At 35.8% G+C, this 72,089-nt stretch overlaps 2 protein-coding genes across 3 annotated transcripts; one reads left to right on the top strand and one right to left on the bottom strand.

Annotated features, from left to right (window-relative positions):
* Positions 1-29,480: 29,480 nt before the first annotated feature.
* LOC120078806 (STOREKEEPER protein-like) lies at positions 29,481-31,623 on the top strand. Of its 2 annotated transcripts, none has more exons than XM_039033132.1 (2): positions 29,481-30,741; positions 31,461-31,623. In XM_039033132.1, the coding sequence occupies exon 1, from the start codon at positions 29,526-29,528 to the stop codon at positions 30,729-30,731; it is 1,206 nt and encodes a 401-aa protein (XP_038889060.1). In that variant the 5' UTR covers positions 29,481-29,525; the 3' UTR covers positions 30,732-30,741; positions 31,461-31,623. The 2 variants fall into 2 exon arrangements, with proteins under 2 accessions (XP_038889060.1, XP_038889061.1); XM_039033133.1 differs by lacking the exon at positions 31,461-31,623 and adding an exon at positions 31,149-31,166.
* A 151-nt stretch (positions 31,624-31,774) lies between these two features.
* On the bottom strand, positions 31,775-33,558 carry LOC120078807 (transcription factor bHLH117). Its single transcript, XM_039033134.1, has one exon. It carries the CDS (start codon positions 33,175-33,177, stop codon positions 32,212-32,214), a length of 966 nt encoding a protein of 321 aa, XP_038889062.1. The 5' UTR covers positions 33,178-33,558; the 3' UTR covers positions 31,775-32,211.
* Between the last annotated feature and the right edge of the window lie 38,531 nt (positions 33,559-72,089).

Below are 72,089 nucleotides of genomic sequence, written 5' to 3'. Positions count from 1 at the left end.
AAATTAACAAGAGGAAATTTAATTATATGTGATATAATTAAATTGATTAGATTATATATGATATAATTGATTTGATGTATTAGATACATTAATTGGAGGAATTAATATAAATATGGTTTATATTAAACACCATAACATAGAAAAAGAACTATGGTTTATATGTTTCATATGATGAAATATTAAAACTATAGGTTATAAATATAATATGATAAGTTGGCTATCATATTTATTTATAATATATTAATTATATGATAATTATTCTTTTTCTTTAATAACCGATTGAGTGGAAGGTTATTTGAACAGTTATGGTAACTGTGAGATAAAAGGAAAATCGTTTTCCAAAAATATGATCATTCATTTGTGTCATTCGACAAAAGAAAGGACTATCGAATAAAAATGTTTTACTAAACGATAGTGTCTCATGGCCTACACGATCGAGTATCGAGTTTACTATACGATAGTTTTTTGTTTACTCATTGCTAAATGATCGAGTAGCAAATTCTATATGATAGGCTTCTTCATTTACTAAACGATTGAGTATCAAGTTTATACGATAGGTTTCATCCATCTCCCACTTACTTGATCATTTATCTCTTCCTTTCCTCTATTCAAAGTCACACAGAACCCACAACTCTTGGATTCTCACACCGAGAATACCAAGATAATACTTGTGGTGGTGTTCTTGCATTGTTCGAGGGTCGAGGATTGAGTTAGGCTCGATAGTAATCGAGGATTCATCTGTTCGTGTTGTTGGTTGTTTCGTTCGTTGAGATCGTGTTCTGATCGAGTCGCTGAACGATCGAGGGATACTTGAAGAAAGGTTCACTCTCCTCATTGTAAGAGTGGCCAGATTGCCAACTCAACATGCCTACCTTTTTGGAGACTTGTCTGATTTAGGAGCTGGAAACTCAATACACAAGATGGAATTCACTCCTTCCCTGAGCAGGGGTAAGTAGATAGATTGCTCTCTTAAGGGCTGATTCCGGGGCTTGAACATAGTGGCCACAGCTTCTCTTTGGAAGATAGGACTCAGACAAAGTAGGATTATAACTTATGTTCATTAAAGAGATCAGTGATACTTAAGGAGTTAGATATAACTACAGGGGCATAACGATTATTGGCCGAGCTGTACTTACGAGCGATCTGTGAAGGGTTTTCGCATTGTTGATTGGTTAAGATGGACACATAATATATCTGTAGTAAGAAGAGTTCAACTGTCGGTCTTTAGTGGAGTGTCTAGCAGTTAACGAATGGTGGATCCCGTAACTAAAGAGTTTAGTCAATTATTCACGTACCGTTGGAGCTTCGAGCTACAGGTCCACAAGGTACCCTTGGTAGCTCAATGGATTAAAGTTGAGGATCAGTTCTTGGTGTTGATTCGAAACGTTCAAATTGACAAGAGGTAATTAGATTATATTTGATAAGTTCGATATGGTGTATAAGATACATCAAGTGGAGGACTAATGTAAATGAGATTTACATTAAGTTCCATGGAATAGAAAAAGAGCTATGGTTTGTATGTTACATGAGATGAAATATTAAAACTATAGATTATAAATATATTATGGTAAGTTAGTTATCATTTATATTTATAATAATATTAATTATTGGATAATTATCTCTTTTTCTCTAATAACCAATTGAATGGAAGGTTATTGATAGTTTCATGGTAACCGTGAGATAAAAGGAAAAATATTTTCCTAATTTTAAAAGAAATTAAGTTTTGCGAAACTGTGAATTTGAGATTTCCTCTCTCGAAAATTACTCACGGATAGTTGTCAAGTAAATCAGATTCATTAAATGACATATTGCAGATTAGCTAAACAATCATGGAATTCTTACACGATAGACACTCAGATAGACGACAAGCTAAACGATCATATAGCTTTTGCTAAACAATCGCATAGCTTTTCCTAAACGATTGGGCATTAACCTATACGATAGGCTATTTTATCTCCTACTTGCTCAATCGTTTACATGACTGTTCTTCCTCCAGTTTTCTGCCTCTAACCAAGTCCACACAGAGCCCACCCTTTGGATATTCACACCGAGAATACCGAGGTAATCTTCTTGGTGGTGTCATACTCAACTCAACACAGTCAAGGTTCTGTGGAGGCCGTTCGCGGTGTTCGGGGTGTTCGTGACCTTGATGATCGCTTAGTTCGAGTTTGCTATGATCGTGTAGTGTAGCGGTCGTGTTGAACGAACGTTCTTGTGTTGTTGTGTTGCTATGATCGGGGTTCGTGATCAAGGAACTTGAAGATGAGTCTACAAAGTTTGTTGATTCTTCCCTTGATCTTTAGAGAAGCATGCTGTAATTTCTATTTTATGCATAACCGTATGTTTTCGTTTGTGATTGTAATTGTAATGTTCATATACGATTGAAATTTGGAAAGATCCTTCCACTGCTCATGGAAATCCTCATGTCCGATTTCCTTCAATTGGTATCAGAGCTAGGTTGTTCTGATATTCCAAATTTCAATTCTGTTTTGAACTTCTTTTACAGTCTTGATGGATTTTCTGCATTTGTGTTTAATTGTTAAATGCTTGTGTGGATGGAATTGATGAATGTTTTCGGGTTTCATTGCCTCTATTTAAAACTTTCTTTAAATTACAATTATAACAATTTATAACATAAATCCAATGCATGTAACATGCTTCCTATGGTGGGATTTTAAATCTACATGGCATACAATATGCATAAACATGTTTTCATTTAAATATAACATACATCACATGCATAAATAATTAAACAACATTGATATTGTTCAACTTTGGCATCCTAAGCAAGCAATAATAACTAAATTATTACAAAAAAAAGTAAAAAAAAAAAAAAAAAACCTTCAAAACCATTATGAACCGCACGAATTGACCTGAACTGGACCCGAATCGCCCGAACCGAACCTCCAGACCTTCAAAAGATGTTGAACTGGTCCAAGGATGGTTGAACCGAACCGAAATAGTTGAAAATCGATCGAACTGGACCTCCTACGCGTACCAGATTACGAACGTGCACGTTGCTGGGCTTGGATGAGCAGTGTTGCAATGCTCATCCCAGTGTTGCGGCGCCTTGGGCTGCATATGAGCAACATTGCAATGCTGCCTAGCAGAAGCATCTTCTCCAGAATTCTGCTGTTGTGCTTGCTTACTTCAATCTTCAAATTATAACCTAATTTCGACTCTGTTGACTCCAATTAAGTTATAGACTCTAGAGCACACATATAAGTTCATCAATCAAGAGTCAATTACAAATTTAACTTAGGAATCAAAGAGAAATCTAATGCCAAAGCTGATTAAAGTACCATGCCAGTCCCCAAACATGTAATCATAGAAATTCACCCATCAAACTCAAATTAACGTTAATTGAGTTCTTAAATCATGATTTGATACCAACTGATGGAATGTATAAACATGCAACGGAAGCAATCATAATCAATAAGTACTCTAATTACATGGGTGCGAGTGGCTAGATGGCCGACTCAAACCTACCACTTTGGGGATTCGTTTGATTTGGGAGTTAGGAACTCATCTACACAAGATGGAATTCACTCCTTCCCTGAAGCAGAGGTAAATAGATAGATTTCTCCCTTAAGGGTTGATCCTGGGGCTTAAACGATGTAGTGCCACACTTCTTCTCATGGCCCGAGAGGTACCACACATAGTATGACTATGTTGTATTGTTCATTAGAGGGATCAGTGGTACTTAAGTAATTAGATGTAACTACAGGGACAAAATGGTAAATTGGCCCAGCTATACTTACGAGCATCTGTGAAGGGTTATGTACTGTTGATTGGTTATATCCAATGATCACATAAATATATTTGTGATGAGAAGAGTGCAGCTGTCTATCTTTAGTGGAATGCCTGACAGTTAACGGATGGTGGATCTCGTGGCTAAAGAGTTTAGTCAGCTATTCACGTACCGTTGAAGCTTCGAGCCATAGGTTCATAAGGTCCCCTTGGTAGCTCAATAGATTCAAGTTGAGAATCAGGTTTTAGGTCAGTTTGAAGTGTTCAAATTGACAAGAGGGGGTTCGATTATATATGATATGATTGAACTGGTTAATTATATATGATATGATTGACATTATGTATGAGATATATTATTTGGAGGAAAATGATATAAATATGATTTATATCTAGTGGAGGAGAGAAGGACTATGGTTAATGTAGTTCATATGATGTGATATTAAACCATAGGTTAATGAATATAATATGATTATATTTATTATTTTTAATTTGACAATTATAGGATAATTGTGCCGGCATTTTCTCCGTAACCGTGTGATAGTGGGAGATTTCATTCAGTTTTTGTAACTGAAGAATAAAATGAAAATCGTTTTCATTTTGCAAAAGGTCGGTCATTCGCTCACGTTGTGGTGTATACAGCCTATCGCATAGCGAACTGAGAGCCTACACGATAGCTCAATGTTTCTACACGATTGTATACAAGCGCGCAACTTACTAAACGATCGCATAGGATTTGCTAAACGATCATCTAGCTTTTTCCTAAACGATCGTGCGCCCGAGCGTTTATAAATGATCGTCTATACGATCGCGGCTATTTACTAAACGATCGTGTACTGCTTCCTAAACGATCAAGCATCGTGTATACAATAAACATCAGCCTTTTCCCACTTGTTTGGTCGTGGTATACGATTTTCTCCTCCTCTTTCCCTCTGCCAAATCCAACAGAGCCTACACCTCTTGGATTCTCACATCGAGAATATCGAGGGTTCTAAGTGGTGGTGTCCTCCCTGTTGTTGTGTTCGTGTGGAGGCTGTTCGTGGGTAGACGATCGTGATTTGGTGAACGACTGGAGTGGACATTCTCAGTGAGAGCGAGAGGAGCAGTCCTTGAAGAGAACGAGTTCTAAGACGAAGAAGGGTTCTTCAACTGGTATGTTTCTTGTACTCTTGTTATTTATTTTTAGAGCATGTCAGTAATTTATTGAATATTGCATATTTATTCTGTGTGATTATAAATGCGTTAATTCTTTATTCTGTGTGATTGTAAATGCGTTAATTCTACCATAATGTTTTTGGAACAATCTCGCTTCCGCTCAGAGGTACTCTTTGTATAAAAGTTCCTTCAATTGGTATCAAAGCCAGGTTCTGATATTCCAAATTCATTGATGCAAAGAATTCATTTTCTTTCTTGGTGGGTAAAGCATGTCTGCTCTCTGTTTAAGCGTTAAATAGTTTGTGGATGTGGGATTAATGGAGTTTCTAGGATGAAGCCTCTGGATTGTTTAAATTCTTTTACATTTGAAGTTAGTTGTAAGGGCCCTTGTGTTTTGGGCATATTAACTACTATCGAGTATGTAATTTCAAAGTTGTTTGAGTTTAGTCGTTCGATGAAGAAGCTTCGTAGGCAAGGGTTGTTGTTCTTCGAGGATGAAGACAACCAAGCGTTGTTCGTGTAAATTGTGGGATAGACGATCGTTGAGTATCGGATACTCGGGAGTAGGTTAACGCACGTGCACTAGACGATTGTGTAGCTCAGCAAGCTTCATCGCTTAGTTCCTGACTACACGAACGTGGAGTAAATCGTTTACTTAATCGCTTGTTAAGTGATCGTCTAGAGGATCGGGCTACATATGTTGGGCAACTTTAAATTCTAAAGTGACCTAAACTACCTATACGACTATTCCATAATTCCAACAGTGTTTTAGAAACACTTTTGGACGGAATAGAGTTCAAAATATAAACTGCAGTCATCACTACATAACCCCAAAATGAATTAGGTAAATGAGCATGAATCATAAAAAATTGAACCATGTCCAACAAAGTTCTATTTCTTCTTTCTGATACGCCATTCTCTGAGGTGTACCAAGTGCCAAGAGTTGGGATGTGATTCCATGTTCTATCATATAATCCTGGAATCCTAAATCTATATTCTCCATCTCGATCTGATCGAAGTGTTTTAATGGTTTTCAAGAGCTTCAAACTTATATTGCATTAGGTAAATATACTCATATCTTGAATAATCATCCATAAAAGAGATGAAATATTCAAACTCTCTTCTTGCCTTAACATTCATAGGACCACATAGGTCTGAATGTACAAGTTCCAAGGATTCTTTGGCTTTATGACGTTTTTCAGTAAAATGTCTTTTTGTCATTTTTCCTTTAAGTCATGACTCACATACCGGTAAAGAGTCTTCTTCTAAATCACTTAGAAATCCACTCTTAACCAACCTTTCAATCTTATTGAGATTTATGTGACCTAATCTTAGGTGTCAAAGTTGGGCATTTTCTTTAGGAGAAATCGTTTGTCTTTTATTTTGAGTTGTTGCAGTTCTGAACATTTCAGTATTTAGAAGCGCCTTAGTTGCTAATGACCTTAGCACATACAAATTACTTTCTAAGTTTGCAAAACTAATTTGAACATCATTCTTATAAATAAATACATTGTCTAGATTGAAAGAAGGAGAATAATGTTGTTCAAGCAAACATTTTATAGAAAACAAGTTTCTTTTTAAACTAGGACTACACAGATATTGTTCAATAACAAAAAAAGATTTATGTAAAAGTAATCTAACACCTCCCACTGCTACTCCTGAGACGACTTGCCCAGTTCTGACCCACGTCATCATCTCACTAGTCCTGAGCTACTCTAGGAACTAATTCCCTGAAAACAAGAACAAATATTATTAGTGGCCCCTGAATCAATTATCCAAACTGAATCATCATCCTCCACTAAAAGGTTTCTAGAACTATTAAATCATATTTACCTTGTTTGGCCTTCTTTTTCTCTGCCAAATACTTGGAAAAATTTTGTTTCCAGTGTCCTTCCTGGTTGTAGTGGAAACATTTTCCTTTGGCAACCTTGACCTTCATGCCCCTCTAAGCCGTAACAGGGTTAGCTTTATTTCCTTAACCTTCTTTCTTCTTCTTTTTAATACTAGATGAAGAAGACAGACTTTGTTCTAGAGGTCGGACCTCTGTAGAACTTCTCAGAGGAAGTGACAACATTTGCCTCTCCCTTCTGGTCCTTAACTTTCATCAAGGATTGGTGAGTCTGTAGTTCATTGAGGAGGGTGATCAGGTTGTAGCCTAGCTTGTTCATAACAACATTACTACAAAACTAAAGAAAACTCCCAGGTAGAGTCTCCAAAATAAAGCTAACTAGACCGACCTCATCGATGATAGCCCCATTCATTTCAGCCACATTAAAATGGACCATCATGTTGAGAATGTGTTCTTTAACAGATGTCCCTTCTTTCATATAGGCATTAAAGATGAACTTCAAAGCATCATGTTTGAACTTTAAGGACAATTGTCCAAACATCTCTTGCAGTGAATCCATAATCTCGCATGCAGTGGCCATGGATTCATGCTTCTTTACCAAAACTTCAGACAAGCTGGCAAGAATGTACGTTCGTGCCTTCTCATTTGCCTTTACCCATCTCTCATATGCATCCAAATATTTCGAGCTACATTTGAGTTGGGGCCTGAGGACACTTCTCAAGTAGCACAAACCTTAGGTCACCGATGATTAGCACAATATTGATTATGTTTTTCCAACTCATGAGTTCTCACGAGTTAACTTATTAGCACTTAAAAAGTTGATTGTAGCACTAGTCATATTTTAAGTTTGTTGAAACCATGAAAATTATTTATATTAGTTATATGCATTACCCATAAAAAACCAATCAAACTTAGCAAAATTCTAATGTACACTATATGACATCTATTTTATAATGATACTTCCGTGAGTTAGGATAAAAGCCACCATAGGGTGGACAGTCACCCTTTCACTAAATTAAGACATTCTTGACCAATCATTACACTAGAATAACTTTTATTCCTATAATGATTAGTAATTATTGTTCGATCAATAAATCATTAACTTGCTTAACAATTTTTTGTAAATGTAACCCTTCATTTTGTACTCTAGAGTTTCGCCCCAATGAGCCAACAGTAGGAAAAACCAATTGGGGCAAAAACTAAAGCAATCCTATCCATTACTCAAATTTGAGTAAAAATTTCATGCAAATACCTTCCTTAAGAGAGGACATAAGCAAATGGTGCTACGAAGCTAAGCATGAAACCTTACTGCAAACTAATGAAGGAGATCGTGGGATGTGTTGACACACGTCCCTCTCTCACTTACTATAAACACTTTCTCCATTCACCTAGATATTGATCTATGCAAACCCTTCCTTAGGAAGACACAAGCAAACAGTGCCACGAGGCTGAGCATAGATCTCATGGTGTGAACTTTTAGGAAGAATGTGAAAGGAAATTGACTTATCATATACATCATTTTTCCCTCACTAAGTGTTTTAAACTTATGATTCTTTACTTAGATATATCCGACCAATAATTTATCTAAGGGTATTGTTAAATTGGCCCAATATAGTTATTGTATTGGATAGTTTAATAATATATGATTTTGTTTGTTAAACACTTTCATAAACTAAATCATTTATTGCATACTTATAAAATACTTGTCTAATTCACCTTCCAAGTCAGTTCCCAGGTAAGGGTGTTCTGTTTCTATCAACTTAAATATCCCAGCCTTAGACAAAAGTCCCTTATAGATAATTATTTTATAAATTTAATCTTTTATTATTTCTAATGTAATCCTATTAGAAATAAAATAAAAGATCAACCTATTTCTAATCATATTAGAAATACTTTAACATAGGTCTGGGTGAAATCAATTTTAAACCATTTAAAATTAATTTAAACCTATATTTGCTTGTAACTTTTGATTATAGATCTTAATTCTAATCATCAAACTTATAACACTTATGAATTATTAAAATAATTAAGACCTATAATCATGCATCTAATGACATTAGTCAAATATAACACTTAATTTACTAATGAATGTCATGCTCAATACTATTCTATTTTCATTATATAATATAATATTTATATTATAAACTATGCAAATATAACATATCCATCATGCAAACCAAATAATATAACTTTTATACTATAGTACGATGCATGGACATGTTAGATATATATACAATCATATAATATAACATTTATACTCAATATGATGCATGAGCATGCTTATTATATCATGAAACTATATAATATAACGATTATATTAAATATGATACATAATAAAATGTTTATCCTATAGTGAGATTTTAAGCTATATGGCATACATTATGCAATATATAAAAATTAGTCATATATCATATATAAAATTAATTAAATAGCAAAATTAGACAAAAAAGTGGCACTCTTAAGATTTAACTAAATTGATATATTAAAAATAAAGAAAACTAAAAAAAAAATTACAAGTAAAAGAAATAGCTCCAAGCTTCGAAACTGCCTTGAACGCACTGTTGGGATTGGTGTTCTAATTCTCTTGGTAGTCTCGTAGATTGTAAACACTTTGTAAACATATTGTTATTAATAAAATAAGTGTTATTTTATAAGCATTTACTCAATCTAATAAACTAAGATCCGTGGTTATTTTATGTAACTTAAGTATGTATGTGAGACATATAAGTGGATCATGACTTATGTAATAACCTAAATGGTCTGTAGTATAAAGATAGGGGAGGGATACCTTATCCTGATGACACTACAGATACAACCCGCTTTGTAGATGCTACAAGTGTTATAAAGTGCTACAAATGGTCTGATCCTGACCATTCATGTGGAGAAATACAAGCGGGGGTATCCTATACAAAGAGTTTGTATAAGACCGGACCATGAGATGATTAGTTTCTTTATATAACGCCGTTGATAATTGAGACTTAATTCTCACTATGATGGCCATAGGTGACATGACCTTAATCCTAAGTGAGTTGGGAACTCCTGCTCATGAGGGTGGTTCTTTGATTTGTATGGGTGAGAGTGACTAGATTGCCAACTCAACAAGCCTACCATTTTAGGAATTCGTCTGATTGGGGAGCTGGAAAGTCAGCTACACAAGATGAAATTCACTCCTTCCCCGAAGCAGGGGTAAGTAGATAAATTGCTCCCTTAAAGGCTGATTCTGAGTCTTGAACATAGTGGCCACACCCTCTCTTTGGAAGAGAGGACTCAGTCATAGTAGGACTATGACTTATTATTCATTAGAGGAATCAGTGGAACTTAAGGAATTAGATGTAACTATAGGGGCAAAACGATAAATTGGCCCAGCTGTACTTACGAGCGATTTGTGAAGGGTCATTGCATTGTTGACTGGTTATATCCAATGGACACAGAAATATATCTGTAGTGCGAAGAGTGTAATTGTCAGTCTTTAGTGGAGTGACCAACAGTTAATGGATGGTGAATCTCGTGATTAAAGAGTTTAGTCAGTTATTCATGTACCGTTAGAGCTTCAAGTTACAGGTTCATAAGGTCCCCTTGGTAGCTCATTGGGTTCAAGTTGAGAATCAAATTTTGGGTTAGTTTGAAGTGTTCAAATTAACAAGAGAAAGTTTAATTATATATGATATAATTCAATTAATTCAATTATATATGATATAATTGATATGATGTATTAGATACATTATTGGAGGAATTAATATAAATATGATTTATATTAAATATCATAACATAGAAAAAACACTATGGTTTATATGTTTCATATGATGAAATATTAAAACTATAGGTTATAAATATAATATGATAAGTTGGTTATCATATTTATTTATAATATATTAATTATATGATAAATAATTCTTTTCTTTAATAACCGATTGAGTGGGAGGTTATTGCAGGTTATGGTAACTATGAGATAAAAGGAAAATCGTTTTCCAAAATCGGTGGTTGATTCATTTTATTGTATCGTTTCACGAAATGGAAACTATTATATAAAAGTGCTTTATTAAATGATAGTGTCTCATAGCCTAAACGATTAGGAATTCCAAGTTTACTATCCGATAGTGACTCGTTACGACACGATCGAGTAGTAAAGTCTATACGATAGGCTTCCGTTTACTAGACGATCGAGTATTTCTTCTATACGATAGACTTCATTCTTCTCCCACTTACTCGATCGTCTACCTTCTTCATTCCTCTAGCCAAAGTCACACAAAGCCTACGACTTCTGGATTCTCATACCGAGAATACCAAGGTAACACTTGTGGTGGTGTTCTAGTTCTGCTCGAGGTTCGAGGATCAATTTGGACTCGATAGTGATCGAGGTTTCATCAGTTCATGTTGTAGCTGTTCTGTTCGTTGCGATCGAGTGCTTCTTTGGACGTGTTGGAGATTGATTGAGGAATACTTAAAGAAAGGTTCTTCAAAGGTATGCATACTCTATCCCCTGTTCATTCTTTTCAGAAGCATGCTTGTAATTTACTGTTTATGCATAATATGTTTGTGTAGATTGTAATTGTTTGTGTTCATTCTCAATGGAATTTGGAACGATCCGCTTCTGCTCACTGGACATCTATGATTAGATTTCCTTCATGCACAACATCCAAACTGTTGGCGTGCACATGTGAATATCTCGAAGCGTTGCAATGCATGGCAAAAGTATAGCAATGCTGTTTTGTAAATTGTTTTAGTGTTATTACGTTTGGTTGGAGCGTTGCGATGCTAGTCTGAAGAAATTCCAGCGTAGCAATGCTCGGCTGAAGAGTTGCAACGTTGGCCTTTATGTGTTATAGCGTAAAGGACAACGCTCTGCCATTATGCTCTAGCACAGAATGCAAATTCTGCTTCAAAACCAACCCGTTCTTGGTCCAAAAAACTTCGAATCCAAGTCTCCTTCATGGCAAACTCTTCACCACGAACGACACAGACTTACAGACTCGATAGTAAGAATTTAATGCCTAAAACAACAGGCCCTTACAACTTTAAATGATTTAAAGCAGTAAATCTAAGTGCCAAATTTTTTAAAACATTCAATTTGCAAACCACAATCACAATGCAATGCAAAACCCATCATTTTTCTAATTTAAATTTCCAAGAAAAATTCAGAGACACAATTTGGCTCTGATACTAATTGAAGGAGTTAAATTCTTGATGCGGTAGCGATTGATAACCTATAGTTTATATTATATCATGTATAATATAAACTCATATAACCTATAGTTTTAATATGAATCATATTTATATTAATTTTAATCTAACATTTTTATATGAATCTCATTCATATAATTAATATTTGAATTATATTCAAATGTTTATCTCCCTCATTAAACTTTATATTATAATCTATCCATGTATTTTATATTAATTGCATCTCATACAATTAAATCCCTTTAATTAATTTGAACAATTCAAATTAATCAAAAATTAATTAATTCTCATTTAACCTTTATTGAGCTAGCAAGGAGACCTTATGGACCTACAGATTAAAAGCTCCAATGATACGAGATTAATTAATTAAACTCTTTAATTAAATTAATCAACATTCATTAATTGTTGGTAATTCCACTAAAGACCTATATAGCTGCACTTTTCGCACTATAAATATATTTATGTGTCCATTAGATATAACCAATCAATAGTAAGTTGACGCTTCACAAATTGTTCATAACTACAGTTGGGTTAAAATTACCATTTTACCTCTGTAATTACATCTAACTTCTTAAGTACCACTAATCCCTTTAATGGACAATTAGTTATAGTCTAACTATAAACTATACCTCTCTTTGGCTAGTGAAAGGGTGAGGCATCTCATTGTTCAAGATCTGGAATTAGTTCTTAATGGAGCAATTTATCTACTTACTCGAATCACAAGAATGAGTTAATTTCATCTTGTATAGTTGTGTTCCCAGATCCCTACTCGGATGAATCCCTAACATGGTAGGCATATTGAGTCCGTGAATCTGGCTACTCTCACTCATACAGATCAAAGGACCGCCCTGTAGGAATGTATCTACAACAGCGGAAGCAACAAGAATCATTTAAGCACTCTAATTCATTAATTTTGGCAAAATATAAAGCATGCTTTTGCAAAAACAAGTGAGTTTCATGATATACCTTTGTAAAACTTCTTCAAAGCTCGTTCTCCAACTGCAATCTTCTCCGAATCTTGTTGCAGACCACCTCAAGATTTTCTCCACTATTCTCTTGGTACTCTAGATTGAGTTGTGGGACTCAAAAGAAGCTTGAATCAAGGGATTGTGGAGAATTGCTCACAACAGCAATCTTGTTGAAGAACACATTCTTCAGCACGAATTTTCTCTAAAATTCTCTCTTGATTGCATGCCTCAAACTCACTCCAATCTCTTCAATATATTGCAGATCATCATGCAAGGAAGAGAGCTGCATGAGTTGTAGCTCATGCTTGGAGTTAACGAAGAAGAGGAAATGGAAAATGTGTGAGCATGAAGAAGATGAATAATGGAAAAACTTGTTTTTCCATTTGTATATATATTTTTTAAATTTTTCAATTTTATCTCAAAATCAAAACTTGATTTTTTAAAATCCATTTTGATTTTAAAACTGAAAATTTTAATTTTATAAAATTAATGTTTAAATAAAACTTAATTAATTTAATATCAAATATTCAATTAATTTTTACACACATCCATCTTTATATATTTAAATCATATTTAAATATAAATTCTCTTATTCCCTTTAATTCTCAAATTAAACACGTAATTATATCTCATATAATTACTAATTCCCTTAATTCTAATTTGAACGTTTCAAATTAACTTATCATGCTATTCTAGAGCTANCTTATCATGCTATTCTAGAGCTAGTCCAATTACGAGCTAGTAAGGGGACCTCGCGGACCTACAGATCATGGGTTCCAACGATCCGAGATTAATTGGCTAAACTCATTAGACCAAATTAACCCCCATTCGTTAACTAATGGGTCACTCCACTAAAGCCCATAGTTGCACTCCCCTCAATGTAGATATATTATGTCCACATGATTTAACCATAATCAACAACTCAACCCTTCACAGGTTGTTCGTAATAATGGTTGGGTCAAATATTTGTTTTACCTCCGAGATTATGTCTTATTCCTCAAGTTCCCACTGACCCTCTACGAACAACTGGTTTGTGATCGAATCACTAAACCAAACTCTCTCAGCCCAGTGAGAGGGTGGGGCCCCTTTTCAAGACCTGGATTCAGTACTTGAGAGAACAACTTTTCTCCTATCCCTAAATCGGGTAGGCACGAACTTCGTCTTGCACCCTATGTCCCCAGCTATCTATTAGGTCTTACCCCTGAAATGGGAGGCTTATTGAGCCTGCGCTATTGAGCCAACCCTCACCTATGCAAATCTAAGGATAATCCCACATAAACAGGAGTTCATAGTTAGCTCAAGATTAAGATCGAGTTACCTAGGTCATCTAGATGAAATAGTCAGTCTTATACAGTAAACAGCGTTATAAAGTAAGAGTGACATATTTCTTGGTCTAATCTTATGCAAACTCATTGCATAGGACGCCCCCACTCCTCATGTCATAACATGTACGAATTAGGATCACATCGTATGTAGCACTTTACAACTCTTTGTAATAACTACAGAGTAAGCCGCATCCAATGTGTCACCAGAATAAGGTACCCAACCTTATTCATGTACTATAGATCATTTTGACTATTTACTCGAATCTAATCCACTCTTATGTCTCCACATAAAGTTCAAGTACTCATATAATAGTCATGGGTCTTAGTTTATTAGATTTAGACTTTCATACAATTTATAAAATCAATAATAAGTTTATTGATTATAGAAAATGTTTATCATTTTACAAACTGCGAGTTTTAGGATATAAACCCAACAATACTCCCAATTGGACTAAAAACTCCAGTGGATCAATATATACAAATATATACAATATTGAATTTACATGGAGAGAATAAAATGTAAAAATACAATAAACTAGGGCATTACAATACCCATAAATTCTCCCACTTGTCCTAGTAATACAAAACTCGTAGACCTATTCCTACTAGGTGACCCTCGAATCTTTAGCCGAGAGGGCTTTTATAAATGGATCAACTAAGTTGTCTTGTGAAGCAATTTGGGTGATGATTACGTCTCCTCTATGTACAATCTCCCTGATGAGATGGTACTTTCGCTCGATATGCTTTCCTCTTTTATGGCTTCGTGATTTCTTTGAATTTGCAACTGCTCCAATATTGTCACAATAGAGAGTGACAGGCAGGTGTATATTTGGAACTACTTCCAGATCTGTCAGGAACTTTCTGAGCCATACTGCTTCTTTTGTTATTTCACTTGTAGCTACATATTTAGCTTTCATTGTGGAGTCAGCAATACAACTATGCTTGATGCTTCTCCACACAATTTCTCCTCCATTCAGAGTGAATACTGACCCCAAAGGTTATTTCCTCGAATCAATATCGGTCTGAAAGTCAGAATCAGTGTATCCAGTAAGGATCATATCCTTAGCACCATACACAAGCATATAATCTCTCGTTTTCCGAAGATACTTAAGAAAGTTCTTAACAACAGTCCAATGATCATATTCAGGATTGGACTGAAATCTGTTGACTATTCCTACGACATAGCATATATCAGGACGAGTACACAACATCGCATACATTAAACTCTCTACTGTTGATGCATATGGAATTCGATTCATCTCCTCAACCTCTTAAGATGTCTTAAGACTTTATTCCTTAAACAGGTGAATTCCATGTCTGAAAGGTAAAAATCCTTTCTTGGAATTTTGCATTTTATACCTAGACAACATCTCGTCTATATAAGATGCTTGAGATAATGCTAATGTTTTGTTCTTACGATTCCGAACTATTTGGATCCCAAGAACATACTGTGTTTCTCCCAAATCTTTCATTTGGAATTTTGAAGCCAGCCATCTCTTAATGTCAGCTAGATATTCTACCCCATTCCCAATGAGTAGAATATCATCAACATACAACACTAGAAAAGCGATAGTTTTGTTAACGATTTTCTTGTATACACAGGGTTCGTCAACATTTTGTTCAAAGCCATAAGATTTGATCGTAGTGTCAAATCTCATATTCCAGGATCTAGAAGCTTGTTTCAATCTATAAATGGATCGATTAAGTTTGCAAACTTTTTGCTCTTGATCTTGTTGTATAAACCCTTCTGGTTGAGACATATAGATACTCTCTTCAAGATAGCCATTCAGAAAATTTGTCTTACATCTATTTGCCATATTTCATAATCATAAAATGTGGCTATGGACAAAAGTATTCTAATTGACTTTATCATGGCAACTGGAGATAAGGTTTCTTCATAATCTACCCCCTCTCTTTAGGTAAATCCTTTTGCCACAAGTCTAGCTTTGTAGGTCTGTACCTTACCAACTTAGTCTCGTTTTCTCTTATAGATTTATTTGCAATCAATGGGTTTTACCCCTTCAGGTTGATCTACAAGATCCCAGACAGAATTGAAATACATAAATTCCATTTCAAGATCCATGGCTTTAATCCATTGGTCTTTATCTACATCATTCATTGCTTGGTTAAAAGATAATGAATCCTCTAAACCATCATCTGATATGATGACTTGAGTTTCAGTCAAGTCCATGTACCGGTTAGGCTGTTGCACAACCCTCCCACTACAACGAGGCATTCTCAACTCTTAAGAAGGATGTGAAGTCCCAGTTTCATCAACAACTCTTGNACCCTCCCACTACAACGAGGCATTCTCAACTCTTAAGAAGGATGTGAAGTCCCAGTTTCATCAACAACTCTTGTTGATGGACCTGTTCTATCATCTACTCTTGTCAAAGGACCTGCTCTATCAAGAACTCTTGTTGATACATTTGTCGTTTCTCTGGATATTTCATCTATTACTAGCTTACTACGAGTTTGATAATTCTTCACATGGTCTTCATCTAGGAAGGTTGCATTTATCGGTACAAATACTTTGTCTTCTTGAGGATCATAAAAGAAACCACCTTTTGTTTCTTTTGTGTAGCTTACAAATAGGCATACTTTTGAACGGTGTTCCAGTTTTTTAGGATTTTGCACTAACGCATGTGTTAGACAACTCCAAATCCTGAGAAGTGACGTAAATTTCCTTTACGTCCTCTCTAGAGCTCATAAGGCATTTCAGAAACACTTTTTGAGGGAACAATGTTCAAAATATACACTGCAGTTCCAAGTGCGTGTCCCCAAAAAGAATTGGGTAACTGAGCGTAACTCATCATGGAACGAACCATGTCCAACAAGGTTCTGTTTCTCCTTTCTATCACACCGTTTTGCTGAGGTGTGTCAGGGGCTGTGAGTTGAGACTGAATTCCATGTTCTAGAATTTCATGTCCATATACTCACCACCTCGATCCGATCGAAGTGTTTTAATCTTTTTACCTAATTGGTTTTCAACCTCAGCCTTATACTTTTTGAACTTTTCAAAAGATTCAGACTTTTGGTGCATTAGGTAAACATGCCCACACCTCGAATAATCATCTATAAAACTGAAGAAATATTCATACCCTCATCTCGCTCTAACATTTAGAGGCCCAGAAAGGTTTGAGTGAATCAACTCTAGGGGTTCTTTGGCTCTAAGACCTTTTCCAGAAAAAGAACTTTTTGTCACTTTACCCTCGACTCACATGGTGGTAATGAACTGTCTTCCAACTTATTTAGATGACCATTCTTAACCAATCTCTCAATCCTATTGAGATTTATGTGACCTAGTCTCAAGTGCCAAAGATAGGCATTTGGAGAAATCTTCCTTTTCTTATGAATCCCAACAGTTTTAAACATCTCTATGTTCAAAACGGCTTTGATCTCAATTGGTTTTAACATATACAAATTATTTTCTAATTTCGCAAAGCAAATCTCTTTACTTTCTATATTGATAAACACTTCATCATTTTCGAAATAAACTTTATAATTATGTTCTAGCAAACAAGAGATGAATATTAGATTCCTTTTCATAGAAGGAATATAATATACATTTTTCAAATCAATGTACGTATCTCCTATAAATAACTTCATATCTCCCATTGCTTTAACTGAAACAATCTCCCCGGTCCTTACCTTAAAGATTGTGTCACCTTCTGTCAATTGTCTCCAGGAACTTGTTTCCTGTGAGATAGTATGAACATGATTAGCGACACCTGAATCAATTATCCAGATTTTATCGTTTTCCACTAAACATGCTTCGATAACAAGTAAATTATATTTAACTTGTTGTTCGAAACATAATTCAAAATTTCAGATGAGTTGAGAGATAAAGGACAATCCTCTATTAAAACTCTTTTGCTGTAATCAACCGCTACTAATTTGTTTGTTGATTTGATTTTATTGTTATTTAATTCGGAAGTGAGTATTCTAGAAGAATTCGACATGTTGATAAAATTCAAACAAATTCTAATTAGAAAATTGTAACTAAATCCAAAATCCAATTTTAGCAAAAAGTAATAATGTACCCGTATCCATTATTTATTTGCAACGATACTTTAGTGAGTCAGAATATGTGCTATCGAGGGGCAGTCAGATACTCCTTCACTAAAGCAACCAATTTTGACCAAAAACTATCTCTGGAATAACTCTTATTCCTATTGTCTCCGGAATAACTCTTATTCCTATAGTCGTTTAGTTATCGTTTTCGGTTAAGATCTTTACTAACATTTAGTAATTCTTGTAAGTGTGATTCACCATTTTCAGATCTTATAGAACGGTATGAATATGCCTCTGAAATAGAAGACAATATCCAAAATGGAACTATAAGACCCTATTCATTTTACTGAAGCCTGGGTTGTTCCGAATCCTACTTTATAACCCTGCGTGGGGATCGCCGCGGTTAAACGACTAGCAAAGGCTGCCTAAAGCAAACCAGCAGGCACAACGTAGGAATCTCACGGTTCAAACTAATGGAGGAGACCGCATGATATATTGACACATATCCTTCACCCACTTACTATGAACTACTTTCTCTGTTTACTTTGTTATTGACTCATACAAAACACTTTCCGTATGGAGGTCACTCCCAGGGTGACACGAAGCGTCATATGAATCTCATGGTGTAAACTATGTGGAGACGTGGCAGTTGAAATCTATATATCGAATAATTGATTTATGTTTGAACAACTTTCTCTTATTCACCAAAATCTAGATTGAAGCGAAAAAATACTTTCCGTATGGAGGTCACTCCTAGGGTGACATGAAGTACCGCCTAAATCTGGATTGTGAACTCTTAGGGACGTGAGAGCTAAAAATAATGTATTGTATATGTTATTAATCTACCACTAAAGTTTTCTAATAACTCTATCATATAGAAGTTATTAAGCTGCCACTGAAGTGTTCTATTGGGTAGATTTATACTTAGGTTCTTTTCGGCTAATAAAACAACCCTAAGTCTATGTGGTTTATCCAAGTAACACTTATAATTGGATTTTAACCTACGATGTCTAGGTGATAAACTATTTTATTACCTCACATCGCTCACGTATGCTCATAAAACCATCACCAACGCTCAATAATTCGGCCATAATCCCCAGGTAGGAGATGTTCCATAAACCATCAACTTAAATACCCCCAGCCTTAGACAGGATTATATACCGATTGAGTTTGTAACTCAGGTTTTACAAGTTTTTAACTATTAAAATAGGTGGTTAACCTATGTAAACATGCAACTATTGTTTATGGATTTTAAATGTTTAACCCAATTTTATAACAACTTATAAAACTTTAGACATACTAAACATCCATAACATACATAAAGGCATTCAATATTTAATATAACACTTACATTAAATACTAGAAACCCTAACATGCATACTATATATTATAACAGATTATAACATACTTTCAATGCATGTAACATGCTTCCTATGGTGGGATTTTAAATCTAAATGGCATATTATATACACATACAAGATTTATTTAATTATAACATACATCAAATGCATAAATAATTAAACATAGACTAATATGATTTTAGTTTTGACATAAAAATGCAAATAGAAGCCTAACTATTACAAACAACATCAAAACCGTCTTTGAACCACTCAAACCGCTCCAAACCGAACCCAAGCATCTTTAACCGGACTGGTGTTTTGTAAAGATACACATTTTTTAATTCTAGCATTTACTCATATCCAATAAACAAAGCTCATTGGTTATCTTATATGAACTTAAGCATGTATATGTGATATACAAGTGGATCATGCCTTAAATGATAACCTAAATAGGTATATTGTATAAGGATTAAGGTGGGATACCTGATCCTTGTGACACTACGGATACGACCCGCTTTGTAAAGGTTTATAAGTGTTGTAAACTACTACAGATGGTAGATCCTGACCATTCATGTAGAGACGTGCGAACGAGGTTGTCCTATACAAAGAGTTTGTATAAGATCTGGACCACGAGATGACTAGACTCTGTATATAACGCCGTTGGTACTAGAGACTTATATCTCACCTAAACGACCATAGGTGACACGACCTCAATCTTGAGTGTTTTGGGAACCCCTACCTTTGAGGGCAGACCTTTGATTAGTATGGGTGAGAGTGGCCAAATTGCCAACTCAACATGCCTACCTTTTTAGGGACTTGTTTGATCTGGGAGCTGGGAACTCAATCCACAAGATGGAATTCACTTCTTTCTTGAAGCAGGGATAAATAGAGAGATTGCTCCCTTAAGGGCTGATTTCGGGACTTGAACATAGTGGCCACAACTTCTCTTTGGAAGAGAAGACTCAGTCATAGTAGGACTATGATTTATGTTCATTAGAGGGATCAGTGGTACTTAAGGAGACAGATGTAGCTATAGGGGCATAACAGTTATTGGCCCAACTATACTTACGAGTGATCTGTGAAGGGTTGTCGCACTGCTGATTGGTTAAGATGGACACATAATATATCTGTGGTAAGGAGAGTTCAACTGTCGATCTTTAGTGAAGTGCCTGATAGTTAACGGATGGTGGATCCCGTGACTAAAAGTTTAGTCAGTTATTCACGTACCGTTGGAGCTTCGAGCTACAGGTTCATAAGGTCCCCTTGGTAGCTCAATAGGTTCAGTTGAGGATCAGTTCTTGGTGTTGATTTGAAATGTTCAAATTGACAAGAGGTAATTCAATTATATATGATATAATCAGTATGATGTATGAGATACATCTAGTGGAGGATTGATGTAAATGAGATTTACATTAAGTACCATGGAATAGAAAAAGAACTATGGTTTATATGTTTCATGAGATGAAATATTAAAACTATAGGTTATAAATATAGTATGATAATTTAGTTATCATTTATATTTATAATAATATTAATTATTTTTCTTTAATAACCAAGTGAGTGGATGGTTATTGAATTCATGGTAACCGTGAGTTTAAAAGGAAAGTGGTTTTCCTATTTTGAAAAGAAGGATTTACAAAACGAATGAAAAAGTTTTTTGAGTTTTCTCTCTCGTGCAAAAGAATCTCATGGTAGTCGTCAAGTAAATATGGATTTACTAAACGACGGCTGAGCGAGCTAAACGATCGTACAGTGGCGAGCTAAATGATCGTGCAGTATTTACTAAACGATCGCATAGTTTTGCTAGACGATCGCTTGCCCTAAGTAAACGATTGTGTAGAGTCTGTAGGCGACAAACCGAGCTAAACGATCACATAGCTTTTGCTAGACGATCGCTTAGCTTTATCTAAACGATTGGGCATCGACCTATACGATAGGTCTCCGCCATCTCCCACTTACCCAGTCGTGTACACGATCGGTGTTTTCTCCTTTGTCTGCCTCATTCCAAGTTCGAACAGAGCCCACCTTCTGGATTCTCACACCGAGAATACCAAGGTAGCCTTGTTGGTGGTGTCAGACTCAACTCGACACCGTCAAGGTTTTCTAGAGGCCATTCGTGGTGCTGTGGAGGCCATTCGTGTTGCTGAGGAGTTCGTGACCAAGGCGATCGTTGAAGACGAATGCAAAGTGTTCGTGCGGTGTTGCGATCGTGTAGATCGAGCATTCAAGGTTGCTGTTGTTCGAGCGGTCATGCGCAACAGAGCATGGAGACGCTTCTTCAAATGTGTGTAGAGTTTGCTCTCTGTTCATTTGAGTTTTTTCATGCTGTAATTTCTGTAAGAATTGTATAACCGCTTGTTTGAAGTCGATTGTAAATGCATTGTTCATTCATGATTGTGATTTGGAATTATGTTTCTTCCGATGTTCATGGAAATCTCATTTCCGATTTCCTTCAACTGGGTGAGTCTGAACCGGACCAACAAATTCTGAATCGGACCAGCCAAAAACCATTTTTGCTGAACCGGATTGGACCTCGAGAAAACTAATCAAACCGGCTGCTCTCGATCCAATCTCAAAGTTTTGCTAAGGTCGATCGTGTAGCGCTGAAGACAATCGTCTAACACTATCGCCTAGTGTTGAGAAGCTGTCTCTTATACACATCTAGATGTGTATAAGAGACAGGTCTAACACCATCGCCTTGCATTGGTCAGAGGTACACGATTGCTTAGTGTCATCTGTCTATCGTATAGAGCAATCGTTTAGCTCTCAGGTAGAACTAAACGATCGCTTAACACCATGACCTAGCACTTCATGTCATCGTTTAGTGTCCGCTGTAGCTAAACGATCACTTAGCCCTATCACATAGAACATCATCGCATCGTTCAGCGTCGTAGCTACACGATCTTTTAGTTCCATCGCATAGAACTTGAACGCATCGCTTAGTGTCGCAGCTAAATGATCACTTAGCACTATCGCATAGCACTTCATCACATCGCTTAGTGTGCACCGCAGCTACACGATCGTGTAGTGCCATCGTATAGCACCTCCAATGCATTGTTTAGATCCCACACAAGAAAAACTAAACGATCGCGTAGTGTTATTGCATAGCATATCAACGCATCGTCTAGCTCCTGTAGGTACACAATTACTTAGTGTCCATCATCACAACGACCAACACTCATTGCTATAAGATCGTCTAGTTTTTCTTTACATCACGTAATGCCTGGAACTCGACGATCACTTAGCAACTGAACCTTAACAACGATTTTGAGCAGAAGCTAAAAAACTGGAATAGCAGCTCGACTTTCTTCACTTGTTTCTTCAATTACATCTTAATTTCAACTCTAATGACTCCAAATAAATTACAGACTCTTGCTAACACATAAAATCTCATCAAACAAGAGCCAATTACAAATTTAAGTGATAAACTAAAGAGAATTAAAATGTAAAATCTCAGAAAACCATATCAGTGCATCAGTTTCATATAACTCATACAAAACACCCACCACACAAAAATGAAACCAAATTGAATGCTTATATAATGCTCTGATACCAATTGTAGGAATGTATCAGCAACAACGGAAGCAACAAGGATCATTTAAGTACTCTAATTCATTAATTTTGACAAAATATAAAGCATGCGTTTGCAGAAACAAGTGAGTTTCATGACATACTTTTGTAGAACTTCTTCAAAGCTCGTTCTCCTGTTGCAATCTTCTTTGAATCTTGTTGCAGACCACCTCAAGATATTCCCCACTATTCTCTTGGTGCTCTAGATTGAGTTGTGGGACTCAAAAGAAGCTTGAATCAAGGGATTATGGAGAATTGCTCACAGCAACAATCTTGTTGAAGAACACATTCTTTAGCACGAATTTTCTCTAAAACTCTCTCTTGACTGCATGCCTCAAATTCACTCCAATGTCTTCAATATATTGTAGATCATCATGCAAGGAAGAGAGCTGCATGAGTTGTAGCTCATGCTTGAAGTTAATGAAGAAGAGGAAATGGAAAATGTGTGAGCATGAAGAAGATGGATAATGGAAAAACTTGTTTTTCCATTTATATATTATTTTTTTCCAATTTTCCAACTTTATCTCAAAATCAAAACTTGATTTTTTAAAATCCATTTTGATTTTTAAACTAAAAAATTTAATTTTATAAAATTAATTTTTAAATAAAACTCAATTAATTTAATATCAAATATTAAATTAATTTTTACACACATCCATCTTTATATATTTAAATCATATTTAAATATAAATTCTCCTATTCCGTTTAATTCTCAAATTAAACACATAATTATATCTCATATAATTACTAATTCCCTTAATTCTAATTTGAACGTTTCAAATTAACTTATCACGCTATTCTAGAGCTAGTCCAATTACGAGCTAGTAGGGGGACCTTGCGGACCTACAGATCATGGGCTCCAACGATCCGAGATTAATTGGCTAAACTCATTAGACCAAATTAACCCCCATTCGTTAACTAATGGGTCACTCCACTAAAGCCCATAGTTGCACTCCCCTCACTGTAGATATATTATATCCATATGATTTAACCATAATCAGCAAGTCGACCCTTCACAGGTTGTTTGTAATAACAGCTGGGTCAAATATCTGTTTTACCCCTGAGATTACGTCTTGTTCCTCAAGTTCCCACTAATCATCTAATGAACAACTGATTTGTGATCCAATTACTAAACCAAACTCTCTCAGCCTAGTGAGAGGGTGGGCCCCTTGTTCAAGACCTGAATTCAGTACTTGAGAGAAAAACCTTTCTCCTATCCTTAAATCAGGTAGGTGTGAACTCCGTCTTGCATCATATGTCCCCAGCTATCTATTAGGTCTTACCCCTGAAATGAGAGGTTTATTGAGCTGACGTTGTTGAGCTAACCCTCACCTATGCAAATCTAAGGATAATCCCGAATAAACATGAGTTCATAGTTAGCTCAGGATTAAGATCGAGTTATCTAGGTCATCTAGATGAAATAGTCAGTCTTATACAGTAAACAACGTTATAAAGTAAGAGTGACTTATTTCTTGGTCCGATCTTATGCAAACTCATTGCACAGGATGCCCCCACTCCTCATGCCATAACATGTACGAATTAGGATCACATCGTATGTAGCACTTTACAACTCTTTGTAACAACTACAGAGTAGGCCGCATCCAATAGTGTTACCAGAATAAGGTACCCAAACTTATTCATGTACTATAGATCATTTTAACTATTTACTTGAATTTGATCCACTCTTATGTCTTCACATAAAGTTCAAGTACTCATGTAATAGTCATGAGTCTTAGTTTATTGGATTTAGACTTTCATACAATTTATAAAATCAATAATAAGTTTATTGATTATAGAAAATGTTTATCATTTTACAAACTGCGAGTTTTAGGACATAAAACCTAGCATGCCCTTATAGCCAGGTGTTCACAACTCATTCAGGTAACGATGTTATAAAGAGAGACTAATCATTTCATGGTCTACTCTTATACAAACTCTTTGTAAAGATACTCCCACTCTCATGTTTCTACATGAACGATCAGGATCAGATTATTTGTAACATTTTACAATAATTGTAACAATTACAAAGTAGGTCGTATCCGTAGTGTCACCAATCCAAGGTTCCCAGCCTTATCCATCTACTACAGACCATTCAGGTTATTACTTAAACATGATCCACTTATATGTCACCACATACATGTTGAAGTTACATTAAATAACCTATGATCTTAGTTTATTGGATTTGGGTTAATACAAACTAAATGTAAAATAAAATAACACTTTATTTTATTAAATAGATAATTTACAAACTATGAAATCACGAGATTTCGGGCATCAACCCAACAACAATAATAAAAAGTGAAAAAATTGGAATAAGAAGATAGAATGTTTTTACTGTCACAAAAAGGGCCACTTCAAAAGTCAGTGTAGGAAATTAGAAGAGAATCTTAAAAGAAAGCAGCAGTAAATATAGTTAAAATTGATAAAGAAATAGATGACGTCTATGTCTGTATTAAGAGTAACACAGAAAGTAGTAGCCATTCATTGGAATGGACGATTGATAGTGCAACTTAAGTACACATGGCTTCATATAGAAGTCTATTTACATCTTTCACATCAGGACATCATGGTCTAATGAAGATGGAGAATGGTAGAGTTTCCAAGATATTTGGAATTGGAGATATTAATCTGAACACAGAGTGTGGAGAAAAGTTAGTACTACACAATGTCAAGTTTGTGCCTAGAATGAAGATAAATCTCATCTCTATTGGAAAATTAGATGATGAGGGTTACAATTGTGAGTTCGGTAGTCGTCAATATAACCTCATATTAGGATCCTAGGTAGTGGCAATTAGCCACAAATATTCTACATCGTACAAATGTTGATTTGATGTTGCCAAAAGATCAACGAAACGGTGGATGCTACAAATGGCAGATGCAGAGGTGTAGTTGCGCCAACAGCAAAGGTAGCCAATTTTGATAAATCAGATTAAGATCCATCGATTAAAAAATAATTGGAAAGTTTGATAGAGAAAATTGATGGCTATCATGAACCCCTAATTGTCAGACAATCGAATGAATTAATGAAGTCGCCAAGGAGTGTAAGGGCATCATATTGGAAGATCAAAGCAGTTGCTAAGGTTAAAGACAAAGTCTCCAACTTGGCAGTATGCTTGAAGGAAGAAGTCAAACCACTTACAGAATATGTTTTCTTCAAGAACAAGTGTTCAAGATTGGAGAAGATGTCGGTTGGTACCACTTAGCTGAAGTGGGAGTATGTGGTTGTTCTTTATGTCTAGGGGACAGTTCTAGTAGCTTGTTCATACCTCAAAGTAAGCACAGATGAACTACAGTTATTTTCTTATTGTTCCTGTTTTGTTACTTTGTTGATTTTACATATTTTTTTCCTTTTTTGTTGAGCTTTGAAGTGTGCCAAGAATATCATAGATAATAGTTGTAGTGGGAGTAAAGTCTTAGAGTTTACCAAGATTATAAAGTTTTGTTATAATGAGAGGCAAGATCGTCGTTTTTTTCTTCAAGTGGGAGATTGTTGGGATTTGTTCTTTTGTGGAGATAAAACTCCTTTAAGAAGAAATTAACCCTTGGATTTAATTAAATTTTTTTTGGTAAAGTTGTTGGCCGACAATCATTTCAAGCCCATTTCCTTTCTGATTGACCATTGTAAGCAACCATTTTAATTGGTTAATTTTGAAGGCATTTTGGAAAGAGGGAAATCAAAGGGCAATGGAATTCATTTAGAAAATAACCAAATTTAGAAGGAAAAATTGAAATGGGTTGTGAGAAGCAAACCAAGAGCATTGGAGTAATTTTTTTCTTCAGTATTTTAGAGTGACAGTAAGTCATTGAGGATTTCTCTTATTGTTTAATTCTAAGTTATCCGAGTTGTGGTACTGGAAATTAAATAGTTTGTGTTGGACTATTGGAAGAGAGTTTGGTGAACGAGTTCGAGGGTTTTTTGGAATCTCCATCATAGTAGAACTTGTAGTTGTAAAAGATTGGACGTAATCCCGAGTGTAGGGTGAATCAGTATATTTTCCGGTGTTGTTCTCCTTTTTCCCTTCATTTTATTATTTATTATTTTTTGATCGATTACTTATTTGGCTCGAACATGTGAAGTGGGAGTTTGAGATATAATTTAGTTTATTCCACATTTATTTATCTCTCGTATATATTCCCAACAGTTAACCATAACTCAACTAACATAATGTACTTTCGAACAAGATGTTAGAGTTCGAATTCCACCTCAAATTATTATACTAGAAAAAACCAATTTTTGGAAACTAAAGAATATAGTTTTTAAATTTTGGTTTTGTTTTTTAAATTTAATTAAGAATTCAAATGTTTATTTAAAAAATGTAAAAATCATAGTAAGAGAATTGAAAGAAAACAAACATCTATTTATCAAATGGGACTATATTAGCATTTTAGATTTTGAAATTGTTTATTGTATTTACCAAGTGATTTTAAACTTGAAAAGTTTCTCGTGTTTATTTAGTTCAACAGTACAATTTAAACTCAAATATTTCAAAATGTGCAAATATGTAACTATTAACCAATAAGCTTTATGTCTAGAATGTTAAGTATATTGTTGGTGTAAGAATTTGACTTGCATAGTAGGATAAGGGTGAGTAGTCTCATGTCGAGTTGACTGGTAGAGAAGAAAGTTTGCACTAAGGTGATGCTCATTTAAGCCACACACTTTGATAATTAAGTCAGTGAAAATAATTGAGTGATGATAAGAGGAGCCCGAAGTAAGTTTGTGTACTATTAATTTAAAAAAAGAATTAGATTCTTGAATTTAGAATGAGGTTTGCATGGTAATGGCATTAGAGTCGTATGCCTATTTTGTCGAGTTGGTTGCCCAAGTATTTTCCTTTTAGGTACTCGGCTCGACAACCATGGTGTCGAGGTGCTTCTTTTCCTCTTTCCAAATATGGTTGTGTGGGCCTTTTGAAAGTCTTGTGTGGGCTAGTTTGGGAGTGTCCCCTGAGCCTCAAGTGAACTTTGCCCATAATATACGTTTTTTGATCACGATTCGATATAACATTCTTATTAACCCTATTAAAGATATGAATTTTTCGTTTATGTATTCTCTATATTTGTCAATCTGTCAAAGGTAATTAGTAGAGTGAACAGACAAGTACTATCATAATACAGATTTTACCATTAAAATGATCATATGCATATTTGGGAGTGATTTTGAATTTTTTTTAAAATTACTTTTTGTCATGTCCAAAATAATTTTAGAACACGCTTTGAATAACTCAAATTTAATTTATTATTTAATTTTATATTTTTAACAATTATCAAATTATCAAATTTAGTTTTGAATGATTAAAAATATGTTTAAGAGTTATTTTGAAAATGATAAAAGTAATTTTAGTCATTCTCATATGTTTTTAAAAGAATTTATAGATATTAAAAGGAAAAATTGTAAAAACCACTCCTCAGGTATGATGGTGGTAGTAATTTCACCCCTAAACTTTCAATGGCAAGAATTAAACTCTCAAACTTTTAAAATTGTAAAAATTATACCGCTAGTCAGAAAACTGAAATTGAAGCTGGTTTTTGTACTACAAAGTTTCGATGGACTGAAATCGATGCTTTCACTAAGAATTTCTATCATCAATTTTGTTGGCTATTGGGAGAGGTGTAAGGTGGGGAGAGATCGAGGAAAATGAATTTAATTTTTAGATTGAGGGTTTGATTTTCAATTTAATGAAAGTTTGAAGGTTTAATTCCTACCATTGAAAGTTTATTGGTTAAATTGCTACCACCATCGTACTATTTTTACAATTTGACTTTTGTTTACTATTTAGTATTTATTTATTACAACATATTATCACGATATATTTCAAAAAAGTTTTAACTAAAATTTCACATGCCTGCTTACTGGAGGTGTATATCAATTCCTTTACCTCTCACATTCTGAAAATAACAACGTATCTCTTGCCTCTAAGCAAGCACTCTACCATATTGTAGTAAAATTTGTATTATAGTATTACTTTTATTATAAAATTACAAAATTTTCTATATAGTTTTATTTTTAAAATATAAAAAAATAAAAATAAAAAATGACGGTATTGAAGATGCAGAGTATCAATCCCCGTACCTCTCACATGCTGAGCAAGTGTTCTACCATCCGAACTACATCCCCTCTATTTGCATTTAAATGTTTATTTTAGTGATATAAGAAATGATTTTATTAATTCACGTGCGAATATCAACGTTATATCTTTGTCTGCCACGTGTCCTTTCCTTTTATGAATTAAAGACGTTCCAACCAGACGCTGCCACGTCAGAATACCGCAAATGGGTCAAAAACCCTACTCCAAAATACTATAAATGAAATTTCTCTGGCTGGCTCTTCCCAAAAACCAAAACCTAACTTTTCTTTTTCTTCCATTCGATTCCCATGGCACCGAAGCGGCTCGTCGATGATCTACCGTCCGCTCATGCCTTTTCAGATGCTGAAGAAGAATCCGATTACGAGACTCATGAAGATCCAGAAATCGATAATCTAATGCAAAACTCTGAGGATGAAAACGAAGAACACGCCCAAGAAGATGAAGAAGAAGAACACGAAGAACGAGAGCATGAACAAGAAATCCGTTCTCCTATTATCTCCAAATGTGAAAATTCTCTTGAAAAGAATTCTGGGTTTGTCTCGGATTCCGATTCTGAAAAAACCCAATCATCCCCAAGTGCTTCTGCTTTCACTATCAAACCGATTCTTCGAAAATTGGCTTGTGAATCTTCTAAACCTAAGAAGGGTTCTCACAAATCGAGCATAGATTGTGCCACTGTGAAGCCTGTTAGTTCAGGTTCAAAGCGTCCGATTGAAAATTACTTTCAAGGGAATGAGTCGAATAAGAAGAAGATCAAGAGACTAATGAATGGCGAAGATATTGAAGAAGGGAAAAAGGTCTCTGGCTCTGGCATGAACAGGCTTTGGAGTGTAGATGATGAGATTTCCATATTACAGGGCATGATTGATTTTCGATTAGCAAAGGGGTCCGACCCTTATACTGATATGAGCCTATTTCTTGATTTCATAAAGGAAAATCTAAGTGTTGATGTGTCAAAGAATCAATTGATTGATAAAGTGAGAAGGCTGAAACAGAAGTATAAGACCAACTTGGAGAAAGGTAGGAATGGGGATGACCCTGTATTTTTGAAACAACATGAGCACAAATCCTTTGTACTTGCGAAGAAAATTTGGGGCAATGAAGCAAAGAAGAAGCCAAGGAAGCAGAGTGTGAAAGCTAGCAATTCAGTGTCTATAAGCTCGCCGAGAGTGGATGTGGAAGCAGGGAAGAAAGAGATTGTAAACAATAATAATGTTGAGAGTAAGATTTTGCCAGAGGAGTTTCTATCTGAATATCCATGGCTGAAAGCTTCTTTCATGGTGGAGAATGATAAGTTCTGTTCAGAAGGGTTAATGCGTCTTGTTAGAGAAAGAATGCCATCAATTGGGAGTGAAAAAGCAAAGGAATTGGATGATAAATGGAGGAAGTTGGGAGAAAGTGAACTGGAATTGTATGTGAAGAAGATTGATTTAGTTAGGGAACAATGTAAACTAATATTGGATTCAATGGGGAAGGCAAAGAAAGCTACCTAAACTAATCAAGGTAACTAATAGTTTCTTGGGGAAGTTTTTTTTTCCTTTTTCTTTCCTCTCTTTTTGGGTCTGAAATTCTTTTAATTATGAGCATTTTGGAGTGTACTTGTCCACAATATGCAAAGAAACTTGTACACTCTTAAAAGGGGGTAGCTAGAAATAGTTGCTTTCTGTATTTTTCTGAATTATAATATATAATAGATGATATTCCTTTTTAGTGTTGTTACACAATACTCTTTGTTTCTTCAGCTTTTCTGTCTGGTTTATTCTGACCATTCCAAGTATTTGGCTCATTGGCAGCATTAGAATGGAAAATTAAAGTAGCCAACACCCTTTAACTACATAGAGTGTATTCATATTATATTTGAGATATTTGTCTTAGGTTAATAATTTCATTATTTAATTTCACAATCTCAGGAGAAAGATTTGAAGTTTTTGCTGATATGCATTCCAAATGGTTTGGAGAAAATTAAGAACTTTGAACTTATCAGATCCCATCTATGTTTGTGTAGTAATACATATATTTGCTTGCTTACTGTTTATCTTTTTTACATATGCAATTTACCTCAAACCCTGTTTTTAGAATCCACCAATAGCATAGACCTCATTTTATCTCCAATTCATAGAAAAATAATGAGATTGATGATTACTTTTACATTATCTTGCTTTGGGTACATTGCCTCTTCATCTAGGATTTAAGAAAGTATTCATGGGATCTAAATATTGCAGGATCAAGTGGATTATCATGTAAGATTAGTCGAAGTGTGGGCAAACTGGTCAGGACTGTTCATTGTTCATTACAAACTGAATTGTTATGATCATGGGTTAAATCACTATATGATGAAGCTTCACGATCAGTTAAACAAAATATGCAAATATTATTATTTTCCAATGATATGTTCCCAATGCTGTAGCTTCCTATCATATATCTGCAGTTTCAACATAACCATGCCTTGAAATATCCAGCAAATTAATGATTGAAACGAGTTCCAATAGACAAAGTGCAAAGAAAAATGACAAATAAGTTTCAAATGCTGATCAAGAAATATTTTTCATAATTTATCCTTTACAAGTTATTATTTTAATTGGGCAACAAAACTGAGTTTGAATGTCACTTTCAACAAAATTCTGGGCACAAGGACTCACTCAGAATGGAAAAGCAATTAATGGTAGGCAGAAAATGGGGTGCTTCTGAAAAGGAACTGCATTCTTTACTGAAATTTGTGTACCTAATTTTCTGGATCACTAAAACTAAGGTAGCTGTTCCATTGTACTTTCACCCAAAAAAACATTTCCCAGCATTTTAAATTGTGACTACATGAACCAAAAACGAAGAGAAATGAATGGATATTCTAATACTAACATATGCTTTGTAATAACCTAACATCTAAACACATAAAGAGAACTTGTGATACCGGACGCGCCGCCTTGCCTTTTTGTTGGTCTGAACCACAAACGGTGGCCGGAACGTCATCGGAAACTAGGGTTTGGGACGGAATGTCGACATTTGCTGCAGTAGAACTCTTTTCTCTGCTATCTTCTGGATAAGCCCCAACTGCTCCGCCGAGAAAACGCAACAACTCTGCGAACAAAGCATTGTCTGAGCCACCGGCGAGTTAACCAAAACTTGCAACAGTTGGTTTCGATTCAGCCTCTCCAATCCACCAAACACACCGGTAATGTAATGATTACTCGAATAAGTAGAAATGGCCGATTCACAGGGCATGGATTGAAGTGCGACGAGTTGCGCTTGAAGGAACTTGACGTATTTGCACGCTTCTTCAAGCATTGTAGCGATATCCATCTTTTTGTCCCACGGAAGTAGTTTCTGCAAGCAACGCGTCTTGTCGCTCAATTTCTGACGACGCTGTCGAGCCAATGCGCTGCGAGGGATTTGAACAGTGGGAGACACAGTAGCAGAAGTTGTTATTAAATCCGACGAAGGTTTGTACTGATACGGCATAAAAAATTTCTGGAAACCCTCACACCCTCGCACCATCGGCTCCACCATCTGCGACGGATTCAACATAGAATAATCGACTCGAGCACGCTTGTTAAACGACGACGAACATTGCTCCAACGAACGGAGATCCGGCAAGTGAGGAAACGACATCGAATCATGAAGACCGAACGCAGTTTCTTCAGTCTCTGTGTTTCCATACACATTCATCGGCTCGGATTTAGGCAACTTGAGGAAATAGCCATCGGAAGAAGCGGTACATTCAGCAACGAAGTTAGAGCTCGGTTGAGGATAGAACGACGTAGTACCGTCAGGGAAAGCAAGAGCATCGGCAGTGTATCCTCCTCCGAACAGAGACGGCAAAAATGTGTGACTCTGACTACCACCGGCGAGAAATGACTGGAGACTGACGCCGGAAAACATGGCGTTGAAGCAAGTATCATCCCAAACAGTGGAGGAAGCATCGTCGCCGGCAGAGCTCTCCATAACCAAAGGTGAAACGAGAGAAGAAGAGAACAAGGGATTGTGTTGTGTGTAATGTGTGTATATATATAGAGAATTGAGATGCAGTCTGCAAATTTAACAGAATGGCGTAATGGTTTTTTGGGTAATGGTGAGGAAGAAGAAGACAAAAGGAAACAGAGGGGAGGGAATGATGATGGTGATTGGGGCCTTACAAGGAGGAGGTAACCGACAGGTGTAGGTGGCGGGGGGGACTGTACAGCTTCTTCCGGTACACTTTTTTGTCGACGATTATTTGTCTTTATCTTCCGCGCCGTTTCAAATAATCGGATCGGGAGACAAACCAATTTCTTTCTAAATAAATTTGAGAAAAATATCAATTTTTACGTTACCCCTACGGTTTTGGAATGTCAACAACATATTAAGAAAGTGTAAATTAATTTGTGAATTTATACAAAGTTCAACATCGGGTGAAACGTACAATGCATGGGTAAATATAGGGTTTTATTTTGATTAAATTAAAACTTTAAAGTAAAAATTCATCAATAAATTAGACTATGTTTGATAAATTCTTAGTTTTCTACCTTTGAAATTTATGATTGCTTGCAATAATTTTTACTCTTTTTAAAAAATATATAATTTTCCAGTCAAATTTTATAAATAAAAATATCTTTTGAAAACGACCTTTTAGTAACAAAACTGGTTGGGAGACCATGTGATACACGCGAATTATTTTTTTTTTTGACATAAATTTATATATTAAATTTTAAATTGCGATTTAATTATTATTTAACATAAAATTTTGACTCAACTTTAATTGTTAAATATTTAACATGACATGAATTAATTTTAAAATAGTGTTAAAAGATATATATCTTTTTGTTTCAAGTTATTTTACAATGGGTATGAGACATTTTTAATATAGTTAAAATTTATGACACGATTTTTAAAGGAAAATATTTTTTTTTGAAAATACTTATAATTGAATTTAAAATTTAAATAATTGGTATAAAATTTAGAACTATAAAAAATAAAATATATAAAATTAAAATATGATGCTAATAAAATTTTTGAAATAAAATTAATATAAAAGTGACATGATAACATATCTTAATTATTATTTAATAAGATAATTCTTTTATGTTTTTCACTTTAAGAGGGGAAAGCCAAAGAAGGCAACTTTTTACATAATTTTTTAAATGAACATTCTTGTTTAAAGGAACAAATTTGTCGATTATTTATTTATTTATATTTATAAAAACTATTTTTATCTTCTAATCTCTAATCCACAAAATGGTTAAAAATGTATAATTAAAATAGAAGAAAATCTACCTTATATTAGAGAATAATCATAAACTTATTTTATTTTATTAATTAAAGAAAATGGAAAAAGAGTTCAGTAACATATATTGTATTAGTTAAAGTCATAAATTTATTCTTTTAGTAACAAGTAAGAGAAAATTTAGATTATTGAATGAGATTTTGAAAAACAAAGAAATAAGATTAAATTAATATTAATAATCTCTCCTTAAATATTTTCTAACTTCTCCCACTATATGTCAATTTTTCCTTAATCATCTTGTCCATATCATTATATTAAAAAAATATATATTTTCATGTTGCCAAAAAGTAAGAAACAGGGAAGAGAGAATTTACAGCAAATATAGAGAAATTGTATGAAAGGTTCTTAATATTCTACCTTTCCAATGTGCATTGCATTATCATATCTTCCCGCCATGGGTTCCTCCAATCTCTCAATCCTCACCTCTTTACCGATCAAAGTAGCAAAAGGGAGAAAAAAATAATAAACAATCTCAATCTCAACATCTATATTTTGGATACATCCATAATTGAAGTCTCCTTACCATAGAGGCACAAATAGAGCAAATTTGAAAGCAACCATCATGAACATATGTGGTATTGCACCAAATATATCAAAATTCCTAAAAGCAAACAAGTGCAAAAATTGGTGATTACCTTGATTATTGGAAGAGATATAGCCCCCTTTATAGATTTGCACGAATGTATATTTTGTTGAAAATGATTTGATTCGTGAATGATTTTTTATAAGGAGGTAGTTTTTTCTCCAAAGATTGCAATATGAAAATATCTAAAATTTCAAAAAATTTAGGTTAAAAATGAACGTAAAATTAAAGGATGAAAGATATCTCATTATATGATTAGGATTTTGCCATGAAGTGTGAGTGCAAGGCACATTCTTACTAGGTGTGGATGTGAGGGTAAAATGGATATTAATTAAAAAAAAAGTAGGGGCAAGAGGGATGTGAAAAATTCTCCCCTCTTAGCCCCTTTTAATATAATATTGATAGATAACATAATAAAGATATTGGGAAAAAAAAATAGTGTTCATCAAGTAATTTTCGAAAGGATAATTTTGATATAGTTTATCACTGGTTAAATCTAAGAACTTGATCTGAATTATATTTGAAAAATATCTTACATTATACTATATCTACAAATATTTCTATATTTACAACGGTCATTTTCAAAAAACGGACCAAAATTTTTATTTTTCTAAATAAATATTGAGGGTCAAATTCTTGAATAATGCAGTTTTTGAAAGAAAATAACATATTTAGAATAATTCAAAAATTATTTTAACAAATAACGTAAATATAAAAAGAAATTTCAGATATAAGATAGAAACACAAACTATGCAAAAAAATATGGTAGTTGAACACGAGTTTCAATCCTCCAAATCAGCATCCACATGTCACTAGTAAAGGTAAAACGTGTACCCCTTAAATCGTAAACTCGTATACGAGTTTTCTTAGTTAATAGATTTTTTTTAGAGAAATTTTCGAAAATAAAAAAAGGGAAACTATTATTTAAAATGACAAAATTTAATCGTTTTAGACTTCTATCAGTTTCTATCCTGGATAGACGCTGATAGAAGTCTATCAATATCTACCAGTATTTTTTTTTTTGCTATTTCTGTAAATAATTTGACATTTTTCCTATGAGATGTATTATTGTTATTAATTGAGGAAATTAAGGAGAGAATTGCACTAAATTCATTTAAGGTAATTATTTTTTTTTTTAAAAAAAACTAATTTGTGGAAAATTTTCAAATCTAGACTTTAAAATTCAATTGAAATTATTTTTTTTCCAAATTATTTATCCTTCTTTTTTAGTACTATTCTCCCTTTTATTAGGTTATTTTGTTTCCTTTCTAATTGACTAAATTCATTTAAGGGTAATTAATTTAGATATTTACTGAGTTAAATTCATATTTAGTTAAAATTTTGATTCCATTTCTAAACGAATTTACTATATCCTTATTGTGATATTTTTATTTAACATTAGAAAATATAATATTTTTAATAAATTAAACGTGAAATTAAAATGTGGAATAAAAATCTATTTTTGAATTATCAACAAAAAAAAAATCTCAAAATCAAATAGAAATATGCACATAAATTTTAGACTATTTACACGATTTTCTTAGTGCATAGGGTATCATGTGCTATTAGTTGCATCCAATTATCAAATCTATTTTCCATGTAAGATAATTCGTGTACCGGTACACGATTTACCCTTAAATCGTGGACATGATACACGATTTATCCTAAATCATGGACATGGTACATTATTTACCAAACTCTTGTATCTCGTTCATGATTTAGCAATTCTATTTTTTTTTTGGAATAGTTTCTTTTTAATTCTATTTTGTAAGTAATTATTTAAATCACATTATTTATTAAAAAAAATCTAAATTTTGATGGGGATAGGGCGTGTGCTTACCACGTGGTTGGAATCTTTTCAAGTACATTACGGTTGCGATGGATAGGCATAAATGCGGGACAAGTTCGGAAATTTGGGTGCAATGACGGGTTTAGCCTCGTAGGAGGGGTTTGGGTTGAGGACTGTGGAAGGGTAATGGTGTAGTTTCACAAGCAGACAACTCTGAGAAACGGAATGTTGGAAATGGACTGCATGTGCCACGCGTTATGTAATGGTTGGTAGAGCAAACATATATATACTTTTGACTTTTAAAGTTTTTTTAAAAAAATTATAGTTTTAAACTCAATTAAATATTATGAAATCAACATTTTGTTTAAATTTTCTTGGACATGAAGTCAATCAAGCTAATAATAAAAGAACAAGTGCATGTAATTTTTAACACACAAAGGCAATTTTAAAATAAAAATCATTTTTTTAAAAACCAAAAACTAACATATGTCATATTTTTATTGGACAACTCTACATAGATAGGTGCAGTCCAGAACATCTAAATAGTTTTCAAAATAAAAGTTTAACTTTGAAAAATTATGGGCAAAAATTAATTTTGTAAATGTATGTGCAACTTCCACTTTCTTCAATAAGGTACAACATCAAACTTCATCTTTTATTCCAGTGGAATAATATTAAAGTGTAAAGTTAAAATAAAACTTTTCAAAAGTCTAATAATATAATTGAAATTCATCCAAAGGTTTACGGATATTTTGCTAATACAACCATAAAAAAAAATTAAAGGGACAAAAACTTTAGAGAGGGACAAAAATGAGAACATTCACAAAATAAATTTGTGAAAGGGAAAGTTTAGGAAGGGGAAAGAAAAAAAAAAAAAAAACAAGATATCATGCGAAAATGTTGAGAAAAAAATGTTAGAAAGATAGTAAAAAGAGTTAAAATATAAACAAAGTTAGCGCTATTATAAATATTATAATATAGATGGCGGCTTAGTGTCCTAAAAATCATGTCATTCTTCATGTTGTTCATGTATCTTGTAGTTATTCATGCTTGTTGTCTATGTAAGACCACATCCTACTTGTCATTTTGCCTATAAATAATGACATTTAGTAGATCTTGAAAAAATATCGACATTGGTGATAAATTCCAAAATCCCATTTTGAATTTCCATATTATCCTATTTTCATAATTTTCGTTATTTTATTTTATTATTATATTATCATATTATATTTTTCTTCATATCTATGTTCTCGCTGTACTTCTCAACTTCATAACACGTTATCAACACGAGCTCCTGTCTCTTCCCTCGTTGAAGGTAGGTCCTAAAGGTAATGTTGCCATGAAAAATCTTAAGAAATTAGGATTCGTAGCCCTTGACATTAATGACAATAATTATTTGTCATGGGTGCTCAATGTCGAAATCTACTTGTATGCTTATGGATCTCGGGGAAATAGTTAAAGAAGGAAATACGCCATTCAGTTAGGACAAAACAAAAACTATGATTTTCCTTCGTCATCATCTCCAAAAAGGATTGAAAATGGAGTATTTTATAATAAAAGATCCTCGTATCTTGTGGAAAAATTTCAAAGAAATATATGATCATAAAAAAAAGTTATTTTTCTTAAAGCTCGTTACGAATGGATGCATTTGAGGCTACAAGAATTTAAATCAATAAGTGATTACAATTCCACATTATTTAAAATCAATTCAAAATTATTGTTATGTGGAAGAAAAATTATTGATGTTGATATGTTAAAGAATACATTTTCTACATTTCATGTCTCGAATATGTTCCTACAATAACATTATCAAGAGAAAGGTTTTAAACTATATTCTAAACTAATTTCATGTCTTCTTGTGACAAAACAACACAACGAGCTATTAATGAAGAACTACGAATCTCAGTCAACTGGAACAACACAATTCTCTAAAGTGAATGTTGTGAATATTAACAATCGTAGTTGAGGTCGTGGTCATTATCGTGGTCGAGGTCATGACCGTGGTAGAGGAAGAACTTATTATTATTTTCATGGTGGTCGCTCTAATTATTCAAATTTCAAAAGAACCACACTGATGATCACAAAGGAAAAATTCCACAAGATAAGTCAAAAAGTGTTGAAAATAAATGCTCATGATGCGGAATGACTGGACATTGGTCACTATTTGTCGTACGTCAAAACACTTAGTTAATCTCTATCAAACCTCCTTGAAAGAAAAATGGAAAAATGTGGAAGCAAATTTTGCATACCAGGATAATGACATATTTGACTTATCCCATATGAAAAATTTGAATGTGGTGGACTTATTTGTATATTCCAAGTGTTGTTTTTCTTATTGTAATTATTTTCTTTTAATGAAGAAACATAGATCATTTCACATGTGAGGTGATTCAAAAATGAGCAAACAAGATATATCTCTGGCAGACAGTGTAATTACGCACACAATACTTATAAATATTTTTCAAATTGACAATACTGAAAGCAAAAGTCAATACAATATCAGGTTCTACAAATTTAATTTAAGGATTTGAAAAATAAATATTATTTTTCCTAGAGGAACAAAATTTACCATTGACAATACATTGTTCTCTAACCAATCAAAGAGAAATCTTCTAAGTTTTAAAGATATATATTGCAACGGTTATCATATTGAGACAAATAGTAAAAATTATGTGGAACATTTATATATTATCTCTACTGCCTCAAATTAAAAATGTATATTGGAAAAGTTGTCTGCTCTATCTTCTGGATTATATTATACTCATATACGAGTAATTGAAACATATGCAACAATGAAACTAAAGTTCATGAATCCAGATATATTTGCTATTTGGCATGACAGATTGGATCATCTAGGGTCCATAATGATGAGAAGAATTATTGAGAATTCAAACGGACATCCATTGAAGAGCCAAAAGATTCTTCAATCTAATGCCTGAACAGCAGTAGGCCCTTCTTGGAGGTGGCTTAGGACACGTCTTTAGACTAAGTGACTCCATGCCTAAACGACAGTAGGTCCCTCTTGGAGTCCTGCATCGAGCACTTGAGCAACATCTTGTCAATGTACGATGCCTGAGACAGTGCTGACACTTTGTTCTTATGATCCCAAAAGATCTGTATACCCAGAACAAACTGAGTCTCTCCCAAATCTTTCATTTGGAATTGGGTCGCTAGTCAGTTCTTAACTGCAGTCAGTAGACCTACATCATTCCCAATGAGTAGTATATTGTCTACATACAACACTAAGAAGACTACTGAAGCGTTGATGATCTTCTTGTAGACACAAGGTTCATCAACGTTCTAGTCAAAGCCATACGACTTGATCGCAGTATCAAACCGCATGTTCCAAGATCTAGACACCTGTTTCAGCCCATAAATAGACCGATTCAGCTTGCAAACCTTTTTCTCTTGACCTTGGACTATAAATCCCTCGGGTTGCACCATGTAAATGGTCTCCTCAAGATTGTCATTCAGAAAGGCCGTCTTGACGTCCATTTTCCAGATCTCATAATTATAATAAGCTACAATGGACAGGAGGGCAGATAGACTTTAACATGGCAACAGGTGAGAAAGTCTCCTCATAGTCGACTCTCTCTACCTGGGTATAACCCTTTGCCACAAGTTGAGCCTTGAAGATTTGCACCTTTCCATCAGCACCCCGTTTGCGCTTGTAGATCCATTTATAACCTATAGGTCTTACCCCATCAGGCTGATCTACAAGATCCCATTCTGAGTTGAAGTACATTGGCTCCATCTCGAGATCCATGGCCTTGACCCATTCATCCCGGTCAACATTCTCCATTGCCTTCTGATAAGACAACGGATCCTCAACATCGCCATCTACTATCATAGCAAGAATTTTAGTAAAACCTAGATAGTGAACGGGTGAGTTCGTAACCCTCCCACTGTGTCGAGGTTCCCTCAACTCTTGAAATGGAACCAACCTACTAGATGAACTTCCATCAATAACTCTTGCTGATGTAGCAGACTCTTCAAAAACTCTTGTTGAAGTTTTTGTAGTTTCATTGGAAAGCTCACGCAGCACGACTTTACTGTTGGATCAACACCATCATGAGGCATGATGAAATCAGGATCCATAAGCATTCTAATTCATTAATTTTGGTTGAAAAGAAACATGCTAAAAACAGAGTATAATGGGTTTCATGAACATACCTTGGCCGAACCAACGAAATCTCCATTTTCAACTACAAAATCCTCTAAATCCTTGTGTAAACCACCACAAGATCTTCTCTTCTATCCTCTTGGTGCTCTAGATTGAGTCGTGGGACTCAAAATAAGCTGGAATCAAAGGGAATATGGAGAAAACTCACTGAACCAACTCATTGAAGAACACCTTCTTCATCCGAATTTTTCAGCAAAAATCCAGTCAGTTCTTCACCCCTTTCTTCACTCCAATCTCTTCAATATATTGCAGACTATCATGCAAAGAGATGTGCTGCATGAGATGCAACTCATGCTTGAAGTAAACCAAAGGAGAAGGTGGGTTCCTTGTAAGCTAGTTGAAGACGAAAAACTCATTTTCAATTTTGTGTAATTTTTCAAGTTTCAAAAATCCATTTTGATTTAAAATCATATTTTTTTTCTAAAATCAAAATTTATTAATTTTTTTAAATTAATTTTCTAATAAAATTAATAAATAATTATTCAAACAATTTAAATAATTATAATTAATTTAATATCCAATATTAAATTAATTTTTACACAAATTCATCTTCATATATTTAAATCATATTTAAATATATTTTCTGCAATTCCGTTTGATTCTAATTTGAACGTTTCAAATTAACTTATCATGTTATTCTAGAGCTAATCCATTTTCGAGCTAGTAGGGGGACATCATGGACCTACAGATCATGGGCTCCAACGATTCGAGATTAATCGGCTAAACTCATTAGACCGATCTAACCCTCATTCGTTAACTAATGGGTCACTCCACTAAAGCCCATAGTTGAACTCCCCTCACTATAAATATATTATGTCCACTCGATATAACCATGATTAGCAAGTTAACCCTTCACAGGTTGTTCGTAATAACGGCTGGGTCAAATCTCTGTTTTACCCCTGAAATTACCTCTTATTTTTTAAGTCCCCACCGATCCCTTGATGAACAATTGTTTTGTGATCCAATCACAAAACTGAGTCCCTCTCATGCCAAATGAGAGGGCAGGATCCCTTGTTCAAGCCCTAGAATCAGCACTTAAGGGAACAATCGCTCTACTATCCCTAAAGCGGGTAAGAGTGAATTCCCTCTTCACCTTATGTCCTCGACTATCCATCTAGTCTCACCCCTGAAATGGCAGTCATATTGAGTTGGCGCTGTTGAGCCAACTCTCACTTATGCAAATCTAAGGGCAATCCCAGATAAACAGAAGTTCATAGTTAGCTCAGGATTAAGGTCAAGTTACCTAGGTCATCGCTTTGAAATAGTCAGTCTTAAACAGTAAATAGTGTTATAAAGTAAGAGTACTCATTTCGTGGTCCAATCTTGTACAAACTCTTTACCACAAGGACATCCCCACTCCTCATGTTCAATATGAACGAATTAGGATCACTTCGTTTGTAGCACTTTACAACTCCATGTAACAACTACAGAGCAGGCCGTATCCAATAGTGTTACCAGAATAAGGTACCCAACCTTATCCATGTACTATAGATCATTTTGACTATTTACTCGAACCTGATCCACCTTTATGTCTCCACATAGAGTTCAAGTACTCATCCAAGAGTCAAGAGACTTTTAGGTTTATTGGATTTCTATTCAAGCAATAGATCTATTCAATAACACCTTTATTGAATTTTCAGAATAAGCTTCATTGTTTACATACCACGAGTTTTAGGACATAAAACCCAACAAACTCCCACTTGGACTAAAACTCCAATGATAACTTATACATCCGATATATAAGACTGAGTTTATGAGTTTTATAGAGAAATACAATAAACTAGGGCATCTCATACCCATCTTTTACCATTCGGTATCTCTATACTCGATATTTCTCCCACTTGCCCTAAGTTATCTGGTATTCCTAGTCCTACTAGGTAATTCTCAAACACTTTAGCCGAGAGAATTATTGTAAACATTTTTAGGTATACAATAGGCTTTTGATAAGACTATAAGGGGATTGCATCTTAACCTAAAAAATGGCCAGGAAGCACACTTTCCTCCCACTACATTGAGGTACTCTCAACTCTTTGAGCAAGATGCATCTGGCCTATCTCAACAACTCTTTGTTAACAGTCAGATCTAGAAATATTTAAACTTTCTATATTTTGATCTAGCCATTTAGATATCTGAATATCTATAAATGGATTTTAACAATTTGATTCTCAACAGAGGTTGCAAGAACAAACATTGTTTTTTAAAATGAACATTTCATTTATCCCAAAAATATATACAATTTATTCTATACAAGTTTTAACAATTAAAAACAAGTAACAACTTCTCCCACTAGGTGAGCTGAGCAAATAGTCCCAGGGTCAAGTTACCTTTTCTCTGCTTTGTTCTCGACAAGATATTGAGGGCAGTGTCTCCTCCAGTGTCCTTCATCGTTGCAATGGAAACATTTCCCTTTGCAGCGCTATCCTTGCCTTTCAATCTAGTAGGCTTCTTCTTCCCTTTTCCTTTGCCTTTCTTCACAATAATACTTTTATTCTTTGAAGAGGAAGCAACTTCAGGCTTGGAGGACATTCCTTATTTCTTGGCAGAAGTAACATTTACTTCTGGCATCAGACCCTTTGTTCTCAATATTGTTTGGTAAGCATGTAGCTCATTGAGTAGAGTAGTCAAATTTTATTCATTAATGCATTCAAAATTGCAGAAAACTCTTCAAAAGAGATTCTAGAATAAAACCAACTTGACTTCTCTCGTCCATGACAACACCGTTTAGTTTTGCCATATGAAAGTGGACCATCATGTCCAGGACATGTTCACAAACATTGGTCCCCACTTTGATGCAACTGTTGAAAACGGGCTTAATGACATCCCTCGCAGAGATTCCATAATCTCTTTGGCAGTACTCATATCCTTATGCTTCTTTTGTCCACACATCAGATAAGTTGGCGAGAATATAAGCACAGGCTATATCATTAGCCTTGACCCATCTGTCATATACATCCCGTATATTTCGGTTTGTGTTAGAGCTAGGAATGGGAGGACAGTCCTCAGTTAAGACAAACTGCAAATTGTCTATCACAAGTATCGTGTTCAAATTTGATTTCTAATTCACATAATTATCCCCAATAAATTTATCTGACACCAACACTTCTATTATTGAACTTGTCATTATGAAATTAAATATCTAATCAAGTTTTAACAATTTTAATAATGTACCCAAGATTATTCTTTTGCAACGATACTACATCAAGACATTTTTGACTAAATCCTACCTCCAGAATAACTCATATTTCGATAGTCATTTAGGTACCGCTTTTGGTCAGACATTATTAACAATCAATAATTCTGTAAGTGTAGACCCGCCATTTTCGGACGTTAGAGACCACTAATGACCAAAGAAATCCTATCCATGTTTGGAGCTTGAGTTGTTCCGAATCCTATGTTACAACCCTCCGAAAGGATAGCCGTTGTTAAAAGACTAGAAAAAGGCCACTTAAAGCTAACCAGCAGGCACAACATAGGAATCTCACGGTCCAAACTAATGGAGGAGACCACAGGATATGTTGACATATTTCCTTCACTCACTTATTATGAACTACTTCCTCTGTTCACCTTGGTATTGACTCATACAAAACACTTTCCGAAGGGAGGTCACTTCCAGGGTGACATGAAGCGTCATATGAATCTCATGATGTGAACTATATGAAGATGTGGCAATTGAAATCATACCCTTGATCTCTGATCGAACAACTTCCCTTTATTCACCCCAATCTAAATTTAAGCTAAAAAATACTTTCCGAAGGGAGGTCACTTCCAAGATGACACGAAGTACCACTTAAATCTAGACTATGAACTCTTAGGGACGCGAGAACTAAGAATAACATACCGAGTAGGTTATTAATCTCCCACTGAATTTTTCTAATAACTCTATCATATAGAAGTTATTCACTACCACTAAAGTGTTCTAATATTTGGGTAACTACATACTTAGGTTCTTTTCTGGCTAAATAAAAATAACCCTAAGTCTATGTGGTTTATCCAAGTATAACTCCTATAAATGGACTTAAACCTACAATGTCTAGGTGATAAACGCTTTTATTACCTCACATCACTCACGAATACTCATAAAACTGGTTACCAATGCTCAATTATTTGGCCATAATCCCTAGGTAGGAGGTGTTTGATAACGGGCAGAAATGCACGTTATTACAATGCTAAGTTATTAAACAATGAAGGTTTGCGTTGATAAAATATGTTAGATTACGTCCAAAAAGCATTAAGTTCATAACATTGCGGTTGCATGCGTCCATCACATAGAAACAGTTAACTTTTGTATTTTTATGCAGAATATGCGTTGACGCAAGGCGAAAAGCACGATCACAAGAAATCAATGGTCAAGCGCAGCATTACCGCAAGGATTTGCGGTGATCTGTGCTCGCAAACATCTACTCAAGAAGGATTGCCACATAGAGCCGGCGCAACTTGGTGAGCGCATCTGAGTGAAAAGCATAATTAATCACGATGGGACAGAAAGCTGATGACGGTCAAATCCGAATTAAGTTGATAAGTCGCTAACGATAACAAGTACACTCAGCTTTTTGGTAACAAATATTCGGCGCATCAGTCAGAGAATTAAAGCCATCCCATCTGTGCAATCATAAGAGAGAAGCCGCCTTTCACCCAGAAGCTCTATAAATAACGAAGGCATCCTTTAGAAAAGAGGTGCAGCTGGTTCAGCAAGTTTGGATACTTAGAGAATTTCCCTTAGAATAGTCTTTCCATAGTTTTCCTTTTTATTTAGAAGGCGGAGCGAGAAAAGGGAAGAGACGTCGGAAGATCGCTCAGGGAAACTCGAGAGAGGACTCGGAGGCATGGAAAGCAGAGAGCGGGCCGACCCTCGCGAGAGTGAGACTATCTTTTGAACAGAGTAGAAAAGACAGTGTAAAAGCCTGGGAAGCAAGAGATTGCTACCAGGCTCTTTACTCTCTTATTGCATTGTTATTCTGTATTTCAACTCTATATTTATACAATGAAAGTTCTTATTCTACATCTGTTCACTCTCTTGAAAGCATGCATGAGTAGCTAAACTTATCGAATGGGTTGAGAAGAACTAAGCTAACATGACATAGGATCTTCATTGCATGTGATTATCTTGTTTTATGTTGTGCCCAACTGTCAACCCCGTACTTCATTTTTCCTACAAAAATGAGTAACAAGCGTGTTAAGTAAAATTATGAAATGAGGTCAAGAAAGTAGGAAGATGGAGGAAGAAAATTCTAAGTGTTAGAAATACTTAGTTGGGTAAAGTTTTAGATAATATAACAAGTAAAAATTTGGCTAAGTATGGAAGCAAAGTGTAGGCATACGTTGATGGAGATGTGTGGACGCATGAGGTTGCGTGTGAAGCAACCAAGGCCTGTAGAGGCTAAGTGTTGAAGGCAGGGATAAGCTATGCATTTGTGCTAAGGGCGAACACATGAGTGAAAGCTATGGTGCGTTGATAAGGTATGCGGCCGAAGGAATGTGTTGGTAGGATGCGGCGATGGAGGCAGGCGACGAGAGAGGCATGTGACGATGGACATGATGGATTCGATGGCATACAGTGAAGCAACACTATGCGATGGCGCTATGCGGCCATGCTATGCATTGGTGCTATGCGGCCTATACGTTGGTGCTATGCGGCGGCAGTACTAGACGACGAGCTAGACGATGGAGTATGTGATGCACGTTAAAGTTATGCTATGAAACAAGGAAGGCTTAATGCATGGTTGATATGATAAGAAAGCTATGCGTGGGCTAGGACATGCGTTGGCTTAGAAGTATGCATTTAAAGGAGGGACGCAAAAGGCTCTAAGTGAGCTATGCATTAGCCAGATTGGGCGATGTGTTGAGAATGAGGTATGTGGCCATGTAGTTGCAAGCGTTGGCTTGGGAGCTAACCCTTGCGTTGATAGCCAAGAGGGATCTTGGTGATTGATCAGCTAAGCCAGCTGTCATACTCAGGTTTGACATTATCCTCTAAGGATGAGGTGGAAGTTTGATGTTAAAAGGAGAGCATACAACTGTTAGTTTAAAAAAGAAGCTCGACTTCAAGCAGAGGTTTGGAGAAATTCGCTTGAGCAAATGAAGTAATTCCAAAGCCATTCAAACCCTGAGTATGTCTAGTTATTAAAGTCGATATGCCGGAGGGAGATTCTAGCAGAATCGAGCTGGAGTATGAAGAATCCGGCTGGAGGTCGAATTCTCGAGTAAGTTGAGCCAGTCTTGATAATTTGAGGATTCCAGCATAATCACAAGGAATTCTGAGCTGAAATTTTAAGTTAAGCTTGCTAAGGAAATTTAGAGAATGTTTGTAGAAGGAAATTGCTTGAGAAAATGCTTGAAAAATTAGTTATTAAAATTGTAAGTTAAATCTGGAATCTTGAGCAAGCAGGCAGCTGCTTGGGTTGAACAAGCAAGCAGCTTTAAGGGCTTGACGATGATGATGAGCCCATGTGTTAGAGGTTGAATTGGCACAAGGATGCGCTGAGAAGTATTAGACCAGTGCGCAAGCGCATATTGAAGCCATAAACGCCAAGGTTGCGTTGGAGTTTATTAGCCGCAACCGGACGAACGCATGGGGCATGGTCGATGTGCCACAAGACGGGGCGCATTAAGCCAAATGATGGGCGCAATCGGACAAATGCATGGGCATGAATCGATGTGCCACAAGATAGGCGCATGAGCTGAACGATGGGCGAAAAGGTTGCATATGCGATGGGCAATGGGCGGTGAGCTGAAGGCTTAGACGCTTAGGAGGCTTGAACGCCCTAACGCAATGCATGGACGCAAGGCATGGACGCATGGTAATAAAGTTGCTGCCTAGTCAAGTTAAGGCCTGGAGAATTTGGACTAAGTATTCAATGCACAGTAAGCATATACATGAAGAAAATTGCCAAAGACTGTGAGTGACTCTAAATGCTTTTTTAAATGTTTTATAAATTGCTAAGGCTTATGATGTTTGGCAATGCATGTTTACTGAAAGCTATTTATGACAACTATTCTTCAAATGATTACCAAACAATGCATCTCACATTAATGCTTACTTATGCTATGCTTTTCAATGACCATGAGGATGCGTTAATATAGAATGCCTTTTGGGCAACTAAGTTGTTAAGAGACAAGAATATGCAATGATATGTTGAGTAGCTCGAGTACGAAGTACACGGAGAAGGTACTGAAGCTCAGTCTTAGAAATTGTGTAGCTCAGTACTAAAGTACACGGAGAAGGTACTGAAGCTTGGTCTTAGAATGTGAATAGCTCAGTACTGAAGTACATGGAGAAGGTACTGAAGCTTTGTATTAGAAATGGAATAGCTCGATACTGAAGTACACGGAGAAGGTATCCGATCAGCTCGAAATAGTTCGATACTAAAGTACACGGAGAAGGTATCCGAGTAGCTCGATACTGAAGTACACAGAGAAGATATCTGAACAGTAGTACCCAAGGTATGATGGTACTTAAACTAGAATTACATGAATAAACGAAAAGTTGTTATTGGTAGTGTTGAGATCACTCCACTTTAGCTATGAATTGATGTTGAGGGATTGAGTAAAGGTTCTCTCTCAACTAAGGATGCAAATTATGATTGTAGAAAGTGAACAAAAAGGGTTCCTTCCTAGTTAAGTAGAAATGTCGTAAAGAATGATAAGGAGTGATCAAAAAGGGCCACTCTAGACAAATAGACTAAGGCATAGTCTAACAAAGTAAGAAAAATGCTATGTGATGTTGATGATAACATGAATAATAGTTGCTAAGTTTATGTTTATAGTGAAAGCTTCCAGTTTTAATACGAAATTTATGTATGAACGTAATGCTTTAAATGTTAGTCACTCATTGGGCTTCTAGCTCATGTTTTCAAATGTTTTCCTTTCAGGTAGCGATCAGTTCCCAAAAGAGTTCACTGCTGCTGCTCTGCCACTTAAAGAGTCAGGTTGTAGGAAGCTTAATTGAAGACCTGTATTAGTTAGTACACATGTGTCTGTCTAGTGACTAGTATTCTAGTTGGGGCTCACTAAGTTGTAGTATTCATGTATGAACAATGCTGCGAAACCCTGTAATGTAAATGTGTTAAATTCTGAGTTAATATGTTCGTATATTGATGATATGTATGTATTCAAGGTTTGAGCGAAATTTAACAGGTTAGATAGGCAGTAGGTGCCAGCAAAAGGGTTGGTAACTGCTGTAGTCACCACTCCATCCAGATTAAGAGGGTAATCTGGGGCGGGGTATGACACCAACACCCCTTTAGAGCTACTCGAGAGAGAGTCTAAAGAAAGACCCTAAGACTTGAGAGAGCTAGGTTAGAATCCAGACTCGAGAGAGCAAGATTAGATCTTCATAAATAAGAAATAGGGACTTAGAGATAAGTTATGTTTGTCAACCTGCATCGCATGCACCCTAGAGATAGGTTATGATATTATGTGGTCACCTTATTTGTGTATGTGTCATTTTGTCAGCGCATGGATAAGAATAAAGGCTTATGTGTAGGTTCTATAGACTCATCGCATATCGCATGCGTTCTAGTATTAGAAGCCGTAGCATTCGCATCGAGAGATGGTTTGCTATTGTATGTGTGTTGCATGGTCGCATAACATGAACGCATCCTAGGAAGTGTTAGCCGAAACCCTTCTCAACCCATTCACCGCATACTCATCGCATCTTCTGTATTATCAACTCTTTTTGTAACTCTACCGCATTTGTTTATTTTTATTACCGCAAACAACAATCCAAACAACTATTTGATTTTTTTAGTTACTGCAAAGTCTTCTAAGAAATTACCACCGCATACCGTTTTCCCAAGTCCCTGAGTTCGACCCTGGACTTGCCAGGAAACTCAGTGGAATTTATACTTGGATTCCACTGAGAAAGCTTGTTGCTCAACGCATTTCCATCACCGCATTTCATCCATAATTCCACCTCATAAAATAACGCATCAGTGTTCCGTAGACCGCCAACTTAAATACCCCCAACCTTCGACAGGATTATATACCGGTTGAGTTTGTAACCCTAGTTTTAGAAGTTTAACAACCTATTTTAACTAATTAAAATAAGTAGATAACCTACGTAAGCATGCAGCTGTTCTTCGTTATGGATTTTAAATGTCTACCCAAGTTTATAACAGTTTATAAAACTTTAGACATACTAAACATCCACAACATATAAACATTCAATATCTAATATAACATTTATATTAAATACAAGAAACCCTAACATGCATATTATATATTATAACAAATTTTAACATACTTTCAATGCGTGTTGCATGCTTCCTATGGTGGGATTTTAAATCTAAATGGCATACTATATGCACATACAAGATTTATTTAATTATAACATGCATCCAATGCATAAATAGTCCTGGAATGCCGAGTCTAAAAATTCTCTCCGCTACATCATTCTGCTGAGGTGTACCCGACGCTGAGAGTTGAGAAAAGATTCCATATTCTATTAAATAGTCCTGGAATGACGAGTCCAAAAACTCTCCACCTCGATCCAATCGAAGTGTTTTAATCCGTCTATCCAATGCGTTTTCAACTTCTACCACAGATATATTTCTGTGTCCAAAAGAGAACACGAAGGTGTTCACACATTGTTGAATTATGTTGTATTGTTCATTAAAGGAATCAGTGATACTTAAGGAGTGAGATGTAACTACACGGGCAAAAAAGTAAATTGGCCCAGTTGTACTTACGAGCATCTATGAAGGGTCATCGTATTCATGATTTGTTATATCCAATGGACACAGAAATATATATGTGGTAAGAAGAGTTCAGCTGCCGGTCTTTAGTGGAATGCAGTTAACGGATGGTGGATCTCGTGGCTAAAGAGTTTAGTCAACTATTCACGTACCGTTGCAGCTTCGAGCCATAGGTCCATAAGGTCCCCTTGGTAGTTTGGATAAAGTTGAAAATCAATCTTTGGGTCAGTTTGAAATGTTCAAATTGATAAGAGGGAGTTCAACCAGTAATTGAACGGTTGGTTATGATATAATTGACTAAATGTATGAGATACATTATTTTGGAGGAAATTGGATATAAATATGATTTATATCAAGTAAAGAAGAAAACACTATAGTTGATATATGATATTAAACTATAGGTTAAGAATATAATATGATTATATTCATTATTTAATTTGGCAGTTATGAGATAATTGGCCGAGTATTTCTCCGGATTCGTGCGAAAGTGGGAAGTTCGAATTCATTTCTTGTAACTGAAGAATAAAATGATTTTTTTTTTTAATTTTGCAATAGTGACAAGAGATATCCGAAAATTCGCTCACAGTGTGAAAGTAAACGATCACTTAGCGTTGAGAGTCTATGCGATAGTGCCCATCTTCTTAAACGATCGCACACATGCGCACTAAACGATCGCCCACGATTTCTAAATGATCGCTTACGTTTACTACATGATCGTTTAGCATGCCGAGCAGAACTAAACGATCGCTTACCTTTTGATAGGCGATCTCTTAGTGTTTACGAGATAATCGTGTACCCTGACCTAAACGACAAGCACCCAACTATACAATAGTCATCCCTTTCTCCCACTTGCTTGTTCGTTCTACACGATTGCTTTTCCTCCTCTCCTCTACCAATTCCATCAAAGTCCACCCTTTGGATTCTCACTCCGAGAATACTGAGGGCTTTGAGTGGTGGTGTCGTCCCTGGTTGCTATTTTTTCGTGCACTGTTAATCATGTATACGACTGTGGTGTTGTTAGGCGACTACTTTCTTGACGATAAGAAGCGTGAGTAGTTCGCTTCCGCTAGACCGAGTTCGATTGAAGAAAGTCTTCAACTGGTAAGTCTCTTGACCTTTTGTATTTTATTTGTTAAAGCATGCCAGTAATTAGTCATACAATGCATATTTGTATGATAGAATGTATGTGTGGTAATTTTGTCACAATGAAATCGGAAAGATCCGCTTCCACTCATGGATACTCTTGTTTAAGAGTTCCTTCAGAAAATGCATTGGATAGACGGATTAAAACACTTTGATTAGATCGAGGTGGAGAGTTTTTGGATTTGGGGTTCCAAGATTATTTGATAGAACATGGAATCATTTTCCAACTCTCAGCACCGGGTACACCTCAGCAGAATGCTGAAAGGGAGAGGAGAAATAGAACCTTGTTGGACATGGTTCGTTTTATGATGAGTTATACTTCCTTACCAGACTCGTTTTGGGGTTTTGCAGTGGAGGTTGCGATATACATACTCAACTGTGTTCCTTCCAAGAATGTTACAAGAACACCTTTGAAGTTCTGGAACGAGCGTAAAGCTAGTTTATGTCACTTCCACATATGGGCTTGCCCAACACATGTGCTTGAGGCAAATCCCAAAAAGTTAAAACCATGGTTGAGGTTATGCCTCTTTGTAGGCTACCCTAAAGGTACACGAGGGGGTTACTTTTATGATCTATCAGAAAATAGGGTGTTTATTTCAATGAATGCTACTTTCCTGGAAGAGGATCATATTAGGGAGCACAATCCACATAGTAAAGTCGTGTTACATGAGCTTTCCAATGAAACTACTGAAACTTCAACAAGAGTTGTTGAAAGGCCTCTTCATTAGCAAAAGTTGTTGATGATAGTTCATCTAGTAGGCCAGTTCCACGCCAAGAGTTGAGGGAACCTTGACGCAATGGGAGGGTTGCGAACCCACCCATTCGCTATCTGGGTTTCACGAAAATCCTAGTTATGGTAGCAGATGACGACGTTGAGGATCTGTTGTCTTATCATGGAGGATGTTGACCGGGATGAATGGATCAAAGCCATAGATCTCGAGATGGAGTCGATGTACTTTAACTCAGTATAGGATCTTGTAGATCAGCCTGATAGGGTAAGACCTATAGGTTGTAAATGGATATACAAGAGGAAACGGGGTGCGGATAGAAAGGTGCAAACCTTCCAGGCTTGACTTGTGGCAAAGGATTATACCCAAGTAGAGGGAGTCAACTATGAGGAGACTTTCTCACATGTTGCCATGTTAAAGTTGATCCGCATCCTCCTGTCCATTGCCGCTTATTATAATTATGAGATCTGGCAAATGGACATCAAGACGACCTTTCTGGATGGCAATCTTGAAGAGACCATTTACATGGTGCAGCCCGAGGGATTTATTGCCCAAGTTCAAAAGTAAAAAGTTTGCAAACTGAATCGGTCCATTTATGGTCTGAAACAGGCGTCTCGATCTTGAAACATTTGGCTTGATACTATGATCAAATCATATGGCTTTCACCAAAACGTTGATGAACCTTGTGTCTACAAGAAGATCGTCAACGGTTCAGTAGTTTTCTTAGTGTTGTATATAGACGATATCCTACTCATTGGGAATGATGTAAGTCTACTGACTGCAATTAAGAATTGGCTAGCGACCCAATTCCAAATGAAATATTTGGGAGAGGCTTAGTTTGTTCTGGGTATACAAATCTTTCGGGATCAGAAGAACAAAGTGCTAGCACTGTCTCAGGCATCGTACATTAACAAAATGTTGCTCAAGTACTCGATGCAGGACTCCAAAAGGGGCCTATTGTCGTTCAGGCATGGAGTCATTTTGTCTAAGGACATATGTCTTAAGACGCCTCAAGAAGTTGAGGAGATGAGACGGGTCCCATATACATCTGTCGTTGGTAGTTTGTTGTATGCGATACTCTGTACTAGGTCAGACATCTGCTATCCTGTGGGAATAGTCAGTAGGTATCAATCTAACCCAGGCCAGGGTCACTAGACCGTAGTTAAGAATATCCTCAAGTATCTTCGGAGAACGAGGGACTACATGCTCGTGTATGGATCTAAGGATTTGATCCTTATTGGATACACGAATTTTGACTTTCAGACTGATAAGAACTCTTGCAGGTCTACTTCAGGGTCAATTTTTACTCTTAACGTAGTTGTAGTGCGGCGAAGCATTTAACACAGGTGCATCGCTGACTCCACGATGGAGGCTGAGTACGTAACGGCTTGCGAAGCTGCTAAGGAAGTCGTCTAACTCAGAAAGTTCCTGACAGAGTTGGAAGTTGTTCTAGATATGTCTAGACCCATCACCCTCTATTGTGACAATAGTGGTGCTGTGGTGAACTCCAAGAGCCAGAAGTCACAGCGTGGCAACAAATAAGAGCGAAGTATCACCTGATCCGCGAGATAGTGTCATCGAGGGGACGTGATCATCATAAAGATCGCTTCGAACACAACCTTGTTGACCCAATACAAAGGCTCTCACAGCTACAGTGTTGAGAGTCACCTGCAAAGCATGGGTTTACAGGACGCCGCGACTGAACTAGGGCAATGGGAGATTTTATTGTACTGGACCTTAGTGCCCTAGTTTATTGTTTTGTACTAGTTTTTGTACACCCCACTCACTTTAGGACAAGTGGGAGATTGTTGAGGATGATGTCCTAAAGTCTCGTGTCCTGTAGTTTGTAAACACATTTTGTACAAACGCTTGTGATGTATAATATATGATATTTTCTTCACTACTTGACTTTGCACATTAGATGTTTTATTTGCTTTGCCACAAACCAATAAACTAAAATCCCTGATTGTCATTATGTAACTTAAGCATGTATGTGGTGACATACAAGTGGATCATGTCTTAAGTGATAACCAAATGGTCTGTAGTATATGGATATAGGAGGGAAACCTTATCTTGATAACGCTATGGATGCGGCCCGCTTTGTGGAATAGTTACAAGTGTTGTGACTTGCTACAGATGGTCTGATCCTGATCATTCGTGTGGAAACATGTGAAAGGGGGCGTCTTATACAAAGAGTTTGTATAAGACCTAACCACGAAGTGTTAACGTCTCATTATATAATGTCGTTCATGAAAGAGACTTCACTTCACTAGGATAACAATAGGTAACATGACCTCAATCCTGAGTGAGTTGGGAACTCCTGCCATTGAAGGCGGTCCTTTGATTTGCATGGGTGCGAATGGCCATGTCACTGACTCAAACCTACCACTTTTGGGATTCGTCTGATTTGGGAGTTGGGAACTCGGCTACAGAAGATGGAATTCACTTCTTCCCTAAAGCGCACACTTTCTCATGGCTGAGAAGTGTTCACACATAGTGGGACTATGTTGTATTGTTCATTAAAGGGATCAACGGTACTTAAGGAGTTAGATGTAACTACAGGGGAAAAATGGTAAATTGGTCTAGGTGTACTTACGAGCATCTATGAAGGGTTATTGTACTGTTAATTGGTTATATCCAATGGATACGAAAATATATCTGTGGTAAGAAAAGTTCAGCTTTCAGACTTTAGTGGAATGCCTGGCAGTTAACGGATAGTGGATCTTGTGGCTAAAGAGTTTAGTTAGCTATTCACGTACCGTTGGAGCTTCAAGCCATAGGTCCATAAGGTCCCCTTTGAAGGAACTCTTATTCAAGAGTACCTACGAGCGGAAGCGGATCTTTCCAATTAATTGTGACAAAATTACCGCATATATATTCAAAACATACTAATATGCATTCATAATACTAAAGAGATCAAGAGATCATACCAGATGAGGAGTTCTCCTTCACAGCGAGCCTAAAACCCAACTGTTTACCTTGAACAATCACCACCAGAGCAGAAGGAAATGGAGAAGACAACATCACTCAGAGCCCTCAATATTTTTGGAGTGAGAATCCAAAGTGTGAGCTTTGTTCGGATTTGGTAGAGGCAAGAAGGAAGAGAGACTGTACACAACGATCAAGAAAGTGGGAGATGAGGTCATCTATCACATAGACAAGATGCTTGATCGTTTAGGTGAAGTATACGATCATGTAGGAAAAAGTAAGAGATCGTCTAAATGATCGTGCAGGAAAAGGTAAGCAATCGTATAAACGATCATGAAGGAAAAGGGTGAGCGATCGTCCAAACGATCGCATAGGAAAAACTAAGTGATTGTCTATACGATGGTTTAGTAAATACTGGGAGCTAAACATTCACTTAGGAAAAAGGTAAACGATTGTTTAGATAATAGCACACAACGGTGTAATCGGTAAGCGATCGCTTAGCAATATCGTATATGTAAGCGATCATGCAGTCACTATCATATGGGCATTGATTTTCTAAACGATGACATTATCTTTTTCACAATGTCCGCGCCTTTGTTTTCAACACATCGTCAGCTATATATAATGCACTCATCCGTTATTTTGAATAGAAGAGACGCCGTCCCATTTCCTTTATAACTGTTCAATGAATGTGATCTTATCATTTTGATAACATATAAATTAATATCATATATTAATTATAATATTTTCTTCTACTAGATATAAATTATATTTATATTCAATTTCCTCCAAATTAATGTATCTCATACATAAAGTTATTTATATCATATTTAATTAACTCGTTCAATTATATCATATATAATCGAACTCCCTCTTGTCAATTTGAACATTTCAAACTGCCTAAAAACTGATTCTCAACTTGTATCCAAGCTACCAAGGAGGCCTTATGGACCTATGGCTCGAAGCTCCAACGGTATGTGAATAGCTAACTAAACTCTTTAGTCACGATATCCACCATCCGTTAACTGCCAGGCATTCCATTAAAGACTGAAAGTTGAACTCTTCTTTCCATAGATATATTTCTATGTCCATTGGATATAACCAATCATCAGTACGATGATCCCTCAAAGATGTTCGTAATTACAGTAGGCCAATTTACCGTTTTGCCCCTGTAATTACATCTTCCTTCTTAAGTACTACTGATCCCTCTAATGAACAATACAACATAGTCCTACTATGTGTGAACACCTCTCGGGCCATGAGAAGGTGCATGGCGCCACATCGTTCAAGTCCCGAGATCAACCTTTAAGAGAGCAATCTATCTACTTACCCCTATTTTGGGGAAAGAGTGAACTCCATCTTGTGAAGCTGAGTTCCCACCTCCCAAATGAGAAGAATCCCAAAAATGTTAGGTTTGAGTTGGCATTCTGGCCACTCGCACCCATGCAAATCAAAGGACCGCCCTCAATGGCAGGAGTTCCCAACTCACTCAGGATTAAGGTCATGTTACCTATGGTCATCTTAGTGAAGTGAAGTCTCAGTCATGAATGGAGTTATATGACAAGACATTAACACTTCAAGGTCAAGTCTTATACAAACTCTTTGTATAGAACACCCCCACTCGTATGTCCACTACACAAATAATCAAGATTAGACCATCTGTGACAAGTCACAACATTTATAACAATTCCACAAAGTGGGCCGCGTCTATAGTGTTACCAGGATATGGTTTCCCTCCTATATCCATATACTACAGACTATTTTTGTTGTCACTTAAGACATGATCCACTTATATGTCACTACATACATGCTTAAGTTACATAAAGAAAACCAGGGATATTAAGTTTATTGGTTTGTGGTAAAATAAAAAACATCTAAATGTGCAAAGTCAAGTAGTGAAATAAATATCATTTGTATCATACATCACAAGTGTTCGTACAAAGTTGTTTACAAGCTATAGGACACGAGACTTTAGGGCACAAACCCCAACCCTTGTAGCTTAGATTCAAGTTGAGAATCAGATTTTGGGTCAGTTTGAAATGTTCAAATTGACAAGAGGGAGTTTGATTATATATGATATGATTGAACTGGTTAATTATATATGATATGATTGACTTTATGTACGAGATACATTAATTGGAGAAAATTGGATATAAATATGATTTATATCTAGTAGAGGAGAAAACACTATGGTTGATATATGATATTAAACTATAGGTTAATGAATATAATATGATTATATTTATTATTATTAATTGGATAGTTATGGGATAATTGGCCGCCGTTTTCTCCGTTACCATCTGTTTGTTTTAATGTAAATGTGGTAATTCTGTCACAATGCTTTTGGAAAGATCCGCTTCCACTCAGAGGTACTCTTGTATAAGAGTTTCTTTAGATTGCAGCTTACATTTTGAACCGTGTTCCGTCCAAAAGTGTTACTAGAACACCATTGGAATTATGGAATGGTCGTAAAGGTAATAAACTGAAGGAACCCAAATTGAAGGGAACCTTGAGCAGAAGCAGGATCGTCTCAATTTCCATTTCTCATAGAATGTAATTTTTACAGAAAAGAAAGAACAACTTATGCATTTACATAAATTATAGCATGCTTAATTAAAAAGAAACTTAAGGTTTCAGAACCCCTTACCTTTGGAGACCTTCTTCAAGTATCCCCCCATCAAGAAACGAACACTACCACGAAGGCGATCTTGGTATTCTCAGGTAGAGAACCCAGGAGTGGCGAGCTCTGACTATTTTGGATTGAAGGAAAAAAGAGAGTAGAGAGAAGGATGAAGAATTGTGATTGATCTCTAAGAACAACAACTCTCCCACAATGTTTCTGTCTTACACATATAATTAAAATAACTTAATTATATCATATATAATTAAATCCCTCAATTAATTTGAACAATTCAAATTAATAAAAAAAAACTTATTCTCTTTTAATCATATTGAGCTACAAAGGGGACCTCATAGACCTGTAGCTTGAAGCTCAAACGATACATGAATAATCAAACTCTTTAATTAAATTATTCACCATTTGTTAACTGTCGGGCACTCCACTAAAGACCGATAGTTGCACTCTTCGTACTACAGATATATTTCTGTGTCCATTGGATATAATCAACAATACGACGACCCTTCACAAATTGCTCGTAAGTATAGCTGAGCCAAAATTACTGTTTTGTCTCTATAGTTACATATAACTCCTTAAGTACCACTGATCCCTCTAATGAATAATAGATCATAATCTTGCTATGACGAAACCCCTCTCTGGTGAGGAGAGGGTGTGAAGCCACATTGTTCAAGCCCCATAATCAGTCTTTAAAAGAGTAATTTATCTACTTACCCCGACCTCGGGGAAGGAATGATTTTTTTTTTTTGTGTAGCTATGTTCCCCACTCCTCAATCAGACGAATCCCCAAAGTGGTAGGCTTTTTTAGCCAGTGATCTAGCCACTCTCACCCATACAAATCAAAGGACTGTCCTCATAGGCAGGAGTTCACAATTCACTCAGGACTCAGGTCATGTTACCTATGATTATCCTGGTGAAATGAAAATCTCTATTATGAACGACGTTATATAATGAGACTAAACATTTCGTGCTCCGGTCTTGTACAAACTCCTTTGTATAGAATATCCTCGCTCACATGTCTATATATGAATGATCAGGATCATATCACTTGTAGCACTTTACAATAATTACAATGTCACACCCTCTCCCAGATTACCCTTTCAAAACTAGAAGGGGATATGACTGCGGTAGTTACTAGCCTTGCTGCCAATACCCACCGCCTTAGCCCTCTAATCTAAATGCCAACTGGTTAAACATTAATAATGTATGAATAAGATATGCCTCCTTAAGGTTCTACAAATATCATATAACACATGCATGCAACCATGATATAACATCTAAGAGATGAAACGTTCACAGATGGCCCAAACAACTCTAATAAAGTCCTAGTCCCTCTCAAAACATGTGTACATAGACAAATCAATAACCTAAATTTTCTAAATAAGCCGAGTCTTTTAGTGGCAAGCAGCAGCAAGATCAACCCCGAGGAATCTGTCCGCTACCTGAAAAGGGAAAACACAGGAACTTGGTGAGCTAAAAACCCAGTGAGTGACTATAGAATTGTAAAGCAATAAGCATAGCATTACTATAAACATGTAAATACATAAACGAGTAAACTCAAGCAATTGTCTCTAAATGTAGCTTTAAACCATTCTCAGACATCATTAAACATTATTATTCCCTAGTTTAGAACGAGCCTAAACGCTCAAGCCCCCAAATGTTTATTACCGGCTAAGAGACCCATACTTCGGTCTCTCATTCATAACTGCCTACGTGCACGTGGCCATACTAAGTACCATCATAACTTAGGTACTTCTGCTCAGATACCTTTTCAAATTTGTCCTTCAATATCGAGCTACTAAGATACCTTTTCAAACGTCCTTCGGTATCAAATTGGCCAGATACCTTCTCAAATGTCCTTTGGTATCAAATTGGCCAGGTACCTTCTCAAATGTCCTTCGGTACCAAATTGGTTAAATACCTTCTCAAATGTCTTTCAGTACCAAATGTGTATTTTGTAACATCAAATTAAGTTCCATTGCCTAGTATTTACACAAGAACTGTTCCATTGGCACTCATTTACACAAGAACTCATTTTCCCATAGCCTTCCTTTAGGAAGCATATATCAAAACCAGAAACATAGCTTTTATAATGGTTACACGACATACCTTGGCCTGTGTTACACACATACAAGCCAGGAAACATGCATTAAGTTATTCTCCAACCATTTGTTGCTTGAGGAAGTATAATTTCATCATTAATGTCACTGTGCTTTACTTGATCATATATGCATGAGTATTGGAAACCTTAAGTTTACTTAGTCACTCACTGTTCGTCAGGCTCTTAATGGTTTATACGCTTCCCCTAGTTCTTCTTGACCTGAAAAGATATAATTTCTGATTAAACTACTTAGAATTCCTAGTAAAATACCTCAAATAATTCATTTATTAAAGGAACTTCCATCAACACAGACATTCTTTACTAGTGAGATCCCCCTGAGCGAGGTCAGCGAGATCCTCTAGAGCGATGCTAGCGAGATCCTCTAGAGCGATTCCAGCGAGATCCTCTAGAGCGATACCAGCGAGATCCTCTAGAGCGATACCAGCGAGATCCTCTAGAGCGATACCAGCGAGATCCTCTAGAGCGAGATCAAGCTTTTCTTGTCAAATTTTCATCTTAGCGATACTCACCTTACCAGCGATACTCAGCCAAATTCTTAGTGAGATTTCCCCCTAGAGCGAGATCCTCCTCACAAAATCAGCGAGATTTTCTTTATAAGCGAGATACTCATGCCCAAATCTCGCTATAATTCTCTACGATGAACTGCTTGCTTGTTCATCACAAGCAGCTATCTGCTTATGTACCAATTCCCTGTTATAAATTCAAAATTTCATAACTCATAATCTAGAGCTCTTTTCAAGAAACTTCCTTCTACAACTTATTTAGAATTGAGTTAACTTCCTTACCTTAAAATTTCAACCCAGAATTCCTTATAGTTTGGCTTGGAACTTTCAATCTTCACCTCAGCCCTGCTTAAATATGAGGTTTTGCCTTCTCTTTATTTTCTTCACTCCTTGTTCTTCTCCTCCTGAAATCTTCCTCCGGCAAGACAATTTCACAACCTAGATTCTCTCAGTTTTCAAATGGCACTGAATTCACTAAAATCTTCATGTCTGCTGCCGAAACCAAGCTTTTGAAGTTCTTCTTCCAAAACACTTCCCACCGCCTCCCAAGTTCAAGGATTAACCGCCACTTTACCCCCACTTAGTTTTTCCTTCCCTTCCATCATAATTCCTATGAATAACCAGGAATTACTTTAATAAAAAAAATAAGAAAAGAAAAAAATATATATATATTATAACATTCCTTTGGCTAAACTTGCTTATCTAGGAACCTAGAGTTCGGGGTTTACATACAACACGTATAAAGCAGGCCATACTCGTAGTGTTACCAGGATAAGGTACCCAACTTTGGATGTTATCACTTATGTTATCACTTAAACATGATCCACACGTGTGTCTCTACATATATGTTTAAGCTACAAGATAACATTGGATGTTAGTTTATGAGCTTGTGGTTAATGCAACATTTATGGAATAAAATATCATATATTTTATTAAATAAAAAATAGTTTGTTCAAAACATTTACAAACTATAGAACCCTACAAGATTTAGGGCATCAACCCCAACATTTATGACATTCCAGGATCTGAGGTTGCCCAGCATACGTGCTTGAGGAAAATCCTAAGAAATTGAAACCTTGTTCAAAATTGTGCCTATTTGTAGGTTACCCTAATGGAACGAGAGGTGGTTACTTCTACGATCCTAAGGATAAGGTGTTTGTGTCGACAAATGCTACCTTTATAGAAGATACCACATAAATGAACATAAACCCCGCAGTAAGATTGTGTTAGGTGAACTTTACAATGAAACAATTGAACCTTCAACAAGAGTTGTTGAAGAGCCCAATACCTAATAAAAGTTGTTGAAGTTGGATCTGAAGTAACTCTTTAACAAGAGCATGAGCGCGTTCGGATCTTTCCTATTTCATTGTGACCAAATTACCACACACACACATTGTAACAAACAGGTATGCAATTTAACACTAATTGTGGTTATGCTTTAACAATTAAATAACAACAGATTGAGTAAACGTACCAGTTGAAGACTGTCTTCACTTCGAACCCAATCCAGCGGAAGCAACCTTCTACGGTCTTTACCGCCCAGCAAATAGTCACCTAGCAGCACGATCGTCTACACAAACGACAGCACATGAACAAGCAAAACCTGAGGATGACACCACCACTTGAAGCCCTTGGTATTCTCGGAGTGAGAATCCAAAGAGTGGACTTTGATGGAATTGGTAGAGGAAGGAGGAAAGGACGAATCGTGTAAAAGGACAAGCAAGTGGGAGATAGCTATCGTATAGCCGGAAGCTTATCGTTTAGGAAAAGGTACACGATCGTGTAGGTTTTACTAAGCGATCGTTTAGTAAAGAGTAAACGATCGTTTAGAAAAACTCGGCATGCTAAGCGATCGTTTAGAGAACGTGTGTAATCGTAGTACGCAAGGTGTTCGATCATTTGGCGATAAGCGATATCATATAGACTCTCAGCTAAGCGATCGTGATGTTTCCACACCTTGTGCGAGTTTTTCGAACTCTTTGCAAAAAGAAACCAATTATCATTTTATTCTTCAGTTACAATAACTGAAATTAATCATCCCACTAACGCACGATTCAGGAGAAATTTCTGGTCAATTATCACATAAACCAACCAATTAATTAATAAATGAATATAATCATATTATATTCTTAACCTATAGTTTGATATCATATATCTACTATAGTAATTTCTCCTCTACTTGATGTAAATCATATTTATATCTAATTTTCTCCAAAATAATGTATCTCATATATTTAGTCAATCACATTATATATAATTAACCAGTTCAATTATATCATATATAATCGAACTCCCTCTTGTCAATTTGAACATTTCAAACTGACCCAAAAACTGATTCTCGACTTTATCCTAGCTACCTAGGGGATCTTATGGACCTATGGCTCGAAGCTCCAACGATACATGAATAGCTAACTAAACTCTTTAGCCACGAGATCAACCATTCGTTAATTGTCAGGCATTCCACTAAAGATCAATAGTTGAACTCTTCTTACCACAGATATATTTCTGTGTCCATCGGATATAACCAATCATGAGTATGATGACCCTTCACAGATGCTCGTAAGTACAGCTGGGAAAATTTACCATTTTGCCCCTGTAGTTACATCTCACTCTTTAAGTACCACTGACTCCTCTAATGAACAATACAACATAGTCCAATTATGTGCGAACACCTCTCAGACCAAGAGAATGTGTGTGGTGCTACATCGTTCAAGCCTTGGAATCAGCCCTTAAGGGAGCTATCTGTCTACTTGACCCTACTTCGGGGAAGGAGTGAATTCCATCTTGTGTAGCTGAGTTCCCAACTCCCAAATTAGACGAATCCTCAAAATGATAGGTTTGAGTCGGCGACCTAGCTACTCGCACCCATACAAATCAAAGGACCGCCCTCAATGGCAGAAGTTCCCAACTCACTCAGGATTGAGGTCATGTTACCTATGGTCATCCTAATGAAGTGAAGTCTCTGTCATGAACGGTGTTTATAACGAGATGTTAACACTTCGTGGTCAGGTCTTATACAAACTCTTTGTATTGGACGCCCCCACTCGCATGTCCCCTGCACAAATGATAAGGATCAGACCATCTGTGACAAGTCACAACACTTGTGACCATTCCACAAAGCGGGTCGCATCCATGGTGTTACCAGGATAAGGCTTTCCTTCTATATCCATATACTACAGACCATTTTGGTTATCACTTAAGACATGATCCACTTGTATGTAACCACATACATGCTTAAGTTACATACTGATAACCAGGGATTTTATGTTTATTGGTTTGTGTAAAACAAATAAAACAAACAACTGAGCAAAATCAAGAAGTAAAGTAAAATATCATATATTATACATCACAAGCGTTCGTACAAACTATTTACAAACTACAGGACACGAGACTTTAAGGCATCAACCCCAACATGATCATCTAGTAGGTCAAATCCACCTCAACTGTTGAGGGAGCCTCAACGTAGTGGAAGGGTTGCGAACCCACTTGTTAGTTATATGGGTTTAACAACAACCCTAGCTATCGTCTAAGGAACAGTGTCCTAAGACACCTCAAGAAGTTGAGGAAATGAGATTGTTATTATCAGTCTAACCCAGGATTTTATCACTAGACTACCGTTAATAACATCCTCAAGTATCTATGGAAAACGAGATACTACATGCTTGTGTATGGTTCTAAAGATCTGATCCTTACAGGATGCACGGACTCTGATTTTGAGACTGATAAGGATTCTAGGAAATCCACATCAGGATCAATGTTCACTCTTAACGTAGGAGTAGTAGTCTAGAGGAGCATTAAACAGGGGCACATTGCTGAATTCACTATGGAGGCTGTACGTAGCAGCTCGTGAAGTTGCTAAGGAAGCTGTATGGATCAGGAAATTCCTGACTGATCTGGAAGTGGTTCCAGACATGTCAAAACCCATGTCAAAGCAGGGGTACATTGCTGAATTCACTATGAAGGCTGTACGTAGCAGCTCGTGAAGTTGCTAAGGAAGCTGTGTGGCTCAGGAAATTCCTAACTGATCTGGAAGTGGTTCCAGACATATCAAAACCCATCACCCTTTATTGTGATAATAGTGGTGTTGTGGCTAATTCCCGAGAGTCTAGGAGTCATGAGTGCGGGAAGCACATAGAGCAGAAGTATCATCTCATCTGAGAGATTGTACATAGAAGGGACGTGATCGTCACGCAGATAACTTAGGAACACAACGTTGTTGATCCATTTACAAAGGTCCTCATGGCTAAGGTCTTTGAGGGTCACTTGCAGAGTATGGGTCTGCGAGACAGGCCACATTAAGTCTAGGGCAAGTGAGAGATTTTATACTCGACGTGTTTTTATGTCCTAGTCTATTGTTTAATGTGTACTTTTATATTAGTATGACTTTTATATTGTACACCCGACTAGCTTTAGGAAGAGTGAGAGATTATCGAGTTTGATGCTCTAAAACTTGTGGGTCTTGTAGTTTGTAATTGTAATGTACAAACATTTTATTTATTTAATAAAATATGAGATATTTTATTTGACATTTAGTAGCATTAACTCACAAAACCAATAAACTAGCATCCAAGGTTATCTTCTATAGCTTAAACATGTATATAGAGACGTACAGGTGGATCATGGTTAAGTGATAATCTAAATGGTCTGTAGTAGATGGATAAGGTTGGGTACCTTATCCTGGTGACACTACGAATACAATCCGCTTTGTAGATGTTACAATTGTTGTAAAGAGCTACAAATGATTTGATCCTAATCATCCGTGTAGAGACATGTGAGCGGGAGTTTTATATACAAAGGAGTTTGTATAAGAACGAATGACGAAATGACCTATTTTATTGTATAACACCTACACCATTTATAATAGAGACTTACATTTCACCAGGATGACCATAGGTGACATGATCTAAATCCTGAGTGAGTTGTGAACTTCTATCCATAAAGGTAGTCTTTTGATTTGTATGGATAAGAGTGGCCGAATCGTTGACTCAATAAGCCTACCATCTTGGAGATTCGTCTGATTAGGGAGTTGGGAAGACAACTTATTCACTCTTTCCCTAACGTCTGGGTAAATAGATAAATTCCTCTCTTAAGGGCTGATTCTGGGGCTTGAACAATGTGGCGCCACACCCTCTCTTGGCCCGAGAGGGATTTGGTCATAGTTGGACTATGACTTATTGTTCATTAGAGGGATCAGTGGTACTTAAGAAGTTAGATGTTGTTGGGGTTGATGCACTAAATCTCATAAGGTCCTATAGTTTGTAATTGTAATGTACAAACACTTTATTTATGTAATAAAATATGTGTTTTTTATTTCAAAATTAGTTGCATTAACCACAAACCAATAAACTAAAATCCAGGGTGAAAATTTTTTTTGGAAAGATCCTTTGAGCGGAAGCAAAGATCGTTCCAAATTCCATTTTTATTGAACATAAAGTTTTACAATAAAACAACGAGCAAATATGCATTTACTTAAAATTACAGCATGCTTAAAAACAAATACAAAGGGTTTCAGAAACCCTTACCTTTGAAGAACTCTTTCTTCAAGGAATCCCTCATACAAGCCACAATGGAACTCCTTCCTTACGGATCTCCTTCTTCACGCACAAACACCACCACTCGAGAATCCTCTATATTCTCTTTGGGATTAAAGGATTCAAGCATGAGTTGTGGGCTTTGCTTGAATTCTTGAAAAAGGGAAGGAGATGGAGAGGATGAGAAGGATATTTCTATAGAGAACTTTTCTCTTAGAGAAAACACTTCTTCTTTCTATGAGAATTAAGGAAGTATAATCCTCTGCAGCCAACTTGAATCCCACGTACATCTTGAGAGAATAGAGGGAGGGAGTTATAACTCCTTCCCTTTTTACTAATTGCAATTAAATTAATAAAATAGAATATATATATATATATAATAACTACTTTATTATATATATACATTATATTTTATATCAAATATAACATATAGTCTATAGTTTTATATTGCATCAAATACAACATAAACTATAGATTTTATTCTTTCTCAACTATACATGGCATTTAATATAAATCATTTATATTAAATCACATTTATATTAAATCCACTTATATGAATCTCATCCATATAAATGATATTTGGATCATATCCAAATATTTAATTCCTCACAATATAAATCATATTTATATTTAATTATATGAATCTTATTCATATAATTGGTATTTGAATCATATTCAAATGCCTCTCATATATAATGTATCAAATACATTATAATTAATTATGTCATATATAATTAATTCCCTCAATTAATTTGAACATTTCAAATTAATCAAAAGATTAAATCCCTGTTGAGCTACAGTGTGGACCTTATGGACCTATAGATTGAAGCTCTAATGATACTCGAATAATTAATTAAACTCTTTAATTAAATTATCGAACATCCGTTAACTGTCGGTCATTCCACTAAAGACCAACAATTGCACTCTTCGCACTACAGATAAATTTTTGTGCAAATTGGATATAACCAATCAACAGTGCGATGGCCCTTTACAAATTGCTCGTAAGTATAGCTGGGTCAAAATACCGTTTTGCCCCTGTAGTTACATTTAACTCCTTAAGTACCACTAATCCCTCTAATGAACAATAAGTCATAGTCCTTCTATGACCAAGTTCCTCTCGAGCCAGGAGAGGGTGTGGCCACTATGTTCAAGACCTAGAATCAGCCCTTAAGGGAGCAATTTATCAACTTGCCCCTGCATTAGGGAAAGAGTGAATTCTGTTTGTGTAGCTATATTCCCAACTCCCCAGTCAAACGAATCCCTAAAATGGTAGGCTTGTTGAGTTGGCAATCTAACCACTCTCACCCATACAAATCAAAGGAACGCCTTCATAAGCAAGAGTTTACAACTCACTCAGGATTCAGGTCATGTCACCTATGATCATCCTAGTGAGATGTAAGTCTCTATTATTAACGGCGTTATATAAAGAGACTAATCATTTCGTAATCCAGTCTTATACAAACTCTTTGTATAGGATTTGTATAGGATAACCCCGCTCGCATGTCTCCACATGAATGATCAAGATCAGATCATTTGTAGCACTTTACAACACTTGTAACATCTACAAAGCAGATCATATCTGTAGTGTCACAAGGATAAGACACCTAGCCTTATCCATCTACTACAGACCATTTAGGTTATTATTTAAACAAGATCCACTTGTAGTCTCTACATGCTTGTTTAAATTATATGAAATAACCTCGGATCTTAGTTTATTCAATTGAGTATATGTTGATAAAATAACATTTATTTTATTAACAACAATATGTTTATACAAAGTTTACAAACTACGAGATTACAATGAGATTTAGGACACTATTCCCAACACTGGGTTATCTTGTAGCTTAAACATGTATGTAGAGACATACAAATAGATCATGTTTAAGTGATAACCTAAATGGTCTGTAGTAGATGGAATAGACTGGATACCTTATCCTAGTGACACTACGAGTATGGCTCTCGCTTTGTAGATGTTACAAATGTTATAAAGTACTACAAATTATTTGATCATGATATTTCAGTGGAGACATGTGAGTGGGGATATTCTATACAAAGGAGTTTGTATAAGACCGGACCACGAAATATTTAGTTTCATTATATAATGTAGTTCAAAATAGTGACTTACGTTTCACCAGGATGACCATAGGTAACATGATCTGAATCTTAAGTGAGTTGTGAACTCCTACCTATGAGGGTGATCATTTGATTTGTATGGGTGAGAGTGACCAATTCGCTGACTCGACAAGCCTACCATTTTGGGGATTCGTCTAACTGAGGAGCTGGGAATACAACTACACAAGAAGGAATTCACTCATTCCCCAATGGTGGGGCAAGTAGATAAATTGTTCCCTTAAGAGCTGGTTCCGGGGCTTGAACAATGTGGCGCCACACTCTCTCTTGGCCCGAGAGGGGTTTGATCATAGTTGGACTATGATTTATTGTTCATTAGAGGGTTTAGTAGTACTTAAGGAATTAAATGTAACTACACAGGTAAAGCGGTAATTTTGGCCTAGCTGTACTTACGAGCAATTTGTGAAGGGTCATCGTACTATTGATTGGTTATATCCAATGGACACAGAAATATATCTGTAGTGCGAAGAGTACAGCTGTCGATCTTTAGTGGAGTACCCGACAGTTAACGGGATGGTGAATAATTTAATTAAAGAGTTTAATTAATTATTCGCGTACCATTGAAGCTTCAAGCTACAGGTCCATGAGGTCCCCTCGATAACTCAACGGGATTCAATGAGAATCAGTTTTTTTTTTTTTATTATTAATTTGAATTGTTCAAATTAATTTAGAGAATTAATTATACATGATATAATTAATTAATTTTAATTATATATGATATAATTACTATAACTTATTTTATACATTATAATATTAAGTATTTATGAGAGGAAATAAATATTTAAATATGATTCAAATATTAATTATATGAATTGAATTCATATAGTTGAATATAATATAAATGTGATTTATAAAAGCTATTAATGAGAGAAATTAAACTATAGATTATATTATATTTGATACAATATTAAATTATAGGTTATATGTTATATTCGATATAACATATAGTTTAATATATATAATATGATAAAGTTGTTATCACACACACACACACATATATATATAAAAGTTTGTTATTAAAATTTAAATTTATTTTATTATTTTATTTTTATTTTAATAATTACAGTTTTAGGGAGGGAGTTGTAACTCTCTCCCCCTTTTTCTCTTAAAATGTGCAGGAGTGGAGTGTGCTCCTTTTGTCCTCTTTTTCCAGTAACAAAATACACAGAATTGTTCTATGATTAAAAAGATCCCAAAGAAGAAATTTCTTTCCTCTTTTCTCTCAATCTTTCCTCCTCCCCCTCAATCCAAAATCACTAGGTCCCATACCTCCTGGATTCTCACTAGAGAATACTGAGGTCATTCTTGTGGTGGTGCCCAATTGGCCTTATAATTTGTACGAGTTTTTCACAGAGAATTGAAAAAACGTCTTCAAAGGTAAGGATTTCTGAAACCCAAATTTATTCTTCTACAATTTCATATTATGTGTGTAGGTGCAAAATGCATGCTGATGATGTTATATTGTCGCCATGATATTGTTTGTGAAATTTCTATGGAAACTGAGATTATATCCGGACTACATAAGTTAGCATGCTTAATAAAAGGTGCTTGGCAGGAAAATATAGTCGGCCTCAATCGGTGGGAAATAATAGTCGGTGACGACCGACGGAAAATATAGTCAAGTTACCTAAGCATGACTAGCGGGAAAAGAATTGTCGATGTGCACATTGGCGGGAAAAGTGGGTTATAGGAAAGTTTCCATAAAAAGTTGTTATGATTGATAATGTTTTCATGATATGAGCATGCCACGTATAGCATGGAACTAGAGGATGATGATTGAATGAATGTACACATGATCATGCATAAATTATATTGGAATTTTGATTATGTGATTGACTTCCCAAAAATATGTTTTGCTAAGTGATTATTATTTTAAAAGCACCACTCACTGGGCTTAGTAGCTCACGCTCTTCCAAATGTTTTCTTATATTCCCCCCCAAGGTAGCAAAGCGGAGTGTTTAGGAAGGAGTTTACTAACCACCAACACACCAGGACTTGGTAAATTCTCAGGGCATGGCTCGGATCATGTAATAAAGAATATAGCAAATTGAACTATGTGTATGAAAGTTAGATAGAGTGTTGTAAACATATTAAAATTTTTAATAGATAAATAGGGGGAGAAATGTTAAATTTAAATGTTGTCTTGGAATACTACTGGTGTACCCTCACACTCCCTTCCAAGTCTTGGGGGCTAAGGCTAGGGAGGGGGTGTGACAGCTTGGTATCAGAGCAAAGGTTTACGTAAAACCTGGGAAAAAGTTGAGTCTAGCATAAGTATAAATAGAATCTAGGAAAAATAAAAGAAAAATTGATAGGTTAAAGCCAAAGCGGCATCCAGAAAATGCTTACCTAAGGTAGGGAAGCCAGATAATATTAGAAGATAGGCTAGGACAAAACCTAAAAAAGAAATAAATATAATGAAATAAACTAGGAAAACCTAAAGTGGAATCAGGAAAGGTTAGGAAAAAGAAATAAGGAATAATAAGTGGACATAGGAAAACAAGGGGAAGTGAAAATAAAGAAATTAGTAAGTAATAACCTGAATAATGTCCACTGTAGGAAATGAATCCGAGCGGACAAGACTGGTGGTGGAATGACTCCGAAACGCAAACTGGAGACCGCGACGCTAGCCCAGGGGAAAACCCTAAAAAATCTTAGAATAGTGTGAACAATAATACTAAATATCCTATTACCTTGAACAATGCAAATTTAGTGGGATCCCGAACTAACATGGGATGTCCACAATGTGGTAAAAATCATAATTGTCTGTGTCTGAAAGGGATCGGAATTTGCTATAGGTGTGGAAAGGTTGGCCATATCCGCAAAAATTGTTATGCTTTTCAGATAAAAACAAGAGAGATCTAGGAAAAATATCAACGAAAACTGGCCGGAGGTTCGAGTTTAGGAAGTAACAACATATTGCCTGAACTGACGGTGGACCAAGAATGGGCGCATGCAGCAAAGAAGGATATTCCTCGACGTATCGTGATTGAATTCGAGGAGCAGCCCACCTATGACTCTAACAACGCGAAATCCTATAAATTTTGTATTTTCTGTAAGGAAATAGGACATGTTCAAGAGAGGTGTGTATGGAGAAACGAGAGGATGCGCCTTAACTTTGAAAACTTACGACTACCGGAGAACGAGTAAACAAGTAACTATGTAGACTGAAGAAAACTACTAATGTAAATAGCAACAATGTTCATAAATAAAAATAGTATGTTGATAATATATGTCTAATTTATATGTGAATGATTGTAGACAAAATGCTGAGATGTGGAAAACGTAGAATCGGGCAACCCTCTGGGAATGAAAGTGAAAGTGCCTCAAGCCATCCAAAAGAAAAATCCAGGGAGGAAGAACAAATGGATAAATTCACCCAAAGACTTTAATCAAGCTTAGAAAATATACAACCTGATCCCGAAAAGAAATATGGGATAAAACAATTAAATGCATTGGAAGCCACAAACTTTGAAGGAACAAAGGATCCTACAGATGCAGAAGCATGGATGAATCAAATAAAAAAATATTTCGAGGTGATGAGATGTCCTGAAAACCGTAAGGTAAGTCTTGCCACATTTTTATTGCAAAAACAGACAGAAGATTGGTGGAAGCTACTAAAGAATA

This window comes from Benincasa hispida, chromosome 5, assembly GCF_009727055.1.
Source record: "Benincasa hispida cultivar B227 chromosome 5, ASM972705v1, whole genome shotgun sequence".
Taxonomy (NCBI): Eukaryota; Viridiplantae; Streptophyta; class Magnoliopsida; order Cucurbitales; family Cucurbitaceae; genus Benincasa; species Benincasa hispida.
Note: the sequence above shows the minus strand (reverse complement) of the source record. Positions and strands in the feature narration are given on the sequence as shown.

Bases quoted from the DNA above. Each gene is read 5' to 3' on its own strand.
- LOC120078806 (XM_039033132.1), top strand. From the start codon at position 29,526: ATGGCACCGAAGCGGCTCGTCGATGATCTACCGTCCGCTCATGCCTTT.
- LOC120078807 (XM_039033134.1), bottom strand. From the start codon at position 33,177: ATGGAGAGCTCTGCCGGCGACGATGCTTCCTCCACTGTTTGGGATGAT.